This window comes from Taudactylus pleione, unplaced genomic scaffold (assembly GCF_031769625.1).
Source record: "Taudactylus pleione unplaced genomic scaffold, aTauple2 ptg000184l, whole genome shotgun sequence".
Classification (NCBI taxonomy): domain Eukaryota; kingdom Metazoa; phylum Chordata; class Amphibia; order Anura; family Myobatrachidae; genus Taudactylus; species Taudactylus pleione.
The window spans coordinates 6,877,352-6,948,267 of NW_028284586.1; the positions used below are offsets into that span (position 1 = coordinate 6,877,352).

Below are 70,916 nucleotides of genomic sequence, written 5' to 3' on the forward strand. Positions count from 1 at the left end.
TTACTTAATTTCCCCGCAACAATTAAGGTGCAACAATGGTGATATGTACTCGATCTGTGATGTATATCTATGTAAAGAAGCTGTGTGTTTGTTTCAATTTTTGTTATACAAATTGTGCCTGAGGTATGTGCTCTAAATGTAAATGTGAAATTTCATTGCAGTATGTCTTGATGGACCTATAGTATTGGATACATTCAATGTAAAAGACCACACATAGATTGTCTAATGTGCTGTAATCACTTATATATTTATTTATTTTTTATTATTGTTTGTACAAATGTTGTGTTTATGTTTTTTCTTGAAAACAAATAAAAAATTATTGAATTAAAAAAAAAAAAAAGGACGGATAACCTTATATACAGTTACTGTTCAGTACACAAACACCACTTTATTGAATTGTAACTCTGAACTGTATTATCTCTGCTTTCCTCCTACTTTGCTGTGTTTAAACTAAATGAGCTTATTGCACTGTTTGTACAGCCCCATGCTACTTTATATGTCAGAGTGGTCATATGTTATCACCAAACTGGCTGACCAGACATAAGTTACACTACTGTTTGGGCTGTGTGGTAATTTAGGCTGCATAGTGTTTGGTGCAGTGGGTCTGAGTACACAGAAGCCAGTACATCGTACACAGCAGTACTGGGCCTGTAATTACCAGGCAGCATAACATTGTGCCATGTCTTTTGTGGGATGGCCAAGGCCTTAAATTTGGTGACCACACCCACCCAATGGCTGGATCTCACCTATTCTGAGTCAGACGCATCTGCAGCCATTTTTCTGGGCTCCTACTTATACTAATAATAGAATCCGCCTGTGTGTGCTGTATGAGTAAATGTGGGAGTCTGTCCTGCCCACTGTTATCCCATCTGCAGCTGTCATCATTACTATCTGCAGATATATGGTGATCGTGATAAGCGCTCAACAAGGGGTATCCCAAGTGCGGGAGCAGCATGGTACTGGAGATGTCCTAGCTCCAAAAATACACGTTTATGTAGACAATATGTACTAAACGCTTAGTACATATTGTCTACATAATCATTACTATCTGTACTTGCACCCAGCCCATGTTGCATGCAAAATATCCATCTGAAATAGGCGCCTTACCTCTATCCATGCCATGACACACCCATGACGCTCCTACTAGACCAAACAGATCTAATGTTTGCACCAGCGGCAGTCAGCGATAGAGCAATTCAATTGTTATTCCATTCAGGTGCGTTAGCTGCCGGCACCATGTCTGCTTACAGCCTCCTGAGGTGGCGAGCAGAAATGTGCGTTAAGTCTATGGTATGGGCACCCTACCTGCATTTTGGGCGCCCCAACCAGGACTTCAGATGGGTTTAGAATGTTTTACGTGGCTAAACCTAATCTAATTGGGCGCTGCAAGCATGATGATTAATGGGCGCCCAAAAATAATGAATTTGCTACATTGAGTGCCCATTAATTACAGCACCTAATAAACTAATTGAATCACCCCATGTGTTTTAAGTTTGATCAGGTGGATACGCAGTCGCCCGTTTCCTTCTTCCTTCTGTTTGTTGATATCCGCATTGCCACTTGTGTCCTACTCAGAATCAGCCTCATTGACATATACAAATAAGTATTTTTTAAATTATTCTCCCTGAAGAAACTGTGCTAGTTTATTGGGTACTGGAGTCACATGTGCACAGGCGGTGTACTGTAGGTATAGAGCTGTCTTACAGTCACCTATAGGGAGCTGTCCTTTATGGTGCTATTCATAGTTGCAGATATTTCTGTTGCACTCTGGGAGTGAGCAGCCAGGTTGGATGTGTGGGGGTGTAGTGCAATGTTTACATCATCGTGGCTCATCTACCACTGTACAAAATTGAAATGCCCATCTTTGTTAAGCTGGGGACGGGTATACAATGAGGCGATTTATCACAAAACCTGTCATCAAGATGTCCAGTTCACTTGGGAAGTGGGCAGGACAGACAGCAGTGATTCGTGTCTGGGAGTCTCATCCACTGTTCCCGGAGTCTGGGAGAGCCACCGAGATTTGGGAGTAGGTAAGTATGTGGTATACTGTAGCTAAAACTACCTAGAAACATTGGTTCAATAATCACGTATTTGCAGAAGGATCTGATGGTTTCGGATTGGGAGATAATTACCATTACAGTTATGCCATTTTATAATATATACAGATCATTTATCTATGTGCATCTGCATTAAGATACTATATGTACTGTAGTAAAGTCATGAAACTTACAACTCCGTAGCTGCCCCGGCCGATCTCACTTCTGATCTTAAATCTCTTGATGGATTGAGAGGCGTCACCGGGGCAGGGTGATGAGATGCTGCTTGGTCCTTGAGGAATAAAATAAGGACACCGTGAGATGACTGTGATGATTACTGAATGGGAATAATTGAGAATACTAAATAAAATGCATTGCATGGCTCTTCAAATACCAACAGCGGATGCCCGACAGGATCAATATTCCGATTGGGGCAGGTAAGTACCCTAACCCTTCCCTGTCCCCCCCTCACCCTAATCCCTCCCTTAGTGGTGCCTAACCCTAACCTATCCCCAGGGGTACCTAACTCTAACCCCCCCTTACCGCTCCCTAAACCTAACCCTCCCGGGAATGGTGCCCAATTCTAACCTCTCCCTGGGGGTTCCTAACCCTAACCCTCCCCCCTAGGGGTGTCTATGCCCCCCCAAACCTAACCCTAACCCTGATAGACTCCCTAATCCTAACCCTCCCTCCGCCCCAATGCGACTAACGCTTAGTTCCTAGCCGGCATTCCAATGTCGGGATTGTGACCACATGACTACAACCCCTTAAGATAGGTGTCGAAATACCGATGCCTATCTTAATCCTGATGCCGGAACGCCAAAGGACGCCTGCCCGAACAAGTTAAGTCCGGGGCGCCCTTATCATTAGCCGCGAAGGGGGAGGGTTAGGTTTAGGGAGCATAGCGGGGTTAGGGTTAGGTTTTTGGGAGGAGGGTTAGGGTTAGGCACCCCTAGGGGGGAGGATTCAGGTTAGGTACCACTGGGAGGGTTAGGGTTAGGCACTAAGGGGAGAGGGTTAGGTTTAGGCACGAAGAGAGGAGTGTTAGGTTTAGACACTAACAGGGAGGGTTACGGTTAGGCTACAAGAAGGAAGGGTTAGGGAAGAAGGGGGGGAGAGTAAGTATACTTAACCCACTCCTGTCGGGATACCAACCATCGGGATGCTGCTGTCGGTATTCTGACAGGAGACATCCCGACAGCCGGAATTACATACCCATCCCAAACACTGGTAATTCCTATAGTACCCTGATACTTAAGAAAGTTAATAAAGAACATTAGTCCCTATAATGCTTCAAGTAGACAGGTAGTCCCTACAAAATTAAGAACCAAATATTGTTTATATAGTAACATTTTAAAGATAATACTTTAGCAATGTAAATAATTACATGTAACAGACCTCCAGCTATACTTTGGGGGAAATTCAATTAGCCACGATCAAGCTTTATGTTGTTGCACGTTAAGTTTTTGCACCTATCACATGATACTTTAACTTATTGCGTCTTTACGTGCTTCCATTTTTCACGCAATTCAATTGCAAAAGTCATGCTGCGGAATTTGCGCAATAAATCTTGCTGCTTTTATCTGCGATAGGTATAGGTGGAAATGGGGAAATCTGACAGTACCCCCAAAAAAGCCACAGTAATATAGGGCCTAATACTAGTTTTCGTGGATCTTAAGTTGTCTCAAATAGCCGTTATATGCATTTTTCTAAATCAGTCAAATAATGTTAGAAAGCAATTGTTTTTTTGACAAAATAAATGTTCTACTTATATTGGGGGTGCATAAAAATGCTTTATACTATGCTTAAAAAACCTTTAAGATACGCCTCTAACACCCACCTGCAATCTTAAAAACACCTGTCCCATTCATATAGCACCCCAATATACCTGTCCCACATCTATTAACCCATTTTCCTGCACTTTATCGCCCCAAAAATGACATGCCATTATTGGCCAATTTAGGCTGGTAAAAAAATATTTTTACCTAATTAGACATTAAGGAGGGTGTCCCAGTGATTCTGAACCAAATCCTGACATTTTTACCTTAAAATAAAATTTCTCCAACTTTTCACCTGCTCAGGAGGTGGTGAAATTTGCACAAAATCTTATGTAGAATTCGCACCCACTAAAACCGTGGAGAATAGGATTGCAAGATAAGCATTCACACGGTAAGACTTTTTTCGTAAAAAAGCGGCTTATCGTAGCTAATAGTATTCCCCCTTTGTGTCTCTCTGATACAGCTGGGATTCTACAACTGCCCCATACTAAGAAATGTTTTGCCTAATAAAACCTCCTTCCCCTCTCTACCTGGTCTTGGCTGATCTCCGTCCAATTCTTCAGCCTCCTTCACCGCTCTCTTCATCTTCTTTGCCAGGGACTCCTCCTCTCTGCATCTTCTCTTCTTGCTTCTCTTTCCTCTCCTCTTCTCTTGATCGTCTTCAGGACGTGGTCTCTTCTTTGTCGGCTTCATGGTCTCCTTGTTGTCTTCCTTTCGGCTCCTCTTCTTTCCTGCCATCGTCTCTCTTCTGCGCAGGGTCCTGCTTCTTCCCACTGGTCTCTGTCTTCAGCAGAAATGGCAGTTGGCTCTGGTAACTGCCGCTCACAACTTTGAAAGTAAACAACTCTGTTGCCATGACTACAGGTGCATGATGTCCAGGCCATGGAGTCATGTGATGTCACCTGCTTGCTGCTCTCTCTTATACACTGTACTAATGTATATATTATCCATGAGGATCTGTGTTTGATGGGCAGAGAAATTTGTGGATGGATAGTCTTTTTTTTTTCTAGTATTTTGAAGAAGACAATGTAATTTACACATTAATTATGCCTTATTGGTAGTGGATTCCTTGTTCATATTCCTGCTTTGTTTTTACAGTATATCTTTATGTATCACATCAATAATGGAACATAGGTCAAAATGTAAATATACTTATAAATTGCCAGCATGGTAACTCATTTTTCAAGATAATACAACAATGAAAATGATTTGCAAAAGCTGGAGTCACACAGTGACAGTAGCATCAGGATGAATATTTCCTAACCTGATGGGGTACCAAGAATGCTAATGTTTACGGAGGTACATAAGTGTCTCATGGAAGAGACTTGCCATATACTCCATGGGGGCTATATGCCAAACTCTATTGATAACAGCATTCATAGACGATTGACCAATTTGTCAGAGGAGTTATTGATTGATTGATTGATTGATTGACTGATTGATTAAATTGGTTGGCAGGGATATATTTCTAATACACATACATACAGTACACTGCCTGCACCTATATAATCTCCTTATCCTATCCTCGTACACATACATACACTGCCTGAACGTATATAATCTCCTTCTCCTATCCTCATCCACATACATACACTGCCTGCACCTATATAATCTCCTTCTCCTATCCTCATCCACATACATACACTGCCTGCACCTATATAATCTCCTTCTCCTATCCTCGTATACATACATACACTGCCTGCACCCATATAATCTCCTATCCTCCTACACATACACTGCCTGCACTAATATCATCCCCTTCTCCTATCCTAATACACATACATACACTGCCTGCATCTATATAATCTCCTTCTCCTATCCTCATCCACATACATACACTGCCTGCACCTATATAATCTCCTCCTATCCTCATCCACATACATACACTGCCTGCACCCATATAATCTCCTTCTCCTATCCTAATACACATACATAGACTGCCTGCACCTATATAATCTCCTTCTCCTATCCTAATACACATACATAGACTGCCTGCAGCTATATAATCTCCTTCTCCTATCCTAATACACATACATAGACTGCCTGCACCTATATAATCTCCTTCTCCTATCCTAATACACATACATAAACTGCCTGCACCTATATAATCTCCTTCTCCTATCCTAATACACATACATGCGCTGCCTGCACTTATATCATCCCCTTCTCCTATCCTCATACACATACATACACTGCCTGCACCTATATAATAACCTTTTCCTATCCTCGTACACATACATACACTGCCTGCACCTATAGAATATCCTTTTCCTATCCTCGTACACATACATACACTGCCTGCACCCATATAATCTCCTATCCTCATACACATACATACACTGCCTGCACCTATTTAATCTCTTATCCTAATACACATACATACACTGCCTGCACTTATAGAATATCCTTTTCCTATCATCGTACACATACATACACTGCCTGCACTTATAGAATATCCTTTTCCTATCCTCGTACACATACATACACTGCCTGCACTTATAGAATATCCTTTTCCTATCCTCGTACACATACATAGACTGCCTGCACTTATAAAATATCCTTCTCCTATCCTAATACACATACATACACTGCCTGCACCTATATAATCTCCTTCTCCTATCCTAGTACACATACATACACTGCCTGCACCTATAGAATCTCCTTCTCCTATCCTAATACACATATATACACTGCCTGCACCTATATAATGTCCTTCTCCTATCCTAGTACACATACATACACTGCATGCACCTATATAATCTCCTTCTCCTATCCTAGTACACATACATACACTGCCTGCACCTATATAATCTCCTTCTCCTATCCTAATACACATATATACACTGCCTGCACCTATATAATCTCCTTCTCCTATCCTAATACACATACATACACTGCCTGCACCTATATAATCTCCTTCTCCTATCCTAGTACACATACATACACTGCCTGCACCTATATAATCTCCTTCTCCTATCCTAATCCACATACATAGACTGCCTGCACCTATATAATCTCCTTCTCCTATCCTAATACACATATATACACTGCCTGCCAGAGCCGGATTTAGACCTCATGGGGCCCTAGGCAAGATACCAGTTTGGGGCCCCCCTCCCTCAAACAAACCATATCACTATATGTGAGTTCCTGATTCATGCCCCTTAACAATTCTTTTGGGGTTTTCCTCCTTATATTCAATTTCTTAAAGGTTTTTTATGAAAATATTTCCACTATGTACAAAGGGGAACATGCAGGGACAGTAGTTGCGGTAACTCTCCCGAAGAAGCTGGCACTGGGCATGCACATAGCGTCAGCTTCCAAAGCCGGCTGGGGGCTGCGGGGGAGAGATCTAAAGATCTCCTGCCCCTAGAGCCTCCATAGGCTTACAGTAGTTTATACCATCTGATGGTATAAACTACTAGGACTAAACTCTGAAAAGCTTAAATTTTTGGAGTTTAGTACATAGGGGGTCAGATTGTAGTTCCCATTGATAATGGGACTGCGATCTGCAGCACTAATTAGCACTTTGCCGGAGATTTCTTTGAGACATCCTGCATTGTGATTTATTACATATACTATACATGACTGGAGGGAGTGGCGGTAGGAGCAGGTGGGCCCCGGCGAAAGTGACAGGGGCTGCAAGCAGAGGAAGGTGAGGGGGGCAGAGGAAGATGAGGGAACAGAGAACTGTCTTTTTAAGCCAGGAACCCACATTCATGTTTAAAATGTATGCAAGCTTAAGCCAAAGGTGGCAGACCAAGATCATTTATCTGAAAATCAGTGTAGGGACTGGCCAGATGGGAATGATCGTGAAGCGGTGGTCAGCTTAACAAATTATTGCAATATTTTGGAACCAACATTGCCTGTATACAAAGGAGTTGCAGTTTGAAAAGCATGTGAGTGCCGAGTTTGTATGATATTTTTTATGTGGATGGTGTGGTCACATACCAAGGGCACCCCAGATGGTTGAGTGCCGTGGATTAAGCCTGTCTATACACACACATATATATACTCATTATATTTAGAAATCACAGGGGCTCTGCACTCACCATGATAACTAATAATAATAATAATAAACAGTGGGGTTTTAGTTCATGAATTGATCAATGCATTTAAGCTTGCAGACCATCGTCACGTGACCCCACTTTACTGCAAGTCCCTACTCTATTGCTCAGAATTATAACATGGACATAGCCATCACATTAGTGTTAAACTCATGGTATACTATCAAGGTCTAAAGCTCATTAATCAAATAAACAAAAAGCACTAATCCACGGCACTCACCATTCCTAGATTTGGGGTGCAACATGGTATGTGACTACATTGTTTAAATACAAATCACAGGGGCTCTGCCTAATTGATAATGAAATAACGAGGGAATAGCCCACACCTGCCCATGAAATAGCTTTTGAGTTGATAGTCCCATTACTTTTGGCCCCTTAAAAAGTGGGAGGCACATATAGAAACCGTTGTAATTCCTACACCGTTCACCTGATTTGGATGTAATTACCCTCAAATTAAATCTGAAAGTCTGCAGTTAAAGCACATCTTGTTTGTTTCATTTCAAAGCCATTGTGGTGGTGAATAGAGGCCAAAATATGAAAATTCTATCAATGTCCCAATATTTATGCACCTGAGTGTGTATATATATATATATATATTTATTTATTTATTACCCTGGTAGCTTCATTTATTTGTTACGTATTTCTATCCAGTTGTGTCGCACAGGGTAGACAGTGCAGGCTGTATATATACTGTTAATCTAATTTAGCTGCAAGGGCCGGTGCATATTGTACAGCGTTACAGGTGCAGCGGCAGCAGCATCAATGGACCCATTAGCAGCTGCCGAGTAGGGGAAGAGATAGATCCCCTTCCGTAGATGACACTCTTGGGGCAGTGCTCATTAAGTTACACCAGCCCAGGCCACGGCCCCTCATGGCTCTCTGAACAAAGGGGCCCGGGACGGGGGTACCCTTTGTACCCCCCTGTCGCCGGGCCTGGGTAGTTGGGAGCAGCGGCAGGCAGCGGAGGTGGGGGCTAGCGGCATGTCGTAGAGGGGGACAGACAGGCAGAGCCCTGGAATGCCCCTAGCATTCTGAGTCGCCCCTAGGCATTTGCTTATAATCCCTATGCCTAGGGCCGGCTCTGCCTTCTCCTATCCTAATACACATACATACACTGCCTGCACCTATATAATCTCCTTCTACTATCCTAATACACATACATTATCACTGCCTGCATCTATATAAAATGCTATCCTAATGCACACATACACTGCCTGCAGCTCCCTGGTATCCTGCTCCCAAAGAGCCGCGCAGAACCCGGATTCCGCCCCTCGTGTGTTCCCACTCGCCAGTCAGGATACTGCTTACTGACTAGTATACCCGCCTCTTGAAAAAGCCGCCAGTGTGCGGCGAAATGTGTTGAGGAAATGGAGCTTTTCATCTTGTGACTACTGCCATCACCAGCTTTACTATCACTACACCCTCACTGTGAAACCCATCTACAGCAGCCGACTCACCGCGTGACCCGCGCAGCTCTTTGGGAGCAGGATACCAGGGAGTTGCGGACAGGGAGACTCGTGGAGAGAGACGCTTGCTGCTTGTGCCGGGAGGAATCTTCACTGTATAACACTGTGTGGCGGGTGACGTGCTGGAGCGGTAGCACACTACAAGGCTAGTGAGTACTGTGGATCACTGATCTGATTATATGCCCACTGGTTGACATTCCCAGTGCCTTGACTTGCTTATTTAAATAGCCGGAATTATGGGGTCACCCAGCGCTTACCTTACATGCACCATTATCAGTGCCATCACTATTGCCCTCATTGGCCTTACCCTCATTTAAGGATCGTTTACCCATGTAGGAATTGGATTTTAGCCTTATTGGATTTACATGCATGGAACTATCACAGCTGTTTTAACTCAATTTAGGCTGGATTACACTGGTGTATTCATGAGCATTATTGTTTCATTGTAGTTTAATTGTTGCTTTTTTACTCCCGGGAGTTATACATATTGCTGTTATTGTATCATTCATGTTTTTTATACATTAAAGAGATTCATCATCATCCCTTGCTGTATGTTTCAGTGCCACCCACACTTTCCCTTTTGTGCTATATAAATAACTGGTACTACTACTACTACTAATAATAATAGCACACACTCTGCATATGGGGGAGGGAGGGTGTATGTCCATGGAGGTTGGGGGGTTAATGGGGGGAGGGGTGTCTTGCATCAGTGAGGGTGGGGCAGAGAGAACTATGATGCTGCAGGGGGGAGGGGTGTAACATAAAATAAAAACATTATACTGGTCACAGGGTAGGAGAGGGAGGGCCAATAAAAAGGGGCTTTTTGCAAGGGGGGAGAGTTGGTTTAGATAACGGAATTTGTTTACTAATGGGGTGTGGGGGAATTATTATTAGGATTTATGACCTCTGCGGGGTCTATTGCCTAAAGTGGGTGAGAAGTTATTTTATAATGGTGGCCTATGGATATGGGGTGGGGGTTGCAAAACACCTCTAGATTATATATATATATATATATATATTATATATATATATATATATATATATAGAAGTCAATGTCACACGGCACTCCTAAGGCAGCTGACACCTTGAATATAAATGCTTGGGTGCCTTCCTTTAGGAATATACAATACCCCCTTCCACATCCAGACAAATGAAGAGGCACTCCAAGACTTGCGTGTAAAACGTGTAATAGAAACAAGCAACGTTTCGGGGTCAGTCACCCCTTTGTGAGGACACATGCTTGTGACAGTCACAGTGCGCATTAAATACCATACAATAGCAAATCAAATCAAGACTCACCCGTCCTCCCGCGGGTCACCGGCGTCCTGCGGCTGCCACGCCTCTGGTCCCGGAAGTGACGTCCACCCGGAAGTGACGTCATTCGGGCCTGACCCGGGGAGCAGGGGTTACCATGGTGCCACTGTATCCATAACACCGGATACCAACAAGTGAAATCAAACAGCGATATGCTGTAAGACACAAAAAACATAAAAACAAAGACTTAAAAGTTATTAATACTATAACAACTAATTATCATCTATGAATAAAACTATTACAGTGTAATGCAACTTATACATACAAAGTGAACGCACCATACAAAACACTACGCATAATAAAATATTATTGACATATATTCTGCTACTATTAAGACAGATGGTATCCATCTGAACGAAACCCAAAAAAACAGAAAAAAAAATTTTTTAGACAACATTTTTTTTGTGTGTGAAATACATAATCATATGTGCATATGACATTTGAATACTGATGTGAACCAAATGTATGGTATCCATACCTTTCATAAATCCCCTCCTCAATACAAAACAATGCTGTGCTAAAACTAAAAAACTATACCAATTGCCTGTGTCCTGTTGCTTGGCATACATATACACTGAATGGATACTTTGAATGTCACTATTAGTTAGCTCTGCGTTGAAATATAACATGATCCTGAACTAAAAACCTATAATATCATCTGGTCCAATAACATCTAAACAAACATAGTTACTATAGAAAAACTATAATGCCAGAAAATTATAATCCAGTTGTGATGTCAACTGTAAACAACATCTCCTGGTCCATCATACATATATATTTATAATTGACTATGATGTATGTAACTGGTAGGATACCATCTAAAGGAAACAACTGAGACTCAAAGCCTCATTCAAACCTCTCGGACGTACTGTGTCCAACCGAAATATCCACTTACATTCTAATTGTAGGAGTTTCCTTGACCTGTCACCCCTCCGTAAGGACGGTGGTGCATGGTCAATGATCCGATATCTTAACGTAGCCATGTTGTGTCTGGCTTCCGCAAGTGTCTGGCTACTGCTTGTTCGCTAGTGCCAGACACTAATGCAGCCCTGTGTTGAGCCATCCTCTCTTTAAATTGCCTATCTGTCTTGCCCACGTAGTTTAAACCACATGGGCAAGACAGAAGGTATATCACAAACATGGATGAACATGTCAAGGGGTACTTGATGGAAAAAGATCTACCCGTATGAGGATGCGAGAACGTCCTACCTGCAACCATGTATGTGCATGTGGCACAACCTGTGCACTTATAACAACCACCTTTCTTCAAAGTACCAGGATTTGTTTGCCAACCAGTTATATCTGTATGCACTACAAGGTCTTTAATGTTGGTCCCCTAGAAAAACTGGGCATGATTTTAACTTGTTTTAAGCTCTGTAACTCTGGGTCTGTGGTTACTATAGGCCACAATTCTTTAGCTTTTTTGTTAGTACAATAGCTTTTGTTGTTAAACTTGTTGACCCAAGGTAAAACCTCTTTGTCCTTCTGTGGGCATGGCCTAATGCGTAACAAATCTTCCCGTTTTTTTCTTTTAGCTTTCTGCATAGCCTGTCTTAACAGTTTGCTGGGGTACCCCCTTTCCATAAACTTTACAAACATCAAATCAAGTTGGACATCTCTTTCTTGTAAGTTACTAGTGTTTCTGCATACTCGCACAAACTGAGAGCATGGCAAACTTTCAATGGTAGATCTCGGATGGAAACTATCGAATCTGAGTAGGGTATTGCAATCATTGCAACGTTTCAACGCCTTTATTAGCGTTTTTGTCAAGCCAATAATAAAATGGCTAATAAAGGCATTGAAATGTTGCAATTTATGCCGCATTAAGTGTTACTTTGTTCATCAGTCCTGAGTGCCGCCTGGGGGCTATGCATTTCAGCAATCTCAGTACCAGCCTTTTCCTTGGAGTGCTGGATTGTGGAGTTGTATATATCTCCATACAAAAAATTTGCACCCAATGTAACAGATAGTGGGGTGCAAGGTCACAGATTGTCACAGAAAAAAACCTCAACTGTCCAGATTAATGGGGGGGGCGACAGGGGCGGTCGTCTCTGGGCCCCCATGCGTGAAGGGCCCCCACACCCATCAGAGTTAAAGTGGGCCGGAGAGACGGAACCAGTTCCACCTCCTCCGGCAACCTAACCCCAGCGCTGTAGGGAGGCTCCATTTGCTAGGTGCCCGCTGAGATTGTAACCAGCGGGCGCCCAGCGCCCTCCCCACAGCGGGAGCTGGAGACTGGAGCTCACTCATGAGCTCCGGCTTCCGGCTCATGCAGAGACGTCTCTCCCATGGTGCTGAGGAGCAGCCGAGCGGACTGGACGTGGACGGCAGCGGAAGCGGGAGCAGGGTTTAAGTTAAGTATTAGCTTTTTTTTTGTGCAAGTGGCTTTTCTACTAGGCGTTACTCGGGGATCGGGGCACTATTACAGAGGGAGCATTACTATTGGGGGCACAACTACAGGAGTATTACTACTGGGGGCATTTATATACAGGGAGCATTACTATTATTGGCGACACTACCACAGGGGGCATTACTACTGTTGGCATAACTACAGGGGGCATAACTACAGGGGTACTACTAATGGGAGTATTGCATAGAGGGCACTGCATAAGGGGCGCCACTCCTGGGGGCACTACTACTGGGTGCACTGCATAAAGGGCACCACTACTGTGGGCTCTGCATATAGGGCACTATCACTGTGGGCACTGACACTACTGAGGGCTCTGCATAAGGTCCCCATTGCGCATACCCCCAGTTCATCACATTTAATAGGGGCCCCTACATGTTTGTTGTCCAGGGGCCCCCACAGACGTTAATCTGGCCCTAACCAGCACACCATCCATATAGCAAAAGAATTCAGTGCATTTATTTAAATGGAAAAAATGTCATCAAGCTGCATTCAATAAAATGTTATACTTATCAAAGTCATAACAAAAGATTCAGGCATGTTGATGGCTCCCAGCCCTGACAGCTGTTTCGGTGTTACCACCTTTCTTAAGGGTCAGCCATATTTACTATGCCAGCAGAGGCCATATAAATACCAAACATACTAATGGTGAAGCCACTCACCTGTGTAAACACCTAATAGGCATCTGGACCCTCATCCCCGGACAACGGAACTCACGCAGCCTGCCAACAGAAACAGCGGCCAGCCGCAGGGTTCCGTCTCGGACCCAGCCGAATGTAAACAAATCCCATGTGCCGGGCAGTGCGCCTGTCCCCAGCCGCTGTAATAACAGGGAACAGTCCCAAAAGACAGCTGCACTGGACCACAGCGCATCGGAAGCGGCGTCACCGCCGCATATGTAAACAATGTAATAGTATACATTACACACATAACAATAACAAATCACAAAATTAAAATGTAAAGAATACATAAACCCCTAATACAGAAATTCACCATACATTATGGTAATAGTCATAGTAATATTGATGATAACAATGGTAATCTCTAAGGGCATATGTATGCTAACATATTGCATAACCCAAAAACATTTACTTTTGTAAATATGTAGAAATCTCATGTAGTAAAATACCTATATAAAGTATTTAATATGCACATTATGATATCTATAGTCAAAGTAAGCTTACACATCGCAAGAATAGATAATTTGAAAACCGAAATGCCATAGAAAAAGATTCTTTGAAGAGAGAGAGATCTCTAATTATCTCTCAACTACAATCAACATTTGCAGTACCACTCTATGCATCACAAAAATGATGTAAAAGTTAATTCCTCATTGAGGCCAGAAGGAGACATGAGGGTTAATTTACTAAGAATCGAGAATGGTCGAGTTTTTTTTAAATCAAGTAATTTTTTATTAGAAAATGTTCTACATATTGTAAATAGAACAAACACAAAAACAAATAAACAAAAACATGAGTTACCAGTAAAAAAGGAAAAAAAAACTGTGGTACAATTAAATACCAAAATATACAATCAGAGAAATATCAGCAGTAAGCCGAACCTGAGATCACAAAAATGGCATATAAACAGCTTGCTCATGGAAGTAAAATAAAATAATCAAACAAAAAGAAAGCAAACAAAACAAAAACGGGGCAAAAACAAAAAAGGAAAGAAGAGGGAGATTAGAAGAGGATAGATTAAACGAAAGGATCCCCATCTATCCCATAATTTGTGAAATTTAGAAAGGGCTTTATGAGTATTATAACATACCGTTCATGATCAATGGTATCATCAACAAGCGCCTTCCATTTGTGTATATCAGGGGGATCTGGAGCACACCAGGAACGGGCAATAATTACTTTTGCTAAGGTGGATAAGCCTAAAACATAACGATAAATATTTGCATTAAACAATACTAATATCCAATGCGAATAAACAAAGTTTTGCCTCTAAGGGAGGTATTGATGGGAAAGTAAACTGCATATCCGACCAGACTAAGTTCCAAAAATCGTTAACCCTAGGCAATCCCATAACAAATGCCAAAAATCACAATCAAGAGCATGACATTTGAGGCAATTAGTTGGAACATTAGTATCAATACGAGCAATAGAAAAAGGGGACCGGTAAGACCTGTGCAAAATAAAATAATGGATTTGTTGGAAACGAACACAAGGAGAAGTGTATTTATAGAGCCCAACAAATGAGACCATTGTTCATCCTGAAGAGAACCCAAATCTAATTCCCATTTATTCCTAAGGGGAAGAAGGGCATCTGGCAAATTTCGAGAAATAAGATCACTATAAAGATAGGAAACTGTCTTACGAACAGTTAACTTGACAAGTGCAAGTTTAAGAAGAGAAGGTGATAATAAAACAGGGCCAGATCCAAACTGGGAGTGCAGGGCAAGACGAAGTTGAAGGTATCTATAAAATGCCGTACGAGGAAGGCCAAACTCCATGCGCAAATGATCAAAGGAGTGAAGCACCCCATTATGAAACAAATGGCCAAGGGTTTTGATACCATATGAAATCCAGAAGGACTCCAATCCCAGCACTCCCAGCTCGGAAAAACCACCATTATACCACAGGGGGACATCTGGATCCACACCCTCAACCCCAAATAATACCTGAGCAACATGTCAAACCAGTCGAACCTGTCGAAGGGGGAGATCTACCCGGCAATTTTACAGAGAACAAAATTTGTAAAGGAGCTAAAGGGGAGCCTGTTTGCCCACTAACAAATCCCACCAAAGCTGTATCAGTACCAGCAGATAACCAGGGCACCAAGTGTGACAGCTGTGAAGCTGTCACAGCACAGACGGTGTAATGGTTAGCATTACTGCCTCACAGCACTGAGGTCATGGGTTCAATTCCCACCACGACCCTAACTGTGTGGAGTTTGTATATTCTCTCTGTGCTTGCGTGGGTTTCCTACGGGTGCTCCAGTTTCCTCCCACACTCCCAAAAATATACTGGTAGGTTAATTGGCTCCCAACACAAATTAACCCTAGTGTGTATGTGTGTGCGCATGTGATAGGGAACATAAGATTGTAAGCTCCACTGGGGCAGGGACTGATATGAATGGCCAAATATTCTCTGTAAAAGCGCTGCGGAATATGTGTGCGCTATATAAATAACTGGTAATAAAAGAAATTAGAAAAGGCCAGCCCACCTGAAGATTTAGATCTACAAAGTGTACGGAGAGCAATCCGTGGTCTCTTATCCCCCCACACAAAAGAAGATAGAATAGAATCAGCATGAGAGAAAACTTTTTTAGGAATAAATACAGGTATTTAGGTGGAATGGACATTTTAAATAAATTAATACGACCTGTCACTCTAAGCGGAAGTTTCTTCCACACATTAATCTTTTGTTTAAAAGCTGAGGTAATGGGCATCACATTAAATTCTACAAAATCAAAAGGGTTAAGTGAAATGGAAACACCCAAATACCGAAAGGAGAGAGTCCATTGTAAAGGGCAGGAGTGAGAGGGGGATAGAGGCAGGGAACCATTCAAAGGAAAAATACTAGACTTGGACCAATTAATCAGCAACCCCGAAAAAAAATCTAAATCCTTAATAACGTCCATCAAATGTTCCAAAGCTGGGCCCACGTCTGCCAGGAACAGGAGCATATCATCCACATAAAGAGCTAATTAGCCAATTACACAGCCCACACGCAGGCCCTGAATAGCGGAATCTGAGCGAATGAGACACGCCAGGGGCTCGATAGCCAGTGCAAACAATGCAGGGGATAAAGGGCACCCCTGGCGAGTACCACGCACAAGTTGAAAATAAGAGGAGACAACCATTCACCGACACTCTGGCTGCCAGGGAAGAGTACAAAAGACAGACCCAGCTAATAAAACGAGAATCAAAACCAAACTTAGACAAGACCTCCCATAAATACTCCCATTCCACAGAGTTGAAGGCCTTGGCTGCGTCTAAGGAGACCACCACCCCTTCAGGAGCATCCCTATGGGACATTTGCATATGATAAAACAGACGCCTAAGATTTTGAGTAGTGGATTTACCAGGCATGAAGCCGGTCTGGTCAGGGTGTATAATAGAAGTTATAGTAGAATTAAGACGAATAGCCAACAGTTTAGCCAATATTTTAATGTCAATGGTAAGAAGGGAAATAGGTCTATAAGAGTCTGGATGGAGGGGGTCCTTCCCAGGCTTTGGGAGTACTACAACCAAGGCCTCCGACATGGATGGCAGGAGACAACCAGCATTCAAAAAGCATCAAAAGTCTCAATGAGATGCGGGATAAACAAGTTTTTACATTTCTGATACACCTCTCTCAGGACACCATCAACTCCTGGAGCTTTACAGTGTGGAAAGGAGGAGATAGCAACCTCCAATTCCTCCTCTGTAAAAGGAGCATCCAACAAATCCACTGCCTCAGTCTCAAGAAGGGGCAGATGGATTTCCTCTAAATAGGCACAATGCTGGGAGGGAGATACCTTAGTAGCATAAAGAGAGGAGTAATATTGCAAAAATACATCTGGTATATAAGGAGCAGAGGCATGCAACGTTCCAGAAGAATCAAGGATACAAGATACCATTCTGGAAGCACCATCCTCTTTTGCCCAAAAGGTTAAATAACTCCCCCCAACATCAGCCTGTGAATATTGCCTATGATGCAAAAATAACAGTTTGCGCTTGTATTCATCAAACAGGTGATCCGACCACTCCCGCTGGGCACGAAGCATAACCTCCCTGTCTGAGATCACTCTGGACAAGAGGTACTGGGGCTCAGCATAGCCCTATAAGCAGTTTCCAGAATTGTTTCCCGTTGCTTATGACATAATTTAATGTTAGCAATACGCTTAATAAAGGTGACCCTTAACAAAGCCTTAAAGGAATCCCAAAGGAGAGAAACCTCAGTACCTGCATTATCTTCAAAATAGAACACCCAAGGAGCCTCCAACTCAGAGCCGGCACCCATCAGGTCCAGCCAGAATGGGTTAAGCTTCCAAAAACGGGCACCCTGCGAAAGGGAAGAACCATAGACTCTCATTTCAACAGGTAGTGTGTCTCCCAAATGATCAGTCTTAAAACACACATACACAGCTGCAAGCCCTAATTATCCTCATGTGAGGCAAAAAGCCCCAAAACCCAGACTGGGCCTAATGAATGGAGAACGTCCTCTCTCTCCATTCATAAACCCCAGGAACCCTTTTCCAGTTTTGTCAAAAAGCCCACAAAGCTGTTACCAGCACAGACATTGTCCTGGGGTTTTTAGAACACATAGGTTAGGAATCTGGGAGAAATATAGCGACCTTCCTGCACTATACTAGTGACCTTGTCACACTCTGCCATACACAAGGTTATGTTTTTAGATAAGCTGGGGGTAGAATGTTAGAAAGAAAGGGGGAGAATATTACAGTAAATAAATATATATTATACTATAAAAAATAACTAAATCTAAATATATTATAGCAAATGAGTAATGTCTTCAAAGAAGTGCAAATTCAAAGAAAAAAGAAAAAGATCAAAACGAAATATTTCCTAATTTCTTAAATCTCGTCTTGTTATATAAATGTGGCAGGTACTGTAGGTCCTATAGCTGATCTAAGCTACATCCATATCCAGCTGCTGCCTGCATGCATTGTGATGTCACAATGCAGGTCAAAGCCCAGTGTAAAAAAAGCCCAGCTACTGGCAGACATTTTGTGGTGATGTGAGGGGTGGGTGCGGTGCAATGCCTGCTGCCGTGCAGGTGTACGTCTGTTACTTACTTTGCGTCGCACCCTCTCACCTTCAGGCCGTGTGTTGAGCAGACGGTCCTGGAACCTCCAAATAGAACACGGACACGATGACCTAGGGGGAAGGAGACGAGGTGAGTACCGTCCTTCCTCACGTCGACCGACGCGCCCTACCGAACCGGGGGATAAATTCAGGTTTTAAGTGAAGATCATCATTGGCACTTTTGGCCTCAGATCCCGAATTTTCACCTATCGGTACTCACGCACCAGGTGAAGATCCGTCCTTGCACCGGGTTGCAAGGTTCACCGTCCGCCCAGAAGGAAGGAGAGATAGATAGTGACAAACAAACAGGGAGAGACAGTACACACAGATATTCCTCACCGTGTCCACTCTTGCTCTTCGTCCGCTCACTCGCCTACAGGTCCCTGTAAGGAGATACACAACACGGCCGTGCAGGGCCTAAACCTATGTCAAGCAACTACACATACTAAAACGGCATCACCCTCAACCTACAGTGTGTGTAGTGCGACAGATATAACAACAACTAAACTTTTGCCCTGCACGGAACACCAAACACAGACTAAATATACAAGAGCAAAACACGGTGCTGTCCCTTTAAATGTCTGCTACCTATCCAGAGCTGGCCAGCTCCTCTTCTCGGTGACTGGGGAAACCACTACCTCATGGGTGGAAGCCGTACAGCTCTCCACCACTGCTCACACCTCTCATCCGCCTCTCTGTTAGCGCTGCAGCTAATGGGCTCAGGGCCCTGGGCCTAACGCCCAGGGTCTTACCTGCGGCTCAGGCCTAGGTGCCTGCCAAACGGTGGACTCTGGTAGTGGTCTGGGCCTAATGCCCAGACCACTTATTATGGGGTTCAGGCCTATTTGCCTGCCTTTCGGTGGGGCTCATATATAGATTGAAGCTCAAACTTCGGATCAGGAGAGGCTGGGTGCGTATTGCCGCTGAAGTATGAAGGACGCACATCTCGGAGTAGCATATAGAGGAAGTCACAATTTATTCTGACAGGTAAGAATCTCTGTGTAAGCATGACACCACACGCATATTTTTTTATGACTTTCAGGGTAACGGCAAATGCATACTAAGGGACTGTATCACATATACAGTCAGGTGCATAAATATTGGGACATTGACAGAATTTTCATATTTTGGCCTCTGTTCACCACCACAATGGCTTTGAAATCAAACAAACAAGATGTGCTTTAACTGCAAACTTTCAGATTTAATTTGAGGGTAATTACATCCAAATGAGGTGAACGGTGTAGGAATTGCAACGGTTTCTATATGTGCCTCCCACTTTTTAAGGGGCCAAAAGTAATGGGACAAACTAAACAATCCTAAATCTAACTTTCACTTTTTAATACTTTGTTGCAAATCCTTTGCAGGCAATTACAGCCTGAAGTATGGAACGCATAGACATCACCAGACGCTGGGTTTCATCCCTAGTGGTGCTCTGCCAGGCCTCTACTGCAAATGTCTTCAGTTCCTGCTTGTTCTTGGGGCATTTTCCCTTCAGTTTTGTCTTCATCAAGTGAAATGCATGCTCAATTCGGATTCAGGTCAGGGGATTGTCTTGGCCATTGCATAACATTCCACGTTTTAGCCTTAAAAACTATTTAGTTGCTTTTGCAGTATGCTTTGGGTCATTGTCATTTTCAAAATAATACCCTAAGGTATTCCATTCCACCTTCTGTATTGAATTCCAGGTTCCATTCCACCTTCTGTATTGAAGAAATTGTGTAAGAACTTTATATAATAAAACATTTTTATACATATGTCTATTAGACAGTTTTTAATAAAAAATATTGTTTTGAAAAATCTAACAGTAGGCCATTGGGCCAATTTGTCTTGGGTGTCTTTCTTGGTGAGTGGGTCTCTTTTTTAGAAAAAGCCCAATTGGAGCTACGTCAAATTGGTCCAGTGCTATAAAGAGGAAAAGTGGACTACCTTTAATTGAAAATTTCTCTTTTAAGAGACTACATTGGATATTCCTTTGACTGTGTTAAATATTTTTCAATGATTGGAATATTGCTGTAATTTGCGCCCTCATATTTTTGTTTTTTGATATATATATATATATATATATATATATATATATATAGATAGAAACAGTTGGAAGAGTACTTAGTATCAAGCACAAACCCACGCAGGTCACTCCAGGATTTTGCAAAAGATTTCTTTATATAAATAATTGATCGACGTTTCGGGACTGCGCAGAGTCCCGTCCTCAAGATCACAATAACATAAAAAGTCCAGGAATGATGATGTTTGTCCATGCATGATGACGTTTTGCCTCTTTCTGAGTTCCGTTTTCTGGAGGGAAAAATCCGAACTCGGCGTGCAAACTCGAACCTATCCGAGCCTGCACATCCCTAATATATATATATATATAGATGTCCTGTTGTTTGGAGGACCCTTTTATTGTTCATGAGATGCTTCCTAAGGTACACCTTCCTGACAAATATATTTGTTGAGGCCGTGAATGGGAGTAATCAGAGAACCCTCAGTGAGTGACCTGGTTCTGTGACAGTATGGTGCTGCTCGCAGACATCAGAGTGGGTGTATATACTGCTTTTGGCATTGTGTCCTTGTCCCTGCCCTCCCCTACATACTTCTCTAATGCTTCTAGTTATCTTTTGTGCATGTTTGGGGTTGTAGTTGTGTCACTGCTGGTTCTGAGCCCTACACCCAAATCTAACAAATGTGTCTTTCATAATTCCTTGGTCTATGTTTGATTAATCTTTATGGTTGATGATCTTGTTCACCAGTGTTTATGGGGTCTGGGCCTATGTTGTCTGAGTGATTGTGTCTGTATCCCTTCCCTATTTGTTATCCCTCTCTCCCTATTCAAACTCCCGTGACCAAGATGTTAATACATCTCGGCGTTACTACTTCCTGCGAAGCAGGAATAGCTATAGCGGCATGATAAGTGCCACGATAGTACATCTCCCGCTAATCTGGCTCTGCCTGCTGTGGTGCAGGTCACGTACATGATGAGGGTTACTGTATGTAATGATACAGAAGAGGACAGACCCTGGAAATGATCACATCTCCTCTTGGTGTGAAAGTGATGTTACTTCTTGTAGATGTACAACAGTTTAGTTTCCCATGTTTAATTTTCTATAACAGAGACATCAGCTGACTCACACATTATTTTACTATAGTTTATTTATACAAAATAGTTAAAAGACAAAGTATAGGTGTGAATAAAACATTTTAATAAAGTCCTGGCATGATCCAGTCCTGACTAGCCGTCTAGTCACACTCCTGTTATAATACTCATTGTGGGGCTGATTAAGAGTTGGGAACAAAGTAGTAAAACTTTGCACCTTAGCAAACCATATGCAAAGAGATTTAGGGGTTTAGGGGGTAATTCAGCAGAAAACACAAGCAGCTTTGCAATTCCGCACTTGCTAAAATGCAAATGCAGCAAGAGGCGTCTGACACCCCCAGCTGCATCTGCGATTCTAGCGCTACGACCGAGGTCTCAGCCTGGGTTTAACATCGCAACCATCGGTCGTGATGTTGGATGGCGCCGGTCAACTGAGTAAGCCTCAGCTTATGCAGGCTGGCCAACATGTGAGGCCAGGAATCAACATCTGTAGACACAGATCCTGGGCTTGCCACTCGGGGAATGCAGGCTGTTCCCGCATTAAACGCCTCTGCTTGTCAATCAGGCAGAGGCTTACAGCGCCAGCATGTGATCACGTAACATTTGCATGCACTGCGGAACCGGGCAGTTAGTTACAAAGCATCGGATTGTAAAACCTGGCACTTCTGTTTATGTTTATGCTTGAAATTTAAAAGGGCAATGATTCTACTAGCAGTGTTTTGCTAATAAAATCATTGACCTTTTAAATGTTGGGCATAAACATGATAAGCACTGGGTTTTACAACTCTATTCTTTGTAAATAAATCCCTTAGATTTGGGAGGGGCGTGTACTAGCTCAAATCTAAATGTCAGAATCCTACCCTATATAGCATGCTTCCATGCTGGTATTCAATTTGGAGCGCAAGGTCCATTGCCGGACTATTCGCCGTCATCGCGGGTTTTGGGTGCGAAAAAGTATCGCGCTTGTCCCCGCTTATCCTCGCATTCAATTTGGACTCGGCGAAACTGAAATCTGCGAAAAGTTCTGTCAGTTTAGGGGAAATCAGCCTGACACCCCCCAAAAGATGCTCTGACATGGGGAATCACTATGGGTACCCCCGAATAGCCCTGCTGAAGGTATTTGGGGTTTTTAAATGGACTCAATAGGCGCTATTTTGCTCCTTCCAGCAAGTGGTGAAGAATAGCATTTTGCAACTTTTTTGGGGGAAAATAAGTATTCCCATCAAATTTGGGGTACATGAAAATGGGTGTAAGCATAAGTTGCTAAAGTAAAGTATTAAATAGCGCTAAAAACGCACCTTCAGCAAACACCTGCAATCAAAAATACACCTCCCCCATACTTCCAGACCCCCCCAAAGGCTATTTCGCTAGTTTTGGATTTTGTATCCCCACTTTGATTTTTTTTCACCCATTTTTCAAAGTGCTTTTTTGGGGTCTCTCTTGTGGTTTTTTTTTGCGTTTTTGACACAAGTAGCGTCAAGGGGGGAGTTTAAAGGGTTTGTGGTGTTGCCGCAATTTTGCACCCCAAAACTCCAAATCTGCACTTTTTTCCGCCGGGTATTCATAGGCGAAACTTTTTTGCCTATTACATTGCATTGCGTTATCGCGCCGGTGAAAAGACACTGAAATTGAATACGGGGATGAATGAAATCGGTGAAAATGACGTCATCGGCGAAAAAGTATCGCCGAAACGGACCTTTCGCTCCAAATTGAATACGGGCCTAAATCTTTAATATCCAAACAGATGTTTAAATTAGGGGTGTGCACCGGCCACTTTTCGTGTTTTATGTTTTGGTTTTGGATCTTTCTTCGGTTTTTGGATCTGGATTGGTTTTGCCAAAACCACCCTTCCGTGTTTTGGGTTCTGGGTTTTGTGTTTTGGATCTGTATTTTTTTGAACAAAAGCATAAAAACAGCTAAAAGCACAGAATGTGTTGGTTTTTCTGCTCCTATGCTATTATTAACCTCAATAACCTTCATTTCCACTCATTTCCATTCTATTCTGAACACCTCACACCTCAAAATAGTGTTTTTATGTCCAAAAGGTTGCACCGAGGTAGCTGGATGACTATGCTAAGCGACACGAGTGGGCGGCACAAACTCGTGGCCCATCTAGGAGTGACTCTGCAGTGGCAGACAGGATGGCAGTTTGAAAAACTAGGCACCAAACAGTACATAATGCAAAGAAAAAAAAGAGGTGCAAGATGGAATTGTCCTTGGGCCCTCCCACCCACCCTTATGTTGTATAAACAGGACATGCACACTTTAACAAACCAATCATTCCACGCCAGGGTCTGCCACACGACTGTGGCTGAAATGATTGGTTCGTTTGGGCCCCCACAAAACAAGCTGGCAATTAATCTGTCCCTGCACAAACTGGCTCTACGGAGGCAAGATGTCATCCTCATCCTCCTCATTCACCGATTCCTCACCCTCTTCAGTGTTGTGTACATCCTCATCCTCACAGAGTATTAATTCGTCCCCGCTGGAATCCACCACCACAGGTCCCTCTATATGTTCTGGAGGCTGGTCTCCCTGGAAGAGTTGATAATTCATTTTTATGAACATCATGTTCTCCATATTTTGTGGAAACAACCTCCTACGCCTTTCGCTGACAAGGTTCCCGGCTGCACTAAACACTCTTTCGGTGTACACACTGGAGGTGGGGCAACTCAGCTAAAATAGAGCCAGTTTGTACAGGGACCTCCAAATTGCTTCTTTTTCCTGTACAGGTACGGACTGTCTGACATGCCTACTTGGATGCTGTCACCAATGTAATCCTTTAACAGACAGATGCACGCTTGTCGCTGCTACTTTGAGGATGCAGGTGCGGCTACAGCCCACACAATTCACAAAGACAGAAAAAAAAAGAATTTTTTATTTTTTCTGGAGCACACTTTGAGGGTTACACCACCCTTTAACAGACAGACGCACGCTTGTCGCTGCTGCTTTGAGGATGCAGGTGCGGCTATAGCCCACACAATTCACAAAGACAGAAAAAAAAAGAATTTTTTATTTTTTCTGGAGCGCACTTTGAGGGTTACACCACCCTTTAACAGACAGACGCACGCTTGTCGCTGCTGTTTTGAGGATGCAGGTGCGGCTACTGCGCATACATTTCACACACAAACACAGAAAAAAAGATTATTTTATTTTGGTTGGAGTGCACTTTGGGGGTTACACCACCCTTTAACAGACAGACGCACGCTTATCGCTGCTGCTTTGAGGATGCAGGTGCGGCTATAGCCCACACATTTCACAAAGATAGAAAAAAAAGAATTTTTTATTTTTTGTGGAGCGCACTTTGGAGGTTACACCACCCTTTAACAGACAGACGCATGCTTGTCGCTGCTGCTTTGAGGATGCAGGTGCGGCTACAGCCCACACAATTCACAAAGACAGAAAAAAAAGAATTTTTTATTTTTTGTGGAGCGCACTTTGGGGGTTACAGCACCCTTTAACGGACAAGCCAGCCGGCCCTTTACTTATGACACAGGCGCACGCTTGGCGCTGCTCCTTTGTTGATGCACGTGCAGCCACAGTGCACACAATTCACAAACACAGAAAATAATTCCTCCACCATTCAGTGGTGACAGTATCATATGCAGTGACAGTAGACATGTCAGAAATTGTTGGCACGTCCTTCAGTCCGGACCAGATGTCCAAACCGGCCCTGGACTTATGACACAGGCGCATGCTTGGTGCTGCTGCTGTGTTGATGCACATGCGGCTACTGCACATATATTTCGCACACAAACACAGAAAAAAAAGAAATGTTTATTTTTTGTGGAGTGCACTTTGGGGGTTACACCACCCTTTAACAGACTTATGGGACACAGGCGCACGCTTGGCGCTGCTCCTTTGTTGATGCACGTGCAGCCACAGTGCACACAATTCACAAACACAGAAAATATTTTTTTATTTTGTTTGGAGTGCACTTTGGGGGTTACACCACCCTTTAACAGACGAGCCAGCTGGCCCTTTACTTATGACAGACAGACGCACGCTTGGCGCTACTTTGTTGATGCACGTGCAGCTACTGCGCACACAATTCACAAACACAGAAAATATTTTTTTATTTTGTTTGGAGTGCACTTTGGGGGTTACAGCATCCTTTAACGGTCAAGCCAGCTGGCCCTTTACTTATGACACAGGCGCACGCTTGGCGCTACTTTGTTGATGCACGTGCGGCTACTGTGCACACAATTCACAAACACAAATAAATATATATTTTTTATTTTTTTTGGAGTGCACTTTGGGGGTTACAGCACCCTTTAACGGACAAGCCAGCCAGCCCTTTACTTATGGAACACAGGCGCACGCTTGGCGCTGCTCCTTTGTTGATGCACGTGCAGCCACAGTGCACACAATTCACAAACACAGAAAATATTTTTTTATTTTGTTTGGATTGCACTTTGGGGGTTACACCACCCTTTAACAGACGAGCCAGCTGGCCCTTTACTTATGACAGACAGACGCACGCTTGGCGCTACTTTGTTGATGCACGTGCAGCTACTGCGCACACAATTCACAAACACAGAAAATATTTTTTTATTTTGTTTGGAGTGCACTTTGGGGGTTACACCACCCTTTAACAGACGAGCCAGCCGGCCCTTTACTTATGACAGACAGACGCACGCTTGGCGCTACTTTGTTGATGCACGTGCGGCTACTGCGCACACAATTCACACACAGAAAAAATATATTTTGTTTTTGCACTTGGGGGGAGCACCCCTGATAGACAGAGCACCCCCTGGACAACACTACAGCACCCCTTTAGGACTGGGACACTGCACAGGACTTTGGAGTGGACACAGCCCCTATGGACAACTGACTGCACAACACAGCCCAGCCAGCCCCTATGGACTTTGGAGGAGTGGACACAGCCCCTATGGACAACAGCAGCACAGCACAACACAGCCAGCCCCTATGGACTTTGGAGGAGTGGACACAGCCCCTATGGACAACAGCAGCACAGCACAACACAGCCAGCCCCTATGGACTTTGGAGGAGTGGACACAGCCCCTAGGGACAACAGCAGCACAGCGCAGCACAACACTACACTGCACTATACTACACTACACTACACAGCCCAGCCAGCCCTAACTCCAACCCTCCCTCTTCACTGTCCACAGCCGAGTGAAAAAATGGCGCCGACGCGGGTACCTTATATAGAATCCAAAACCCGCGAGACCCGGAAGATGGGATGATGACGTTTTGCCTCGATTTCAGATCCGAGTAAGGCGGGAAAAGTCGAGCTTGACTCGGATCGGCCTCGGATCGGGGGGGCTCGGGGGGGTTCGGATTTCAGAAATCCGAACCTGCTCACCCCTAGTTTAAATATATATTATTATTGTAATCTTCCAAATTTCATTGTGCCTCTCTTCAGCATAATCCTGTGCTATATGGTGAAGAAAATGGGAGAAAACTATACAGTCTTATTACTTATTGATGCATCGAATATTGCAAATAAAAATACAGTTACATTCTAAACGCAGTATCAGTTCCTGTGTTCTCCAAACACTTTAAAAGTCAACTTGTTTCTACAGTCTATATGTTACTTTTATATGGACACTGATGAGGTTATTTATGTTATGTCAGGCTTCAGGGAATATTAAAGGTTTCAAGAGGCTCTTTGTGAAAAAAAAAGTGTATTATTAATGTCATAAAGTGTTGGTGATGCCATTAACGTATTGTAGGGGCTATTGATGGAATATGGGATCACTATTACATGCCGGGTTATACATTTGAAATTAGTCCAGTAGTAGGGAAATAAGTGTGTTTATAAAGGGATGGGTATAGGTTGCCGACACTCTGGATCCCGGTGGTCAAATCCTGACGTCGTCATCCCGACAGGGTTAGGATACCAACACCAGTTGGTAGGCATCCTAACCATCCCCCTCTCCCTACCCTAACCCTCCATCTTCGGTGCATAAACCTAACCTCTCCCCCCCTCAGTGCCTCAACCTAACCTCCTCGCACCCTAAACTGAATCCTCCCCCCCCCAAGTGCCTAACACACCCCCGTAGTACCTAACCCTAGACTTCCCCCTAGTGCCTAAACCTACTCCCAACCCCGCTACTTCGGGATGCCGGCACCAGGATTCTTAGCGCCGGAATCTCCTGTTTTGGGATACTGAACGTATCCCATTTATTAGATGTGAATGCTGTTAATTTAATGCTAAGAATCTCTTGTAGGGAAGGAGGTATATTTATTCAACCTGATTGCTTTTGATTTAATGTCTGGGCTAGTTGGATGAGGGAGACCTAGTGGCAGATTGAATTAGGCATGATAGCCACTGGGGCCTTTTTAACCATTGACTTTCACATTGTAACTTTAAGAGGCAGATTCTACTCGCAGCGTATGAGGTGTGAACAGAATCTGCCACTGGTAATGGGAAGATAATTGCGAAGGCGAGTCTGCCCCCTAGTGTACACTTTTTGCTCAGCTTGACAGGAGGTGAATCGCTTCTATGCCTTTTAACAATAAGACTCTAACATTCAAAATTTGCCCAAGCAGCAACAGAGCCAACATTTCAGAACTTACAGATAATGTAAACTGCAAGACCAGGTAGCAGAAGAGCAGTACAGTTTGCAATATGTCAGCATCTGGCGGAACAGTAACAATTTAAGGGTAATGCCCTGCAGTCCAACTTGCAGGCACAATGATAAAGTCTGATCCACTTCACGCTATTCTGCTTGTGAATGGGGAACCACGTGCACCTGATCCAGTTCTGCAGGTAGCTATATTTTACAGTGCACAGCATTATGCATAAACCAGTCAAGGTCATGTGCTGCACTGCTCCAGCATCTCTGTTATGTGCTGGGCTCCTCCTACCATGACATAGCACATACTGTAGTTCTCTGACACCCTCATGTGACAGAGCTGGACTACCGGTAAGCACAATGAACTGGCATAAACATCAGTATCTGCAAGCAGTGCCCAGCACTGCAGGATCAACAGAGTTACGTGTTGTAGAGTTAAGAAGAGAATTTTAAACAACTCTTGATGAGTGGGGCCACTGGGGTTGCAGGTGAGTGAGTGTCAATGTGTCTTGATTAGGTGATGAGGAAAAGGAACACAGCAGCAGATCACGGATGCTGGCAGGAGGCACCTATTTACACAAGACACCTACTGCGGCATTAGTATATTTTAGCACAACAGCTGCGTCCAAAGATGCAGCTGCTGTGCAAAAAGTGTACAACTCTGATTCAGGCGCTATATGTGTCATAATGGTGAATATGTAAATGTAGAGAGTATGTAATGTGTATTGCGGGAAGGTACCAGGGAATTCCATGAGAAAGTCATTTTTGGCATTGACAGATCTGAGGGGATGCACAAACCAGTTTACTGCCTAGGACAATGGTTCCCAAACTGGGTGCCGTGGGGTACTAAATTAAATTATTCATGGTCAGTGTGACAGGGAAAACCAGAGCGGATAGCTGCCAATCATAAATATGTGGGAAAACATAACCTAAGGGTGGCAAATCAGCACAATTTACTTAATGTAATCATTTTTGCTGAATTTCTAAACCAGAACCTTTTGGCCTAGGGGTGCTGTAAAAGAAATGTTGATACCATAGGGCGCCGTGATTCATGAAAGTTTGAGAACCCCTAGCCTTGGGGAAGATAAATAATCTGTCTCAGCCTGGTGAACTATGTTTAATTATATATAGGAGGATGTACCATGAATTTTATTGCATCTCCATTTGGTGTGAATGTAATGTAGCTCCTTGTATAGGAGTTTCCTATGTGCTTTCCTATGTAAGAGAGCCAGCCAGCTGTCACAGTATTGTTTTACTAATGTATATTTATCCAAAATAATCAAACAACACATTGGTCTAAATTAAACATTTTCATTAAAGTTCCGGCTACCATTTCCCCTGACTAGTCAGCCAGTCTCATTCCTCTGCTATTATTCATTATATAAATTACTTTACAATATTTAAATGGTCAATTTTAATATTTAGTCTATTATAATATTTAATCTAATATGTTCATTAAAAATGTTTGTCTTTTGTAGTAACGATAAAAATTGCACAACATATAGAAATTTATATAACTTATTTATTAAGTTTATTATCTCTAAATATAGAAATAATGTGATCATTTTAAATATAGGGCCATATTCAATTAGCCGCAATAATTTCGCTGCTGTTGGCTGAATCTAGTTTGCGCCTACATCACGTGTTTTGGCTGCTATTCGCCATATTCAATTCCAAAGGACGCGAAAACTCGTCCCGGCGATTCTCAAACAGGCGAAAGTGCTGTCAGAGATGGGGAAATCAGCCTGACACCCCCCAAAAGATGCACTAACATTGGGTATCAGTATAGATATCCCTGATTAGACCCCCTGAAGCTATTTGAGGTACTTAAGTGCTTTCAATTGCCTCTATATAGTGTCTTTGCATTAGTGGTGTAGAATAGCATTAAGCAGTTTTTTTTTGGTGAAAATAAGTAGTAGTCAAATTTGGAGTACTTGAAAACTGGTGCAAGCATGGTTTAAAATCACTACAGTAAAGTTTTAAGTGCCGCCAAAAACGCACCTTCAGCAACCACCTGCAATCTAAAAAATACCTCCCACATATTTGTAGGCCACCCAAAAGTCTATTTTGCTACTTTTTATGTATGTACCCCCACTTTGTACTTTTTCACCCTCATTTTTAAACTAATTTTTTGGGGTGTTCCTCACTTGTTTTTTTTAGGGGTTTTTGACGCAGTTATCCTTTGGGGGGCTGTCCCAAGGGTGCAGAGTGGTTTCCACACCTTTGCACCCCAAAACCGCAATTCTGCACTTTTTTCCACCTGCTATTCATAGGCGAAACTTGTCTGCCTATTACATTGCATTGACTTTAGCATACGCAAAAAGTCTTTGCAATTGAATATGGTGAAAAGTTTCCGCCTGGCGAAATCACGTCACCCGCGAAAAACGGCTTTTTGCGTCTAATTGAAAATGGCCCATAGTACTATACTATTACAAATTTATACAATATTAACAACGGAATCGGTATTAATCCTGACGGTTCAAATCCCGACAGCGGATGCCCGACATGGGTGAAAATCCTGATCGTCCCCAGGTAAGTATTTACTAACCTAACCTGCCCCCCAAACCCTAACCCTCCTTAAGGGTGCCTAACACTAACTTTACCCCCAGTGCCTAACCCTAATCCCCCCTCTAAGTGCCTAAACCTAACCCCCCCTTCCCCGCCACCTAAACCTAATTTCCCCGGGGGGGGTGCCTAACCCTAAGTCCCCACGGGGTGCCTAACCCCTCCCTCCCCCTAGCCTAACCCTAACCTCCTGGGGGGTGCCTAACCCTAAGTCCCCCAGGGAGCCCTAAACCTAATGGCTGTCCGCAGTGGCGCCCGGCATCACTTCGATCGGGATGCCGGTCTCCCAGCTTCGGGAAGCTGGCCGTCGGTTTTATGTCCGCCGGCTTCCCGTCTGCATACCATTAACAACAAATGGCCTAAATTAAACATTTTAGTTAAGGGTCTGGCCTCCACCTCCCCTAACTAGCCAGCCAATCTCACTCCTCTGATGTTATTCTTTATATAAATTACTATACAATATATTTTTTTTTTCAAGAAAAGTTTTTATTGTCATTCAAAGCACTGAACATCAAAAATACATTCATAGTTGAACATGGCCATACAGAGTTGGTTAGGTATAATAAATTATACGTATTTGTAGAAATAACATCTGGACCTCTCAAGGCAAAATACAAATAACTATCATTATTCAGTATGAAATGGTCATAGTGAATCATTTGGAATTTCGTATAATGTGGTCATCTTGGCTTAAAAAAAGTAATCATCCAATAACCAACACATAATAGAATAAACAATACATTTGAACAAAAATAAAAAGAATTACAGAGAAAAAGTTAATAAAAAGTTTTTGTTCAGAACTGTGTACCACTCTGTTCAAATATTAACAAAAAAAAAGAATGGGCTATCCGTGTCCCCCCCTTGCCATACGCCCTAAAGAAAATTAAATTCCAAATTACTATACAATATTTACATTATCAATTTTATTATTTAAACTATTTTCATTTATAATCTAACCTGTACATTAAATAAAATGTGCATGCCTAAAGATATTTGCACAACATATAAAAATGTAAATGATACTATTAATTTTATTTATTTTGTCTGAATATAGAAAAATGGGAATATTTACAATATAGTATTTTATGATTGTATGTGTATATATATATACATGCGCTACATTAACAACAAATTGGTCTAAATTAAACATTTTAGTTAAGGTTCTGGCCTCCACCTCCCCTTATTAGCCAGCCAATCTCAACCCTCTGATTTTATTGAATATATAAATTATTATACAATATTTCAATTATCAATTTTTATCTACTTTAATATTTAATCTAACATGTTTATTAAATAAAATGTGCATGCCTATAGATATTTGCACAACATAAAAAAATTATACTATTACATGTATTAAAATTGTTTTTTTCTAAATGTAGAAAAATTAGATTATTTACTATGTAGTATTTTACTAATGTACAGGTATGCAACATTAACAACAAATTGACCTAAATTAACCATTTTAGTTAAAGGTCTGGCCTCCACCTCCCCTGACTAGCGAGCCAATCTCACTCCTTAGCTGTTATTTATTCTTTAGTTAACTAAATTGCTATTTACAAATTGACCAAAATTAACCATTTTAGTGAAGTGTCTGGCCTCCACCTCCCCTGATTAGCTAGCCAATCTCACACCTCTGATTTAAAGATCTGGCCTCCACCTCCCCTTACTAGCCAGCCAATCTCACTTCTTAGATGTTATTTATTCTTTAGTTAACTATATAATATTTACCATATAAATGTTAGTATCTAAAGTAATTTATTTTACAATGTAACTTGTTTAATTAACTAATGCTACAAAGAATAAAAATTCCTCATCAAAAAATGTAAACAGAAAATTTTGATGCAAATTTTAATTTCTATTTACAAATTGACCTAAAGTAACCATTTTAGTTAAGGGTCTGGCCTCCACCTCCCCTGACTAGCCAGCCAATCTCACTCCTCTGATGTTATTCATTATATAAATTACTATACAATATTTACATTATCAATTTAAATATTTAAACTATTTTAAAATTTGAATCTAACATTGATTAAATTAAGTGTGCATGTGTAAAGATATTTGCACAACATACAAAATATATTTATTATTAGGTTTCTTTTCTCTAAATATAGAAATAATTTGATTATTTACAATATAATATTTTACAATCGCATATTTATACAAATTAACAAATTGGCCTAAATTTTAATTTTAGTTAAGGGTCTGGCCTCCACCTCCCCTGATTAGTCAGCCAATCTCACTCCTCTAAGGTTTCTCAATATATAATTATACAATGTATACATAATTAATGTTAATTTTTAAACTAGTTTAATAATCTAACATGTTTATTAAATACAATGTGCATGCCTAAAAATATTTGCACAACATGTAAATATTATACTTGTTTTATTCATTATTACATTAATATTAAGTAAATTTTTTATAAATATAGAAATAACAAGAGATATGGTAAGAACTTACCTTTGTTATCTCTGTTTCTACGAAGTCCATAGGGTCCACAGGGTGACCTTGGGGTATAGCTGGATCCTGGATCCTCGGGCACCACGGAGTTAAAGCTTTTAGCTGCTCCCAGGATGCACTTGGGTCCAACCTCCCCTATACCCCGCCCCCGAGCCACAGGCACCTCAGTTGGTAAGCAGCCCAGGCCGGAGGAGGAGACGAAACAGAGAGAAGGAAGACTGGAACACACAAGAACCATACTCACAGAAATGGGAGACGGAAAACCGGTGACCAGTCACAGAGCCCATATGAAGCCAGGTGCGTCAGGGCGGGTGCCCTGTGGACCCTATGGACTTCGTAGAAACAGAGATAACAAAGGTAAGTTCTTACCATATCTCTTGTTTTCTACTTCAGGGTCCATAGGGGTCCACAGGGTGACCTTGGGGATGTCCCAAAGCAGTCCAACTAAGGGCGGGGACGCTCCTGTGCTGATAGGAGAACCCGGCGCCCAAAGGATGCATCCTGAGAGGCAAAGGTGTCAAACGCATAGAACCTCAAAAAGGTCTGAATGGAAGACCAGGTGGCCACCTTACAGAGCTGAACAGCAGAGGCGCCACGGCTAGCAGCCCAAGAAGGGCCCACGGACCGAGTGGAATGAGCCTTAACCGAGGCTGGAACAGGTAAACCCTCCTGCATATAAGCCTCAATAATAACAGAACGAAGCCAACGGGCTAGAGTCTGTTTGTTGGCAGGCCAACCCCTCTTGTGAAAACCAAAGAGGATAAACAAAGAATCCGACTTCCTCACAGAACTAGTCCGGTCCACATAAACCTGGAGTGCCCTTACAACGTCTAAGGAAGTCTCCCCAGCCGAAAGATCAGGTGACTGAAAGGCTGGTACAACAATTTCCTGATTAATGTGGAACCTGGAAACCACCTTAGGCAGGAAATCAGGACGAGTGCGAAGCACCGCTCTGTCCTGATGAAAAATCAGAAAAGGGGGACGACAAGAAAGCGCCCCCAAATCTGAAACCCTCCTGGCAGAAGCAATTGCCAAGAGGAAAACAGTTTTAAAAGTTAGCCACTTGAGCTCCACTGACTCCAAGGGCTCAAAAGGAGGACCCTGTAAGGCCCTAAGAACCACCGCCAAATCCCACGGGGCCACAGGTGGCACAAAGGGAGGCTGGATTCTCAAAACACCCTGGAAAAAGGTGTGTACGTCCGGCATAGCAGCGATCCTGCGCTGGAACCACACCGAAAGACCAGACACGTGTACCTTCAGTGAAGAAAGATGTAATCCTAAATCCAAACCGGACTGAAGGAAAGCCAGAATACGCGAAACTCGGAACACCTGGGGATCATAGTTTCTGGCCTCGCACCACTGAAAGTAAGTGTGCCACACTCTGTGATAGATCCTCGCGGAAGCAGGCTTGCGCGCCCTCAGCATGGTGGTAATAACGGAGCTAGAAAAGCCCCGAAACCTCAGGACGGCTGTCTCAAGAGCCACGCCGTCAAAGATAGTCGACTCAGATCCGAGTGAAGACAGGGCCCCTGAGACAACAGGTCCCGCCGTTGAGGTAGGAGGTACGGAGCGTCGATGGACAGGCTCTGCAGATCGGAGTACCACGGCCTTCTGAGCCATGCTGGGGCCACCAGGATCAGTGTGCCTCCGTCCCGTTTGAACTTGCGCAGGACCCGAGGCAGCAGAGATATCGGAGGGAACAAGTAAGCCAGTTGAAACAGCCATTTCACCGACAGCGCGTCTATCAGACTTGCGCCTGCGTCCCTTGTCCTTGACCCGTACACAGGCAGCTTGTGATTGTAACGGGACGCCATCAGGTCCAGTTCTGGCAGCCCCCACTTGTCCACGAGTAGTTGGAATACCTCTGGATGAAGCGACCATTCCCCGGGATGCACATCGTAACGGCTGAGGAAGTCTGCCTCCCAATTGAGGACTCCTGGGATGAAAACTGCAGAGAGAGCTGGAAGATAGTGCTCCGCCCAAGCCAGGACGCGGGACACCTCCGACATCGCAGCTCGACTGCGAGTCCCTCCCTGGTGATTGATGTACGCCACCGTGGTGGCGTTGTCTGACTGCACCTGAACGGCCCTTCCGTGAAGAGCGGTGCCGGACAACTGCAGGGCTCTGTATACTGCCCGCAGTTCCAGGATGTTGATGGGAAGAATCGCTTCCTCCGCCGACCAACGACCCTGAAGTGACAAGGAGCCTGTCACCGCCCCCCAACCCCGGAGACTGGCATCTGTCGTGAGCAGAACCCATTCCGGGATCCAAAAGGGGCGCCCCTCCAGGAGATGCGCTGTCTGCAGCCACCAGGCTAGGGACAGACGCACCTCCGAGGACAACACCAGCATCTGAGAGCGGATCCTGTGTGGCAATCCGTTCCATTCTGAAAGAATCAGCCCCTGCAGGGGCCTGGAATGGAACTGGGCAAATTCCACCATGTCGAATGCCGACACCATGGACCCCAAAACTCTCATCGCTGAGTGCACCGACACTCTGCCACTGCTCAGACAACTGTGAATCCGCAGCTGTAAGGAGGAGACCTTCTCTGGAGTCAAAAAAATCCGTTGCTGACGAGAGTCCAGCAGGGCCCCCAAATGAACCATCCGTTGTGATGGGATGAGGGAGGATTTCTTCCAGTTGATCAACCAGCCATGCGCCTGTAGACAAGCGACCGTCAGGTGGAGATGCTGGATCAGTACCTCCGGGGAGCTTGCCAGCAAGAGGAGGTCGTCTAGATACGGTAGCAACCGTATCCCCTGGCTCCGAAGGTGAGCCGCCATGACCGCCATCACCTTGGTAAATACCCTTGGTGCCGTGGAGAGACCAAAGGGTAGAGCCCTGAATTGGTAGTGGTTGTGGAGAATAGCAAACCGCAGAAAACGTTGGTGCGATGTTGCTATAGGCACATGGAGGTAGGCGTCCTGGATATCCAGGGAGACCATATAATCCCCCGGTTCCATCGCCAGTATGATGGAACGCAAAGTTTCCATCCTGAATTTGGGAACCCTGAGAAACCTGTTCAGGGACTTCAAATTGAGGATGGGGCGATGAGAGCCATTGGGTTTCTGCACCAGAAACAGCGTAGAGTAATACCCCATCCCACGTTGAGACTGTGGTACGGGTATAATGACCCCCGCCGTCAGCAAGGCCTCTATGGCTTCCTGAACCTGCAAGGCCTTGGTTTTGTCCTGAGAAGGACTTGTGCAAAAAAACTGGCAAGGCGGCCTGTGCCGAAAAGACAGGGCGTACCCCTGGGAGACCACTTCTCGCACCCAGGCATCCGTGGTGGTATTGTGCCAGCACTGGGCGAATTGAAGAAGTCGGCCTCACTCTGGGGTCCCCCAGAGGGAGGCCCGTCCCATCACGCAGAAGGCTTATCTTCTGGCTTGGAAGAAGGGCGCCTAGCACTCCAGGCTTGCTTCTTTGGCTTTGAGGCGGTCTTGGGTGCGGACTGCCTCGGGAAGGACTGACCCTTTGCCTTGCCCTGAACCCGAAAGGAACGAAACGCCGAGCTCTGGACCTTAGCAGGTGTAGTAGCTGAAGGGAGGAAGGCTGACCTGGATTTTGCCAGGGTATCTACTATTTTGTCCAGGTCCGGACCAAATAGTAATTCCCCATTAAAAGGTAAGGCCTCCAAGCCTTTCTTTGAATCCGCGTCTGCTCTCCAAGACCGCAACCACAAGGATCTACGAGCAGACACTGCTGCCGCCGAAACCCTAGAGGTCAACAGGCTAGCATCCAAAGATGCTTCTCCAATGTAGGAGGCGGCATCTCTCATCTGTCCTAACAACGCCCTCTGGACGTCCGGAGATTCATCCGTAAACGTGTCCTCCAAGGCGTTGGCCCACCCCTCAATGGCCTTGGCCACCCAGGAGATGGCCATGGACGGCCAGGCTACAGCCCCTGAGAGAGAATAAATAGACTTTAGACAAGTCTCCACCTTCCTGTCCGTAGGATCCTTCAGCGAGGATATAGACGGCAATGGCAAAGTAGCACTCCTGATGAGGCGTGTTACATGGGAATCGACTGCAGGCGGAGTTTCCCATTTCTTACAATGCGCTTCCGGGAATGGATAATTGGACGCCAAGCGTTTCTGTGGCAGGAAACGCTTACTGGGCGTCTGCCAGGCCACCGCCATGTGATCAGTCAACTGATCAGACAAGGGGAACGCTGTAGAAGTAACCTTAGCCTTTTTAAAACTAGGATACCTTGACTTGGGAGCGGGTGCCTCATCCTCAATCAGAAGAATAGCCCGCACCGCCTTAACCAGAGCCTGCACATTGATGGAAGACTTAGTGTCTACCTCCTGGACTGAGGCATCTGAGGCTGAGTCATCCTGTACCTCACCATCATCCGAGAACCCCTCAGAATCCGAAAGATGCGCAGCCTGTGCCATGACTGAGCGTTTAGACGCCCTGGAGGGCACGTCACTGCGCAACATCGACTGAAAAGCCGAAGATGCTGCCGCCAAATCTTGGACAGTGTGGGAAAGCGCATCCACCCAGGGTGGAGGAGCTGTCACAGGAGCCTGAAACGGCACCACAGCCGGCTGTGCCACAGGGGTGGACTGAATATACATACATACCCCGCATAGGGGGTATACCCCTATGCATACCCCGCATAGGGACCAACAGCCTGAGACCCCGGGGGAGTCTGCAATAATTGTGGGACACCCGGGGAATGGGGGATGGCAGGCTGGGGCAACGCCCTAGTAGGGGCGGCAGTCGGGACCGACAGATGGTCCGCGATGGACACCAGCACCTGGGAAAACATCGCCCATGGTGGCTCCTGCGAAATGGGAGGTTTAGACGTACCAGGGACCGCCTGGCACCGTCCGCACAGGCCGTCCTGTGACAAATCCTCCCTATCCACTCCTGCAGAACAGCGCCTGCAGGAGAACAATACCGGAGCCCCGGAGTGCTCAATCTCCTCCTCAGACATGACTTAGGAAGAAAACGTGCGCACTCACCAGTGTGCTGAACAACAGCCCACAATATGGCACCGTGTAGCACACAACTGTATGTGACGGACCTCACAAATACGTGATCTATATAGGTGAGGTCAGTAGAAACACCCTTCCCCCGCACACCTGTAGGGCTTGTAGGAGAAGGAAAGGGATAGGTACAGGCTGACAGTAAGTAGAAAAAAGACACAGACAGGCAGCACTAGCAAAAGTCACATACCATGCAGGAAGATATACTCACTGCACCTTTCCACTACAATCAACCTCCCAGATTCAGTGTCTGGGAGGGCTATAGCGCTGTGTACACTGTCCTTCTGCAGGGGAGAGGTACACAGGGGGACCGGTCCGCGTGCTCCCTGAGAGTATCCACGCTGCCACAGAGAAAATGGCCGCTGGAGACCTCAGAGGAGGAGTGGCCCGAGTAGCTGCAGCTCAGCGACACCAGACTACGGGCTGAAAGGCGCGCTGAGCTGAGGGGAGGAGCCGCTGACAGGGAAGGCTTCCTCCCCTGGCTAGCATATTAACCCCCGGGTTGCCGGCATCCCGCTTGCCGCGATATTAACCCTGGTGGTCTAGTGGTCTGGCGGGGTATGCCTCCGCTGGAGGGGAGGCCCGCCGCCACCGCTAGCGCCCCCGGTCTGTCCCCTAGACCGGGGGCATGGGACTGCATTTAAAAGGAACCCGCGCACCGCCGCTAATCAGCGGTGCGCGGCTTACCTGATCTCCCCGGCGTCTTCTGGCAGCAGTCACGGGGGAAGCCAGAGTCCGGCTAGTACAGACTCTGGCTTCCCCCGCCGCGATCCCCAGTTCAGTGCTGGCGTCGCGGCGCCAGCAGGGAGAAGGAGCGGCAGCGTGGGCGTCTGTACAAACAGCCCAGCGCTGCTGCTCTAGAGAAAAAAACTAATAGTAAAAAATAAATACATTTAACTAAGTTAAATAAAAAAATTAAAAGCTTTAGGGGGCTGCTCCTGCAGCCCACCCCGCAGGGTGACCCGACTCCGGCCGGGCACCATCTAAAACTGAGGTGCCTGTGGCTCGGGGGCGGGGTATAGGGGAGGTTGGACCCAAGTGCATCCTGGGAGCAGCTAAAAGCTTTAACTCCGTGGTGCCCGAGGATCCAGGATCCAGCTATACCCCAAGGTCACCCTGTGGACCCCTATGGACCCTGAAGTAGAAAATTTTATTATTTACAATATAGTATTTTACTATTGCATATGTATACAGCATAACAAATTGGCCTAAATTAAACATTTTTGTTAAGGGTCTGGCCTCCATCTCCACCTCCCCTAACTAGCCAGTCAATCTCACTCCTCTAATGTTATTCATTTTATAAATTGCTATAAATAATAAAATTGATAATGTAAATATTGTAAACTATTTTAATTTATAATTTAACCTGTACATTAAATAAAATGTGCATGCCTAAAGATATTTGTTATAAAAATGTTATATTTATTTATTTATTTTAGTTAAGGGTCTGGCCTCCACCTCCCCTGACTTTAATATTTAATAAACATGTTATATTAAATATTAATGTTCATGCTTAAATTTATTTGAACACCATATAAAATGTATTTGTACACCATATGTTTAGGTTAGGTTCATATAAAAACTGTAATATTTTTATTCATATTAACGTAATTTTCTCTAAATATAAAATTAATTGTATTATTTACAATAGAGTATTTTACTTTTGCATATTTATACAACATAACAAATTGGCCTAAGTTAAGCATTTTAGTTAAGGGTCTGGCCTCCACCTCCCCTGACTAGCCAGCCAATCTCACTCCTCTGATGTTATTCAATATATAAATTATTATTATACAATATTTAAATTATCAATATTTATCTACTTTAATATTTAATCTAACATGTTTATTAAATAAAATGTGCATGCATAAAGATATTTGCACAATATAAAACAAATTATACTATTACATTTATTATTATTTTTGTTTTGTCTAAATGTAGAGAAATTTGATTATCTATTATGTAGTATTTTACTTTTGTATTGTGTGTGTATATATATATATATATATATATATATGCAACATTAACAACAAATTAACCTAAATTAATCATTTTAGTTAAGGGTCTGGCCTCCACCTCCCCTGACTAGCCAGCCAATCTCACACCTCTGATGTTATTTAAAGGTCTGGCCTCCACCTCCCCTCACTAGCCAGCCAATCTCACTCTTTAGATGTTATTTATTCTTTAAGTTACTTTAGATATTAAAATTGATAGAGTAAATATAAAGTAATTTAATTTATAATATAATGTGTTTAACTAGTGGTACAAAGAATAAAAATGCACATAAAACATTTAAACAGAAAATTTAGATCCAAATTTTAATTACTATTTTTTAATATTTTACTATTGCTAATTTTTATTTTATATATTATTTTATATTTATTACTAGTTTTAATAATATTTTGCCTAAGGAAATAAGATTTTTTTTTTACAATACAGTATTTACTTAACTTATTTTATTAGATACTGTGGGAGCCTCAATCTCTGCCTCCAGTACTTTGAGGGCTTTGGAGAATATAGGTCTTTCAACTGATGACGGGCGATGTTATGCCACCTTATATAACTCGGGCTGACGGAGGGGCCGGGTGTTTTTAAGCAGTCTGGATCTTGAACGGCAGCTTCTAATTAATGGAACCGAGGGATGCCCACTCCTGTGTGTTGTATTCATTCCTCAAGCATCTGGGGAGGTGGAAGTCCTTTCTTTAGTGGCTGCAGGTACAAGACAATCAGACAAATTTCACATGAGGGAAGTGATGGAAAATCTCCTGGACACACAAGATAACTAATGTCTACGTGTAACTAGAGCTGCATGAAAATACAATTTTTTTTCTTCCTGTTTAGCATATATATTTTTACCTATAGTGGAAGCATAACCAATTACAGCAGTGACATTAATACTGTTTTACACATTTGTCATGATCTGATGCTTACTACTCCCAATGGTTTGTGTTCGGCACCCCGACACTTAGAATGCCGATGCTTACATTACTGGTGCCAGAATCCCGATGCCAGACAGAATCCCGACGCCGGCATCCCGATTGTCGGGATGATGAAGGTAAGTAGTGGGGTGGGGGGAGGGTTAGGCACTAGGGGGAGGTCTAAGTTTAAGGTGTGGAGAGGGGGGAGGTTAAGTTCAGGCACTAGGGGGGAGGTTAGTGCTGGGCACAAAAGAGTTAGGGTTAAGGTAGGGAGAGGGGAAGGGTTAGCAGACCGACCACCAAGTGTCGGTATGTTAACCCTGTGGGGATCCTGGCATCAGGATTCTGACCGCCAGGGTCCCGACTGTCGGTATTTCATACCAATTCCTTCCCAATTATATGGTTTTGTAAGACAGCCCTGTGAGCCATTACTACTGGGAGTAATATGTCTGGAAGATCCTTTAGAAATCTGCTGTAAGTCAGCAGGGATTGTCTCTGCAGAGAGGCCTGGAAGCCAGCTACATGATAAGATCAGGATGTTACCTATGGCTAATGGTATGTCCAGATGCTGTGAGTACTGACAAGAATAGCTGTGATCCCTCCCAAGTACTTTATCTTTTATACAGGAACCAGTGTACATCAAAGCAATACTTTTCATAATTCATATTTCCAAACTTCTCTGACATCATGTAATTAGTAGAATCAGTCATATGACTTCTGTCATGCTTGGTTACTAACCTTATTAAGAAGGGGGAGACATCCAGAATCTTTCCAAATAATTTATCTAACTTGTTCATGCTCAATATACCTTTGTGCACATGTTTATATTTTGTTTATTTACTATTATTAACACTTCATTATGCTTTAGGAAACACTACACCATTTGTGGGCAACAGTGGATGGCATAGTGGATAGCATTACTGTCTCACAGCACTAAGGGCATGAATTTAATTCCAAGTCATTGCTGATCTGTGTGGAATTTGTATGTTCTCCCTGAGTTGGCATGGGTTTCCTCCAATACTTCAAAAACATACTGGTAGGTTAGTTGGTATTTGACATAAAAATAACCCGAGTTTGTGTGTGTGTGTGTTCATTTGATAGTGAACATAAATTGTAACCTCCCCTAGGGACTGACGTAAATGACTGATATCAATATTTTATTCTCTTTTTGTTTACTTAGTATGTTGAGTTATCTTTGTCGTTTTAAACGGCATTTAATAGCATTCTTAAAGCATACTATAGAATTCTTAAATATGCTATGCATGTGCGATAGGCTGGGTTGTTATGCTGCTACACTCAAGGCAGATTATTGGGTTTACAATAACTGATTAAATTAGGTTGATATTTTATTTTGAGATAAGTTAGAGAGCAAATGAGACTTCCTAAAGAATTAGCTTTGAGCCAAATCTTAGTGGTGGCAGATATGGGTGTCTAATAGGAAGTGAGAGTTATAATTATGAGGGAATTATGTCATTCTTAGACATACCTCGTGGTTTTGTTTTGACTAACCCTTATGCACACACGTCACACGTGCTGCAGTTTATCTTGTTATGACACTCAAATAATATGAGATATGGTAAGAACTTACCCTTGTTATCTCTATTTCTACGAAGTCCATAGGGTTCCACAGGATACCTTGGGTATAGGTGTGACGTCAGTCGCAGGGCACCAAAGAGTTAAGCTTTCAGCCTCCCAGGATGCACTAGGTCCCCCTCCTATACCCCGCCCCCAGGCCAAGGCACCTCAGTTAGTTACCAAGCCATAGGCCGGAGGAGGAGAAGGAAGAGAGAGAACAAAGATCTGGACACATACAAGAATCACATTCTCACCAGAGGGAGACGGAAAACCGGTGACCAGAGCAAAGCCCATCTGCAGCACAGGTGCGACAGGGCGGGAGTCCTGTGGAACCCTATGGACTTCGTAGAAATAGAGATAACAAGGGTAAGTTCTTACCATATCTCATATTTTCTACTTCAGGGTCCATAGGGTATCCACAGGATACCTTGGGGATGTCCCAAAGCAGTATCCTTTAAGGGTGGGGACGCTCCTGTGCAGAAAGGAGAATCCGCCGCCCGAAGGAAGCATCCTGAGAGGCGAAGGTGTCAAACCTGTAATACCTCACGAAGGTATGGACAGAAGACCACGTAGCAGCCTTGCAGATCTGAACTGCCGAGGCACCACGTCAAGCTGCCCACGAAGGACCCACAGACCTAGTGGAATGAGCCTTCAGAGAAGGAGGGACCGGTAGGCCTTCATGAAGATAAGCTTCAGAAATAGCCATACGGATCCAGGCTGCCAAAGTTTGCTTTGAAGCAGGCCAACCCTTTTTACAGAAGCCATAGAGGACAACAAAGCGTCCGACTTCCTAAACAAAGAAGTGCGGTCCACATAAGTCCTTAAGGCCCGCACAACATCCAAAGAGGCCTCACCCACGGAAAGACCCGGTGAGTTAAAGGCCGGAACAACTATTTCCTCGTTAACCTGAAACTGGGAAACAACTTTGGGGAGAAACTCGGGCCGAGTGCGGAGCACTGCCCTGTTCCCATGAAAAAAACCAAGAAAGGGGGTCTACAAGAAAGAGCCCCTAACTCAGAAACACGTCTGGCTGAAGCAACGGCCAGAAGGAAAACAGTCTTAGCTGTTAGCCATTTAATATCCACTGAGCCCAGTGGTTCAAACGGCGGTCCTTGGAGAGTCCTCAGGACCACAGCCAAATCCCAAGGCGCCACAGGTGGAACAAAGGGCGGCTGAATACGGAGAACACCTTGCATAAAGGTGCGCACATCCGGGATTGTAGCAATCCTACGGTGAAACCAGACAGATAGGGCCGAAACCTGTACCTTCAAAGAAGCAAGGCGAAGCCCATGATCTAGTCCCGCTTGCAGGAAGGCGAGAATCCGAGACAGACGAAACTCCCGCGGTGCATAACCTCTCGGTCGACACCACTGGAAGAACGTATGCCACACGCGATGGTATATCCTCGCGGAAGACGGTTTCCGAGCTCGTAACATGGTACACAGCATAGAGCTGGCAAACCCCCAGGACCTCAGCATGGCCGTCTCAACAGCCACGCCGCCAAAGACAGCCGAGTCAGGTCCGGGTGAAGACAAGGACCCTGAGACAGAAGGTCCGGTCGTAGCGGCAACCGCAGAGGACTGTCCACGGACAGACCCTGAAGGTCTGAGAACCAGTGCCGTCTGGGCCACGCGGGAGCTATCAACAGGAGCGTCCCTCCTTCCTGTTTGAATTTCCGGATTACCCGTGGAAGAAGGGAGACCGGAGGGAACAGGTATGCGAACCTGAACGTCCACCGGACGGACAGAGCATCCACCAGAGACGCCCCTTCGTCTCTTGTGCGAGACCCGTACACCGGCAACTTGTTGTTGTGCCGGGACGCCATGAGGTCGATTTCTGGAAGACCCCACCTGTCCACCAGTAGTTGAAAAACGTCCGGGTGCAGGGACCATTCCCCTGGATGAACGTCCTGGCGACTTAGAAAGTCCGCCTCCCAATTTAGCACTCCCGGGATGAAGACCGCTGATATGGCCGGAAGATTGCGCTCCGCCCAAACCAGGATCCGAGAGACCTCTACGAGAGCCGCCCGACTGCGAGTTCCTCCTTGCCTGTTTATGTAGGCCACGGTGGTAGCATTGTCCGACTGGACCTGCACCGGGTGACCCTGGAGAAACCGCTGTGCCTGCAGGAGAGCATTGAAGACCGCACGGAGTTCCAAGATATTTATTGGAAGCTCCGCTTCTGTCGGTGTCCACCTGCCCTGGAACAAGTGTGGACCCGAAACTGCTCCCCAGCCTCGAAGACTGGCGTCCGTTGTCAACAGGACCCAATTTGGAACCCAGAACGGACGTCCCTTGTTGAGGTGGGTCATCTTTAACCACCACGCAAGGGACAGGCGAACCTCCGGGGTGAGCACAATCGTCTGGAACTTCAGAGACTGAGGCAGCCCGTTCCACTTGGACAGGATCAGGTGCTGCAGAGGTCTAGAGTGAAACTGGGCGTATTCCACCATGTCGAACACCGACACCATGGAGCCCAGTAACCTCATCGCCGAGTGTAAGGACACCCGGCGGCTGTGCAGACAACTGCGCACCCTTGACTGTAAAGCAGAGATCTTGTCCTCCGTCACGAAGATCCTTTGCTGTCCCGAGTCCAATAAGGCTCCAAGATGCAGAATCCTCCGAGACGGGATTAGAGTGGACTTCTGCCAGTTAATTAGCCAGCCGTGCCGTTGCAGCAGTGCAATGGTCAGGTCCAAGTGGTGTAACAGGAGCTCTGGAGATCCTGCCACCAATAACAGGTCGTCCAAGTACGGCAACATGCGGACTCCTTGCAGCCGCAGAGAAGCCGCCATGACCGCCATAGCGTCCTGTATGTCCAATGACACCATGTAGTCCCCAGGTTCCAGCGCCAGAATGATGGACCGTAGGGTCTCCATCCGAAACTTCGGGACCCGCAAAGACTTGTTGAGTGCTTTGAGGTTGAGAATCGGACGATATGACCCATTGGGTTTCTGTACCAAAAATAGATTTGAATAGAAACCCTGGCCCCTCTGGGAGAATGGAACAGGCACTATAACTCCAGCCTGGAGCATAGTGTGCAATACCTTCCGCAGCTCCGTAGCCTTGTTCCGGTCTGATGGTAGACCCGTGGTGAAGAATCGAGCCGGGGGTCTGTGCCGGAAGGAGAGGGCGTACCCGTGAGAGACCACCTCCAGAACCCAAGTGTCTGTCGTAGTGAACGACCAACACCGGGAGAACTGCAGCAGGCGGCCTCCCACCCTGGGATCCCCCAAGGGGAGACCCGGACCGTCAGGCCGCAGGCTTGTCATCTAGCTTGGGGGCCGGACGTCTGGTACTCCATGCCTGTTTCCGGGGCTTGCCCGATTTCTTAGGGCCAGCCTGTCGAGGAAACGACTGTGGTTTGGGCCTGCCCTGGGCCCTAGATGACCGAAAGGACGATGGTCCAGAACCAGAAGGAGCAGCGGCCGACGGGAGACAAGCAGATTTGGCTGCCGCCAGCGTGGCCACAATCTTATCCAGATCCGGACCGAAGAGAACTTCTCCGGTAAACGGCAACGCTTCCAGACCTTTCTTGGATCTGCGTCCGCCTTCCAGGATCGCAGCCACAAGGTGCGACGAGCAGCTACCGCTGCTGAAGAAATTCTAGACACCAGAGTACTAATGTCTAGAGCCGCCTCGTTGATGTAGGTGGCCGAATCACGGAGATTGCCAATCAACTCCGCTTGTTCGGCCGGACAGTCGGATTCAAAAGAAGCCTCTAATGAATCCGCCCAGCGCTCCATCGCTCTGGCAACCCAGCAAATGGCCATAGCCGGCCGTGCTGCCCCCCCTGCAAGGGAATAAGCGGACTTCAGGCAGATTTCTACCTTGCGGTCCGTAGCATCCTTAAGGGAGGACATGGATGGCATCGGCAATGTGGCACTACGGACAAGACGGGTCACGTGAGAATCCACCTGTGGAGGGGATTCACACTTAGCAAAATAATTATCCGCGAACGGATAAGCCACCGCCAGGCGTCTCTGCGGCTGGTATCTTTTGCCAGGTTGTTTCCACGCCTCCTCTAAATGGTCCACCAACTGACCCGAAAGAGGAAAGACTGTGGCATCGCCCTTCACATCTTTGAAAAAGGCATACTTAGATTTAGCCGCTGGGGGAACTTCGTCCTCAATCACCAAGGCTGTGCGGACCGCCCGAATAAGTCCAGGAATATATACTTTGGACTTAGCATCAGCGTCCTTAGTATGGAAAGGTTCCTGATCGTAAGGATCCAGAATCTCCCCATCATCAGACGTCCCTTCGTCATCCTCATAAGGAGCGGACAGAGGCGCCACCGGCCTTTTATGAGGCCGCATCACAGACTCCCCTTGCAATACATCCGACAAGTGCTGTAAAGAACTCGTCAGGGAGTTAACCCACGCTGGCTCCTGAGAACCCGGGAGCGGGGAAATAGGGAGACTGTGGGGTACCACCAATTGTCGTGGGAACCCCTGCATGGGTGACGACACCACAGACTGCTGGGACAAACCCATCGGAGTAAACGCGGGCTGCGGAGCTAACTGGCCCACTAAAGCTGTTAACGCCTGAGCGAAACAAGCCCAGGGCGGCTCCTGTACCGGTGCTGTAACCGTAATAGGCCGCGCCATGGACAACACTGCCGGCAAAGGCCCTCCGCGCTACCCTCCCCCTCCGCTAACGGTACTTTGCACGTGGTACACTGTAGCCGGAGGGGAAAATCACTTTCAGACATGATGGCACCACGTATGTGACCTCTCTCACCAATTAAGTATTAAATAGGCGAGAGACCACCCTGCAGCACCGCACCGCAAGGGCTTTAGCAGAAAGAACAGGGACAGTAATAAAGCTGACAGTTTAGTGAAGAATAGTTACAGGCAGTGCTAGCACAGTCACATACAATGCAGAGAAATAACAATTCCTGCACTAACAGCGCTGATCACTCAACTACACAGACACAGGGCCTGGTAGGACACAGCGCTGCATACACAGACCTGAGCCACAGCGGAGGAGAGGTATGCGGGGGGACCCAGACCACGATGCTTCCTTCCAGACTTCCAGCAGCGTTCACCATGCGTTGCAGAGAAGATGGCCGCCGAGGAGCAGAGAGAAGCTGGCCTGGGGGAGGAGCGCTGACACAGGACCAGTCAGCACAGTGCAGAGAGGGCTGTGTGCAGCGGGGGAGGCGCCGGCTGTGAGACAGGGAAGGCGCGCTCCCCTGGCATGCATTTAACCCCTGGGACGCCGCAGCGCTACCGCTCTGCTGCGGTCCGCTGTCCCAGGGGGTAGTGGAAGCGCAGGTTGGTCGCCTGGCTCCACGCTGCAGCCAGTCCCCAGGGAGCCCCCTGCCTGGGGACTTAGGACCATGTGATCAGCGGGGACCCACCGCGGGACCCCGCTGCTTACCTCTGTCCCCCTTGAATCCGGCCATGGTCCGGAACATCTGGGGTCACCGCTAGCTGTGACCCCAGATGCCCACCAGCATCCCCGGATCAGTACCGGCGTTCTGGTACCGGCGGGGTGTAGGGAAGACAGCATGGACGTCAGGACTGACTGTCCATGCTGTTCATCCAGATGTGCAGCCACAGCTGCATGAAGAATAAGCTTCAGGGGCTCTTCTAGCCCCCACTCCAACAGGTGCACCCGACTCCGGCCGGGCACCAAACTAAACTGAGGTGCCTTGGCCTGGGGGCGGGGTATAGGAGGGGGACCTAGTGCATCCTGGGAGGCTGAAAGCTTAACTCTTTGGTGCCCTGCGACTGACGTCACACCTATACCCAAGGTATCCTGTGGATACCCTATGGACCCTGAAGTAGAAAAGAATATTTGGTGTTTGAAGCCCAGTGTCTATTTGAAAATTCAATAAAATGTGATTTAAAAAAAAAAAAAAAAGCCCAGTGTCTGGTAACACAACATAATGCCAGCACCTCTCCCCATGAAAGGATCAGACTATCCATCCCATGACTCCCATAATCTAATGAGGGTTGTGATTAGCAGGTGAACATGATGAGATTCCTATATGGTACCTTCCAGTTCTATGCACTTACTCTGCCGGGTATGAATGGAGGCTGTACGCGCAGTTCTTCTAACGCATACCAGTCAATACCCGCGAAGAAAGGATGATAACAAATTTCTCCATTTACTCCCAGACGCATCTGAGGATCTGTACACAGGAGCTGAAAAAAACAACATGAATGCAACTAAAATGCAGTTCAACTATAATTTGATCCCTTATACCTACTTATTTGGCAGCAATGTAATTTAGTCAAACAAGAAAGCATTAATCTTTTACCCTAATCAGAGGATGTGCATCTAGTTTAGGATAGAATATGTCAGTGGTAAAGTGACTCCTGCAGCACTGATTGTTCTGACTTGGAGTTTTCTTCAGCCACCACTTGTTTATGCATGTCAGATAGGTGGAACCAATAATGTGATGTATGTAATATAGATAGATTCTCCATATATCGCTGCCTGATCATTCATAACAAGAATAACTACATGACAAGTATTAGAGAATGAGAGTTTTATAGATACAACATACTGACCATGGGGAAATATTGTTCATGATATTCTTGTTCCTAGTACCGAATCCTAAGTATCTACTCACACTGACCTGTTCAAGGATGTTTTGTGTAATAGGGCTTAGGTGGTAGCCAGGCAACACAGAGAGCTTGCAGCAGAGCCAGGGTTTTCCCGTGGTAAGTTGGAACAATACCACGCCAAAGGCGTACCAATCTACCCCGGCATCATACTGCTGTCCTGAGAGCATCTGTCAATAAGAGGAAAACAGGTCACTAGGTTAGACGGTATTATAAATAGGAGAACACAACTGGGCAGTGAGCACTGTACAATACTCACATACAGGACACGTCAAAGGGCAGTACATAATACTACATGAAAGTAAATTATAAAGTACAATGTATCATACCTACTGATATGTTGGCTGCAGTCTCTTGGAGGGGGGCAGCAAAGATTTTGGGGGTGCTGCAATTTCATCATTATGGCGCCCTCTCCACTATACAGTACCGCAATTCCTGGCATTGTAAAGTGAGGATGGCACCACAATGATGAGTTTCAAGGAAAATCACATCATCAAGCCACCCTTAGCAGACCCGACTAAGTATATAAAATAAGTACCAAACAATATCACACCACAGACTGGGTCAGACAGATAGCAGGGGCAAGGATAGGGCAGCTCCGCTAGCAGGAGCCAGGTGGGATTCCATTCAGTACTAAGTGATGCTGTACCCAATGTATGGGCGAGCAGGCAGAGTCAGAGGCAATGATGGGGAGAAGGAGACGAGCACTGGTAACATGGGGTGTGCTAGGAAAAACAGACTGAGAAGTGCCCTGCCTGTAGGAGCTTACATACTAAGAGATGATATATACGTGTAATCCCCCTTCTATACAATCTTCTTCAATCCCTCTTCTATGGCAATCTCTGGCGTTCTGTCATTGTAAGGAAACACCTCACTGCATTAAGTGTGTTTCCCAAAGTGTAATATTAATATTCACTGCAACAAATTTGTCTGTGACCAGATGGCAGATTGAGAACATCGGATCATACATGTCAGATGAATGAAAGCTCAGTGCATGTATACCATTTAATGACATACTGGGTCCACAATTACTGGCAAACATTTACAGGACCAGACACTGCACACATTTCAGTATTATCAGGAGAATCTGAGTGGTATTGAAACGCTAATGAATATAAATAGAATTCATTGATGTGAGGATTACTTAATTATGGGATGTGAGAGCTAATGATTATAAAGGTGTTAATGATGTTGAAACTAAAGATTTACTGATTTTGAGGAGGGCTTCATTAATGATGAGGGGATAATATTATGTAGCAGTCACAAAGGTGATCTTTGTATTACATATTATCACTAGTCTGCTCTATTTTGTATTGTGGTCAAATGATTCTCTCTGTTTTATGTTATGGTCACAGGCTCTTTTGTATGGCGGTCACTAAGATGCTCTATAGTGTATTGTCACAAGAATGCTATCTGTACTGTATATAGGTCACTAGGACCTATTGGATTTCAGTAACTAGAATTATATGTATATTGTATGACAGTGACTACTTTGCTCTCACTATTGTATTACAGTCACTGGATTGCTCTCTGTATATCAGTTACTAGGATGCTTTTACTTGTGTGATGTCACAAGAATGTTCTCTATTGTATGGCATTCACTAGGATGCTCTCTGTATTGTATATCAGTCACTAGGAAATTCTCTGCATGGTATATGAATCACTAGGTTGCTTTCTGTATTACTTGAGAGTCACTCGTTGCTCTCTAAATTGTATGGCAGTTTGTGTGTGTAAATTGGGTGTTTGCTGTGTTTTGGTTCATATTACGGGCATACTGGGAATCATCAGGTTGGTCAATTTGATTATTGCACATGCTGCATGGTAATGATGACCATCCGGGCTTGGCCCTAATTGATTAAGAGGAGGTAAATATGGAGGTAATTGTGTACATGTGCAATTCATTCCTCCATATTTAGCTTACTACAAGGATTCTACATATATGAATAGCAGTAATCCACCTCATCCCTATATTATTACATCCTCACCTCTGGGGCAATGTACCCTCGTGTCCCAGCATAGCCCGTGGCTCCGTGGATAGTAGTTACTGCCAGCCCAAAGTCGGCCAGTTTGATATGGCCGGCGTCATCAATGAGGATGTTCTCCGGTTTAATATCTCTGTAAAATGGACATTTTGCATTTAGAATGTGGATCATCATCTGTCACTGAAAACAAGTACTTACTGGAGAAATACAAAGTATCATAAGTGAGTAAGGTTATTTTGTGAATGTGGAAACATGCGCCACCTAGAGGATAAATGCCTATTACACCTGGCCGGATGAGGGCAGTCCCATGTTATGAAGACAGTACCAAGGACTGTGAAGTACAGTGCATCTGGGCAGAAGGTAGCAAACCCTCTGACATCAGTCTTCTGTGCTGGCGCCAGCACCTTATTTCTCTGGGAAGAGGGGGCACATACAAATATCTTGCACACGGGTTCCCTGATTTTCTATAACAGCTGTGATGAATGGGTGTGCGCCTTGTAGTGTGGTTGGGGAAGAAATAGGTCAGTTTGTGTAAAGGTGTATGCAGTACAAGTCCGCATTTTCTATGACTCATATAGTCTATTATTATACTGATAATGGATTATTTTACTCTTTTCAGTAGTTAATAAAGAGTATTGTTTTTCTGTGCACAGATTATGACTTCCCAGTATTTTTGTACTTTGCACTTGTGTAGTTATTCAGTATAGGATAACAAGCTTATGGGAGCCAAACATATTCGGGTCCACATATATACTAATAGCATACTTCCCAATTGCCCAATTTTAGTGTTATAGTTGGGAGGCATCACTTTTCCCTTTTGCTGTGCTCTGCCAAAGGTGCATGTGGTAGTGACAGGGTGGTAGGAGGTTCACTGGAGAGACATAAAGGCCAGCCTATTGCTCCACACCATGGAGGTATGGCCATACTCTTCTGAGACACAGCCACACCCCTTCATTACATGGTTACACCACTGTCCCAATCTGCACACCTTCAATGTTGGGAGGCAGGGCTGTAAGGAGGCGATGCAGTGGGGCCATCAAATAGGGTGGGTAGCCATTGGGATGGAACTGGCCATGTTCACCCGCAGCAACAACCTGCACCCTACTCTGGCTCCTACACTGTGTTGTGAAAGACATCAAGATTTCTCCCACAGTGTCTTTGGATCAGTACTGGAGCTTCCTTCCGAGCAGTAACCTAGTTGCTCGGTGATGACATTATGCCCTCTGGGTGCAACACTTAACACTTAATGCATTGCTAACTATTGTTTTGTTTTATAAGGTTTTAATTTCATTAATTTCCCATTGTAAGAACAGTTATTTCTGTGAAGAACATGGAAATCCTAAAAGTGACATTTCTTCTATATTTAATGCTATATGGAAAGAAAGGTAGTTACCGATGTATAAAGCCCATCATGTGGAAGTACTGGAGACCGGAGACTATCTCTGCAGCGTAGAATCTGTCAAAGAAGAAATGTAACATTATTGTAATGTCCCAGATTCTGTTCTCCATGAGGATTCTATAGATACAGAATTAGTTGTGTACATGGAATATCTTACTAGATTGCAGAATTCCCACTAGGCGCGTGAGGCAAGTGCATAGGGGCGCCACCTGCTGGATGTGGCACAGCAGGCCTACCCTTTCCCCTACCCCGCATCAGAGCAGCTGCTAATACTTTTTTATGTAGAAGTAGCAACAGGGAAATAGGGGGAGGGGGGTTGTGGGTGGCAATTTGTGTGTGTGGAGAGGTAGGGGCTACCTGCTGGGTCTCAGCATCATGCATGGTCAGAGCAAGAGCCACCTGTGTTTATCCAGAGATGCCCAGTAGCTGTGACAGGTGGCTCTGAATAAACACAGCAGGCTCTGGCTCTGCCCCTGTCATGACGGCTCGGGATGGCTAGTTCCGAAGCTGATTCCCCCGAGACCCAGCAGATAGCGCCAACTTCTCCACACACACAAATTGCCACCCGTGACCCCCTCACTCATCTCCCTGCTGGTACTTCTACATAAAGAAAGTATTAGCAGCTGCTCTGATGTAAGGGGGGAGGGTGGCCAATAATGGTTATTCTTACACATAGAAAGGTAATCAAGGGAAAGGAAAAATGTTGATAAAGTCAGTGGTGACACAGCGCAGGTAAGGTCACTGGGGGCATCAGTGCAGTACAGGTTGTGCCATGTTTATGGGACCATAATTCACAGATCTAAGACCCTTATAAAGGTGGTTGTTTGCTATGATGTGAATACCAGGCAGCCACTGCATAGTTACTATAGCACATATCTGCTTACTTCCTCCCCCTTCAGCCAGGCTCTCCTCCTATCTGTTGGTTTCTCTGCAGCAGACAGACGTCTTCTGAGCAATCTGATCTAGAGGAAAGGCCTCCACACATCAGCAATTGATTGCAGCAATTCTTCAATTTGCAATCGATTGTGTATAAAAATCTTTCCCTTTTTCAATCTATTGCAGATTGCAGAATTGCCACAATCGATTGAAAAAGGAAAGATTTTTGTACACAATCGATTGCAGATTGCAGAATTGCCACAATCAATTGCTGATGTATGGGAGCCTGAAGATTAAAGGTGTGTGCAGCTGCTGCATACTGTACTATGCATCAGCTGCTTCTAGTTTCCATCTGCCAATAGGACTGGCTGCTCACATGATGTCACTTCCCAGTGTCCCCTGGGAATCCAGTCACAGCCTCTGCAGAGTATTATCATACCCATGGGGGAAGGAAGAGAGAGCCATAAGGGCTGATTATAATGCTGGGTACACACTGGCCAACATATCGGCCGTTCAATTGAACAGCCAATATATTGTGTGTACGTTGGCCAGTGTGTATAGACGATATGTCTGTGAACGATTTCGTTCACAGACATATCGGGTCAGTTGTGTAGCACAGCCAATGGCAGATGTATCTGCTCATTGTGCTGTGTGTACGAGCGATCAGCCGACCGCCCATACACTTGCTGCAGAGGCCGCGGCGAACAACCATCATCTGCAGATATATCTTTCCAGTGTGTACCTACCTTAAGTTGCACTGCAAGACGCAGTGCATGCATCCCGCAGTGTGTGTGTAAAGAAGCACAGTAACAGCTGAGATATACAATCTCAGAAATGTATTGGAAATGTATTGGGTGTTCCCGGGCTGTGACTAGGAGATGGCTATTACAGAGATACTGTCTGATGTCACATAACTGGACATGAGCTCAGATGCTTAAACACTTTCATTGGAGGCCATACTCTGATGGAGAATATGCTCCTAGTATGGGGCAGGTGTATTTTGTTGGAGCGTCGATGGCAGCGTCTAAAGACGCATTATGTGGGCATGGCAGTCAGACATACGGGAAGGGCTGATACTAGCATTTACTATAAAGGAATAGATACAACTGCGGCAAAAGACACTAATGCGGTCACAGAAGAGTGCGGCTCTGTGTCAGTCCCATACTGTGTATATGGGAGATAGGGGATGGGGAGAGTGTAAGAGAGCTATAGAGAAGGGATATAAAGACAAATGCATGCAGGAAGGAGTCCTAGGGCCGTATTCAATAAGCCGTTTTTGGCGAAAAGTTTTTGCCGGTGACGTCATTTTGCCAGGTGAAAACTTATACCCGTATTCAATTCCAAAGACTTTTCGCCGGTGCGAAAAGTCTGCGCCTCGTAACCAATGAAAAGATTCGCCTCAGAATGCAGGCAAAAAAAGTGCAGAATTGGGGGTTTGGGGTGCAAAGTTGCATGAACACCCCTGCAGCCTTGGGAAAGCCGCCCAAAGGTAACCTGCATCAAAAAAAGTGTAAAAAATACTTTAGCTCACCCCAAAAAAGTACTTTTGTTTTGGGGGCGAAAAAGTCCAAAGTTGGGGGACAAACTTAAAAACTAGCAAAATAGACTCCAGGGGGTCCCCCAAGTATTCCCCAGGTGTTTTTTTGATTGCAGGTGCTTGCTGATGGTGCGTTTTTTACGTTTTTTTAAAACCTCACTTTAGCGATTTTTAACCATGCTTGCACCCATTTTCATGTATCCCAAACTTGCTGGAACTATTTATTTTTGGCACAAAAAACTGCTAAATGCTATTCTTCACCACTTGTGCAAACACGCTAATTAGCAGCTATTGAGAGCATTTAAGTACCCCAAATACCTTCAGCAGGCCTATTCGGGGGTATCTAGAGTGATCCCCAATGTCAGTGCATCTTTTGGGGGGTGTCAGACTGATTTTCCCAAATCGGACAGCACTTTTTTCGCCGGGTCCTGTTTTGCCGATTTCTAATTGAATGCTGGGATAAGCGGGGACGAGCGTAATACTTTTTTGCATGGAAAACCTGCGATGTCGACGAAAAGTCTGGCATGCGAATAAGTACAGGACTTTTCGCACCTAATTGAATATGCCCCCTAGTTGGAAGAGACTAAATGATGGGTGACCAACAAGTGGGGAGGGGATAACATAAGTATGTATCCCCTGCGAAAACATAAGTATGCATCCCAGGCAAAAACGGGACCCGGTATGTATGTACTGTGTGCCTGATTCAGAGTTGGGAATAGAGTGAGATTTCTCTCTCAACTGTGAACCTGAACAAACCATATTGCAATGTAAGGGGTGTAAATACATACATTTTTTTACATGTGGGGTAAATACTGGCTGCGTTTGCATGTAGCCCACAAATACTGCACAGCTTTATTATTACTCTACAATTTAGAGGTCAGTTTGGAAACACTCCTCCCAAATCTAAATCTCTCTGCACATTTTAAATCTGCCCCACCTGCAGTGCAGCATGGTTTCACCAAGATGATCAGTTGAGAGAGAGATCTCACTCTATTCCCAAGTCTGAATCAGGCCCTGTGTGTGGTTTCTGGCCTGACATTATTTCTTCTTTTCCATCTGTAATGTGGTTGAGTCTTATGGTACACATAATGTGGTGACCAGTGGTAGCCAGTGCTGGTATAATCACATGGGCAAATGTAATGAAGGCAGTGTATGATAACTGTTCTGCCACATGTATAATTGTGTCCTTACACATCTTTACTACAGTCACATCAAAAAGCCCCTCTTGGTGCACCAGATCTCGTGAGACTGCTAGCGTCGGGTGTCTAAGATGTGATCTGTGATGTAACTAGGGTATTTGGAGCACAGGGCAAGATGAAAAATGGAGCCCCCATCCTATGTGTGCGTGCCGAAAAAGTGGGTGTGACCACATGCCACAAGGGGCGAGGCCACTAGAAAATGGGGGCGTATCAACATGACACCACCGTTTCTCGTCACTCTGGAAGAATTCTTTTCCATTCCATTTGCACCTTAATGCCCCCAGTAGTAGTGCCCCTTATACAAGGCCCATTATGCAATGCCCCCAGTAGTAGAGCCCCTCATGCAATGCCTACTGTAGTGGTGCCCCTTATACAGTGCTCATTATGCAATGCCCCTAGTAGTAGTGCCCCATATGCAATGTCCCCAGTAGTAGTGCCCCCTGTTGTAGTGCACATTATGCAGTGCCCAATATATAGTATCCCCAGAAGTGCCCATTATGCAGTGCCCGCTATACAGTGCCCCCAGTAGTGAACAATATATAGTGCCCCAGTAGTGCCCCTTATATAGTGCCGCCTATAAAGTGCCCAATATACCCCTTATACAATGCCCCTAATGCAGTGCTCCCCAGTAGGGCCCTTTATGCAGAGCCCCCAGTAGTGCCCAATATATAGTGCCTCTTATGCAGTACCCAATATATAGTGCCCCTTATTTAGTGCCCCCAGTAGTGCCCCTTATGCAGTTCCCCAGTTCTATCCCTTACACAGTGCCCACAGTAGTGCCCTTTTTTACAGTGTCCCCAGTAGTGCCCCTTATAGAGTACCCCTTATGCAGTACACAATATATAGTGCCCCTAATATAGTGCCCTCTATGCAGTGCCCCAGTAGTGCCCCTTATACAGTGCCCCAGTAGTGTCCCTTACACAGTGCCCCCAATAGTGCCCCTGTAGTGCCCTCTATGCAGTGACCAAAGTAGTACTCCTTATATAGAGCCCCTAGAAGTGACCCTTATACAGTGCCCCTTATACACTGCCCCTAGTAGTGTCCCTTATACAGTGCCCCCAGTAGTGCCAGTCATGCAGTGACCCAAGTAGTACCCCTTATATAGTGCCCCAAGAAGTGACCCTTATACAGTGCCCCAGTAGTGCCCCATTATACAGTGCCCCCAGTAGTAGTGCCTTTTACACATAAAACACGCAGACAAAATTATACTTACTAGAATCAACGCTCCTATGCCCGCCACCGTCCGCTCCTCCGACCTCCCGCTCTGCACTATGGGGGAGACATCTCTCCCTTCACCCAGTGCATGAGCCAGAAGACGGAGCTAATGAGTGAGATCCAAGCCGGCTCTGGCCCTGTGCCGCAGCCAATGAGAGTGTCTGACTGTGCTGATTAATTTGATATGCAACACATATATCAGTGTGTGACTGAAGGCCTGATTCACTACGGATCGCTATTCTGCTAACTCTTCTTGCTAATATCAGCGGTGATATGCAAATGCATTGTGATCGCAGTCAAGCATTGGATCACAGCCTCACATAATGACGCCCACTTTCCCTTGTCTCACATCCGTAATACTTGGCATTATAGCAGAAGGCATGACGCTAGCAGAGTAGCACGGGACCTAACAGCTCACCTACACCGGGTAAGTTGCGCTGCGTGGTGTATTGAGGCTAGCTGTATGAAGACACATCTCTATTCTCATAATATATCTCATTCCCCACACTGTAAGCGCCTATGTCTCAGATTGTCTCTTGCAAACAATTGCGCAGAGTCTCACGTCAGCTCAGTGATAGATCTTACGTTGCAGCGTCGATCTCAAGATGGCCTCTTTTATGCAGGAGTTCGAACAGGTCTCCTCCGCTGGCATAGTCCATGACGAAGCCCAAAATCTCCTATCAGAAGACACAAACAGAACAGAGTCACATATTTGCTATATACTCTAGCACAGTCTCTTCCAGTTACCTGGTCTGGGCGCTCAGAGTCTACAGCAGGCACCGTACTCTCCACCATACTCTACACAGTGACCATTACTGTATCTGATTATAAATGTGTGGGGAACTTAGTAACATAGATGGAGCTGAAATATGTGACATTATGGGACTTATTTTAATGCCAGCTCTGTAAATGCACATGCCATCCACATGACTACAATATAACAGTGTGGGTATGGGGTCTATGGACACAGTGGAGGTGATTTGCATCAAATAAATTCTAAACAATATGTGTCTCCTCTGACCTCTTCTGCCTGCGTGTGCACTGTGCACATACGTGGGGGTAAGCCTGCACAATGCATATATTTCTCAGGACATTATACTGATATAAGAGGTTGTGATTTGTTTATGGATCCTCTCTGGAATGTATTTAGGTGTAAAACAAGCGATCTCCAATGCAGCATGAGAGCCCTATGCGTGTCAGGAGAGCTGCCAAGTCTGCGGGTGGTCATACCTACCGCAAGGGCAAGATGGCCGCCTGATGTGCGTCAATGTTATTGATATTAACCCAGGTGAGCTTAGCATCCCTATGCTTGGGTAAACTTTGTAACTATTAGCATATTTTCGCAGCTGTGTTGCTTATGAAATCACAGCTGCGATCGCATTACCATCCATCTTTGAATCAGGCCCTAAGCACAGTCTGCTAATATTCCACACTCCTCATTGTTACTCAGAGCCCCCCCTGTTGTGCGCCACTGCTATAGAGCTGTCACCTGACCACAAGGATCAGTGTAACATTATGGTAATACCTCGGTCTGGAATGACAGGAGGCTGTGTATTAGGAAGGGGCTTCCCGATGTTGCTTGCAGAACTCTCCTCTCCATCTCCGTTGTTATTCAGGAGCTTCATGGCTACGTCCTTCTTTGTGATCTTATCATATGCCAGCAGGACCTGAATGTGTCACAGATGTAGATATTTTACAGGGTGAGGAGCACAAATGGCTGCTCCAGTATATACAGTATATTAAAAGATTATGAACATAATTAATAAGAACTATTTGCGCTGTGGATACTTTCCATGTATTAGATGTTAAAATTATATATAAAATACATAAATGTGAATATAGGTAGTAGCTGCTTACACAGTCTGCATTCAGTCCCACCCACAGTCATAACGTAAGACATACTTGCCGACAATCAGCTCCCTCCTTCCGGGAGGGAGCTGATTGTCGGCTAACAGCAGGGGGCATGCCTGGTCATTCACGGCACATTGGGGGTGGAGCCGGGGGTGGGGCCATGTGATCGCATCATCGTGGCCCAGCCCCCTCTTCACAATGTCGTTATTTTCAACATTGTGAAGCGGGGCAGGGCCACGATGACGCGATTCAGCGTGAATCGCGTCACCGCTCCCCCCCCGCTGCAGGGGTTTGTAGTTTATTATGGGGGGAGGTCAGGAGGGTTGCTGGCTGCAAGGAGGCTTGCCTGCCTTTCCGGGGGCCTGGGAGCGGCACCCAAAAATCGGGAGGCTCCTGGCCCATATCGGGATGGTAGACAAGCCTGACGTAAGATGAGTAATATCTCACAAAGGGTATAGGTCCTGGGGGGTGCTGATATTCTGCTGCTTATAATGAGTCATTTTTGTTATAATGGATATTAGTATTGTGCTGTGTGAGTAATATGTAATTAAAGGATATATAGCAGTTTCTATGAATAATTCTTGATCATGAACATTTCTCTTTCTTCCTATTTTGTTATAGAAAGCATCTAGCCAGTGATTAATGGTACACAGTGACTGGGTGGCATATTCAGAGTGACCCAGTGGGGAGGCCATGTAATTCCCTAGTGGACCCCTTCAGAGCTCCTCCCACTATTGTGGAAGGTCAGAAGCCATCAGCGGTGGAATTGGGTGGCACAGGGAGAAGATCGCTGGAAAAAATCAACCTGTAGTGAGGTCTTCAGAATCATCACTGTATCACAAAGGATTGCAGGAATCTTCTGGGTGGCAGTGACTGGTGCGATGTATGGACGACAGGTCTGCATGCAGGGCCGGACTGGGACTAAAAATAGGCCCTGGCATTTTAAAGCACACAGGCCCATCTTGGGGGTCAATCATATTAGCCACGATGATCTCGCCGGCGCGAGTCATCGCGGCAGTGGCCGCACTTTACAGCAGCCCCGATTTGCCTAATATTGCTCGCAGCCCCATAGGGCTCCGAACAAAATTATGCGAATCCTGGCTTGAGTAGCGAAGGGTGCGAGCAGCGGTGCCGTTGGCTGCGTTTAAATGCCATTGCAACAACACATAGCACCTAATAGGATTGACCCCTTGATGTCAGCATCCTGGTTTCTGTCACAGACTCCTCCCCTTGCTATTCCTAACTCTTCCCACTGCTTAGTCTATGCTCGGACACATATAATTAATATTAGAACAACATAAAAGTGTACATTATTCTCTGTATTTAGTGTTCACTCTAGGTCTGGCAGTAGGCAGGGTGCCGGACCTAGACATAGGGCACTTCTGCATGCACTGAAAGCGCGTGTGGCCGAAAAAAGGGGCATGGTCAAAGAAAAGGGGGAGTGTCTTTATGACGCTTCCCCTTTTCGTCTCTCCTGGGGCACTTAAGTGCCAGGCAGTCCCCAAGTGCTACGGTCACTATGAATGGATGCTGGGTGCACCAGCGGTGACCGCAGCGCCGCCGTTTTGACCACACTTGACACACACTGTGACCCACGGGTGAAGACAGAGCTCACAGGCTGTCTCAGCGGGGCACCGCACTGGAGGGCAGGGTGCTTTCTGCCCTTCAGAAATAGGGCAGGATGCGGCGCCCTGTGGGAACGCTAGTATTAAACACACACAACAGTGCACATTCTGCAAGGGATTTAAACATGTGCCACCACACAGGTGAGGGCTTGGACACTGAGGGATGGTTTCAGGGAGGGTGAGGGAAGGGACACTGAGGGATGGTTCAGGGAGGGTGAGGGAAGGGACACTGAGGGGGAGATACAGGGAGGGTGAGGGAAGGGACACTGAGGGGGAGATACAGGGAGGGTGAGGGAAGGGACACTGAGGGGGGTTAAAGGGAGGGTGAGGACGGGGACACTGATTGGGGGTTACAGAGAGGGTGGGGGCTGGGACACTGAGGGAGGTTACAGGGGGGATGAGGGCTGGGACACTGATTTGGGGTTACAGGGAGTGTGAGGGCTGGGACACTGATTTGTAAGGAAACATTGGCCCTCATTCAGAGCCGCTCTTTAGCGGCAGTACGCTCGTTCCGAGCGATGTTTGCACATCTGCGCATGCGTACGCTTTTTAGTACGCATGCGCGAACCAGTCAGTGCGGTCGAAAATCCTTTGTACGCTATATAGCGAGTGCCTGCTATTTTGAGTGACAGAATGAGGCGTATGTGGGTGGTAACAGGGGAAGGTGCTTGAAAATGGGGAGTGGAGATCCGAACGCAGGCGTGCTTAAAGGTCAAAACGGGCGTTTTATGGGTGTGTATATTTAAAACAGCAGCGTCATTGACCACGTCACTGGGTTATTTTATAGCCAGAACTGCACGCAAATTTGTGGTAGCAAACACCAACCACAAGAATAGCGAGCAGTTCATACGCTGGTCGATGTACTCGATTAATCTAATAAATAGCGGACATGACGTAGGATGCGTGCGGCCAGGGGGCGTTTTTAACAAATAAACGAGCGTATGTTTTGCTCGTTCGTTCAGACTTAGAGGTGTGAACACACTGCAATGTGCGTACGGATCATTTAAATAGCCACCCCTTGTTTTTAAACGAACGACCGCAAATAGCGTGCGGCTCTGAATGAGGGCCTTTGTTTCTTATACACTACTGTCAAGCAGGGACGGCATGGACACAGTACGGCAGCCATCATGCTCAGTGGATATTCCCGGCTGTAACATGACGACTGTGCCGTGTGAATAGAGGCACCTGTTTTCAGCCACCATTATTTATCACACCCGGCACAAAAACGGACAGCCTTTTGTCACCCGGTCAAAACCGGCATGTGTGAAACTGGCCTGATGGCGAGGGAAGGGACACTGAGGGGGAGATACAGGAAAGGTGAGGGCAGGGACACTGAGGGGGAGATACAGGAAAGGTGGGGGCAGGGACACTGAGGGGGAGATACAGGGAGTGTGGGGGCAGGGACACTGAGGGGGAGATACAGGAAAGGTGAGGGCAGGGACACTGAGGGGGAGATACAGGGAGGGTGAGGGCAGGGACACTGAGGGGGAGATACAGGAAAGGTGAGGGCAGGGACACTGAGGGGGAGATATAGGAAAGGTGAGGGCAGGGACACTGAGGGGGAGATACAGGGAGGGTGAGGGAAGGGACACTGAGGGGGAGATACAGGGAGGGTGAGGGAAGGGACACTGATAGGGGGTTACAGGGAGGGTGGGGGCTGGGACACTAATTGGGGGTTACAGGGAGGGTGAGGGCAGGGACACTGAGGGGGGAGATACAGGGAGGGTGAGGGAAGGGACACTGAGGGGGAGATACAGGGAGTGTGGGGGCTGGGACACTAATTGGGGGTTACATGGAGGGTGGGGGCTTTGGACACTGATTGGGGGTTACAGGGAGGGTGGGGGCATGGACACTAGGGGTTACAGGGAGGGTGGGGGCTGGGATACTGATTGGGGGGTTACAGGGAGGGTGGGGGCTGGGACACTAATTGTGGGTTATAGGGAGGGAGGGGGCTGGAACACTGAGGGGGGTTACAGAGAGGATGGGGGCTGGGACACTGAGGGGTGTTATAGGGAGGGAGGGGGCTGGGACACTGAGGGGGTTACAGAGAGGGAGGGGGCTGGGACACTAATTGGGGGTTACAGAGAGGGTGGGGGCTGGGACACTGAGGGGTGTTATAGGGAGGGTGGGGGCTGGGACACTGAGGGGGTTACAGGGAGGGTGGGGGCTGGGACACTAATTGGGGGTTACAGAGAGGGTGGGGGCTGGGATACTGATTGGGAGTCACAGACAGGGTGGGGACTGGGACACTAATTGGGGTTACAGAGAGGGTGGGGGCTGGGACATTGAGGGGTGTTATAGGGAGGGTGGGGGCTGGGACACTGAGGGGGGTTACAGCGAGGGTGGGGGCTGGGACACCAATTGGGGGTTACAGAGAGGGTGGGGGCTGGGACATGAATTAGGGGTTACAGAGAGGGTGGGGGCTGGGACACTAATTGGGGGTTACAGAGAGGGTGGGGGCTTGGATACTGAGGGGGAGACACAGTGATTATACAGTATTAAGCTTTCTGTCATTAGGGTAAAGAGCAACAGATTTAAAAAGTAAATAAAGTGCACACACTTACCTGATAGTGTTTGGTAGTGTCCCCTCTCCTCTCCACTTCAGGGTCGCATTGGGTTTCCTCCTGCTTCTGTAGAAGCCTGCTGCTCCTCTTCGGCACTTCCAGCTCTTCACAGAGGTTCACACACAGCAGGCAGGGGGCGTGTCACACAGTACCTGTTACTAGAGGTCCCGCTGGTCCTCTAGTGTTTGCTGGCAGACCATGGCAAGTGGACACTAGAGGACTAACGGAGCCTCTAGTGTCATTACTGTTCCTAATGTGGAAAAAATGTCTTCTCTCCGGCGGCGGACATTTTGGGAAAGACATTTTGTATGGCATCCAAACGGACGGCCAGACCAGCCCATTTGACCATCGGCCCTTCTGGCATTTGCCAGAAGTGCCCGATGGCCAGTCCGGCCCTGTCTGCATGTAACAAGGCCAGTGTCAGGTGTGATGTAATAGAGGTATGCAGGAAGCCTCAGATGGAGTGATAGTGGGTGTAGCAGGGCAGCAGCACGGTGTAGTGATGTGTGGCTTCATGTAGTGTCCAATGTATTTTCCATTGTTTATATATACAACCTGTTATCAAATAGTGTATGACCAGGCCAGTAACAGAAATTACATGATACAAACTTGCTTGTGTAATCTGGGTTTTCACCATTGCTTGTTATGTGCAAAAATGAGAATAGCTGCCCAGTTTTACTTTTTATAACGGGAACTTAACACTAGCTAGTATAACAATCCCTACACATTTATACCCTCACACTGGTTCTCTGGACCTCATTCAGAGCCGGACGCTACTTGCGCTCGCTCGGTCAGAAAAAGGGGCCGGATATTTAAACAGACCTCTTTGCGGTCTGTTGACGCCTCTATGTCTGAGCGAGCGAACGAAACATGCGCTCGCTATTTTGTAAAGACGCCCCCTGGCCGTTCGCATCATACATCATCTCTGCTATTTATTAGATTAATCGAGTACATCGAAAGGCGTCTGAACTGCTCGCAGTGCTTGTGGTTGGATTTTCCTACCGCAATCATGCGAACACTTCAGGCTAAGAGACAACTAAGTGACGTGGCCGATGACGCTGCTTTGTTAATTATGCACACCCTTAAAACGCCCGTTTTGACCGTTTGGCACGCCTGCGTTCGGATCTCCACTCCCCGTTTTCAAGCACCTTCCCCTGTTACCACCCACAAACGCCTCATCCTGTCACTGAAATTAGCAGGCACTCGCTATTTTGCGAACACACGATTTCCGACCGCACTGACTGGTTGGCGCATGCGCATTACGACCCATACGCATGCGCAGATGTGCGAACATCGCTCGGAGCGAGCGAGCGGCCGCTTACGAGCGGCTCTGAATCAGGCCCTCTGTTTCTATCTTTTGAACAGTGAATCTAACGCCTATAGTGCCAATAACTAGCCCAATCTGTAGAGTATCCTGGACCACATAGCTGTCTGAGTAATATAATTATTGGCAGTGGCAGGAGGGACAGTGATGTGAGATACAGCTGCACAATCTGTTCATCAGTATAATTTGTGCTGGGAGAGAAGCCTATACATCTATATCAGGTATGTTAAACATGCAGCCCGCGGGCCACATGCGGCCCAAATAAACATTTTTATGAGGCCCGAAAAGTGTGGGCCCACATATATATATAATATGCGGCCTACATCTTTGCCATGATCGGAGCTCAGCTCTGATCGGACAGTGTTTGCTTTAGTTAAAGCTGGCAACGCTGGTCTCAGAAGCCTCTGATCACTTCAGAGGCCAGTGTTCCCAGTGATGCAGAGTGCGGGTGACGTCATGACGTCTCCCGCGAGGAGAAGAGCCTACGCCTGACGCTCTGGATCTAATTAGATCCAGTCAGCGGCAGCAAGTACGCGGGACGGCAGGAGTGAAGACGGCACAGACTTGAGCAGTGCACAGCAGCCATCGTAAAGAAAGGTAAGTAGTGCACAGGTGAGTGGGGCCTGTTCTATACTGGGAGGGGGTACAGCATAAGAGACATTAAAGGGGGCACAACATAAGGGGCATTACTGGGGGCTCTGCATAAGTGGCATTACTAAAGACATTACTGGGGGCTCTGCATAAGGGGCACTACTGGGGGCTCTGCATAAGGGGCATTACTGGGGGCTCTGCATAAGTGGCACTGGTAAGGACATTACTGGGGGCTCTGCATAAGGGGCATTACTGAGGGCTCTGCATAAGGGGCATTACTGGGGGTACAACATAAGGGGCATTACTGGAGGCTCTACATTAGGGGCATTACTGGGGGCGCTACTAGGGATTTTACTGGGGTCTCTGCATAAGGGGCATTACTGGGGGCACAACATAAGGGGCATTAATGGGGCTCTGCATTAGGGGCATTACTGGGGTCACTACTAGGGACATTACTGGGGGCTCTGCATAAGGGGCATTACTGGGGGCTCTACATAAGTGGCACAACATAAGGGGCATTACTGGGGGCACTGCATAAGAAGCACTACTAGGGACATTACTGGGGGCTCTGCATAAGGGGCACTACTAGGGACATTACTGGGGGCTCTGCATAAGGGGCATTACTGGGGGTACAACATAAGGGGCATTACTGGGGGCTCTACATTAGAGGCATTACTGGGGGCGCTACTAGGGATTTTACTGGGGGCTCTGCATAAGGGGCATTACTGAGGGCTCTGCATAAGGGGCATTACTGGGGGCTCTGCATAAGGGGCATTACTGGTGGCACAACATAAGGGGCATTACTGGGGCTCTGCATTAGGGGCATTACTGGGGTCACTACTAGGGACATTACTGGGGGCTCTGCATAAGGGGCATTACTGGGGGCTCTGCATAAGTGGCATTACTGGGGGCTCTGCATAAGGGGCATTACTGGCGGCACAACATAAGGGGCATTACTGGGGCTCTGCATTAGGGGCATTACTGGGGTCACTACTAGGGACATTACTGGGGGCTCTGCATAAGGGGCATTACTGGGGGCTCTGCATAAGTGGCACAACATAAGGGGCATTACATAAGGGGCATTACTGGGGGCACTGCATAAGAGGCACTACTGGGGACATTACTGGGGGCTCTGCATAAGGGGCATTACTGGGGGCTCTGCATAAGTGGCACAACATAAGGGGCATTACATAAGGGGCATTACTGGGGGCACTGCATAAGAGGCACTACTGGGGACATTACTGGGGACTCTGCATAAGGGGCACTACTAGGGACATTACTGGGGGCTCTGCATAAGGGGCATTACTGGGGGCACTTCTAGGGACATTACTGGGGCACTGCATAATGGGCATTGCATACTGGGCACAAATTCAGGGGGCATTGCATAAGGGGCTAAGGGGCACTACTACAGAGAGCCCTGCTTTGGTTTTTATTAATAATAAACCTTTCAAAATTGCATAGAAGACTTTTTTTTTGTTACGGCCCACACACTATTAAGACCTTGAATACTCGGCCCGGTGGTATTTTGCGTTTGACATGCCTGATCTATATCTATAGAAATGATTGGAGTTTGCATTGTAAGTCTTTGGGGGTCAAGGTGGGCATCTGAACTCACCCCCTCTCGGTCCAGTCCAGACTTGTGGATTTTTGTACGTAGTCCTATGGGGCTGCAAACAATAACATGCAAGACCAGTGGGACCATGGCCGCGAGTAACTCACATATAATTGAATTGACCTCTTTATATTTTAGAATCCATGTCCCACCTTTATAGGATGACAATGATGAACCCCACCATCACCCACACCTACTGCATGACCACCTACCCAGGCTATCATTCCCCGAGCAGAGCTCAGTGGTAATAACTCACTGGAGAAGGAGAACTCTGAGGATAGTGAGAGTTCCTCTGACAGAGAAGGGATTCTCAGCTGGTGCCACTGCAGTAACCTCACAGGTGTGTTTCTTATGTAATGTGAGAAATGCAGGGGGTCTCTTTTGCCAATATCTCTTATTACCTTGGTCTCTGATTGGCTGATCGTACAGCAACATGACTATTCACTGCCACCAGAACCAGTTGTCGGAATTGTCAGAAGGAAGACCACGTCTATGGTAACTTGGACGTTATTATGCTTGTTACTTATGTGAGACACTTGTAAAGCTTAAGATAATTGCAGTATGTTTTTCTGGTGTTGTATGTACAGAGGGCCTGATTCAGAGCCGAACGCTCTGACCAGAGCGCTCGCTCTGAAGCAGGCCCTCCTACCTTAAAATGGAGCGGCCTCCTGGCCGCTCGTATAGCTGTGGGTGACCACCCACAGCTTTAGCGAGCGTCCATGATGATGGTCGCGATGGTCTTGACCATCGCGACCATCGGGCTTGCGACGAGACCCTGCGGTAGGGTCTCGCTGCCGCAAGCCCAGGAGTGATTTGGGCTCTATCAGAGCCAAAATCACTCCCACTGACATCACTACTGATGTCAGTGGGGCCGGACTCAGACGGTAGGCGTTCCCATGGGAATGCCTCCGTCTGGCAGCCACGCCCCCGGCACGCCCACCAAAGGGGGTGTGCTGTCACTCACCATCGACAGCACGCCTCTTTTGCTGCGAGACCCCGAGCGACGGATTCCTCGTCGCTCGCCGGGTCTCGCGCATGCGCACGATGGAGCTCCCTCCGACGTGCGCATGCGCACTTCGGCACCATCGACCCGCTTGCGAGCGTCCTGCACTCGCAAGCGGGTCCGAATCAGGCCCAGAGTTTTGTAGTAAATCAGACATACTAAATGGTCGTACTTGTCCAGACGGTACAAATGTGTCACTGTTTCTGAGCAACTCGAGTGGGCGTACTTCACCAGTCGTGGGGAATATAGGGATCCCCCTTACTCTTACCAACTCCTCCTATAGTTGTAAGAGGTTACATCACTGCCACCACCAAGCTCCTATAGCAGCACTGGAACCACTTAATTTTGGGAAAGCGTGGTCACACTGCTACAGAACCTCTCGTGTGGCGTCCCACTGGCTTATTGATGTACATCAGTTCTGCTTTGGTAGTGAGCAGAGATCAAGTTCAGAGACACTGGACTCAAACTCAGGACCGGCAGCAAACAGGCATTTGGTAGTTACAGGCAAAACAGATGCAGGCGTATTGGCCACACCCCTTCCACCCCTCCGAGATTATATTAATAATCTTCCACTATATTATTATTTATTTAAAACATATGTAAATTCTAAACAATAGGATCCATAGTTAGTAAAATATTTAATGACTGCAGATAAGAAAAGTGCTTCAAAATATCAGTAAGTGACTTAAAATCTGCAGCCACTCGTGTAATAAGTGTCTCTATGTCTATAAATTTATAATGGTGTGAGGAGTATTCTCCCACATGTGCAGGGGTGTAGCATGTAGCCATGGTGCCCGGAGCATGTGTGTGCTACCGCGTCCCCTCCCCCAAGTGTGCCAGGTAGTGCCAGGTAGAGGGTGTGGCCACCATGAAGGAGCAAATTAAAGGGAAATAAAAATAAACATTAGGGGCAGTATCCAACTGGGACATGGAGGGATAGATATATTCCAACCCACTAAAGTAATTCCACCAATTAAAAATAAACCACACAATAGTGCCCACAAATCATGTTATGCCACACACTAGTGCCCCTTATTCACATTACAACATGCAGTGTCTTTTATTCATGTTATGCCACAGTAGTGCCCCTTATTCATATTATGTTACAAAATAATGACCACAATGTCAAAATTATGCCACACATTAGAGCCCATTAATTCACATTATGCCACAGTTTCGGCTATTTTTTCACATTATGCTACAGAGTAGTCCCCACAGTTCATGTTATGCCATAGTAATGTCCATAGTTCACATTATGCCACAGTAGTGCCCCTTATTCACATTCTGCCTAACAATAGTGCCCCTTATTTAAGTTATGCCACAGTAGTGTCTCTTATACACATGCCATAGTAGTGCCCCTTATTGGCATTTGGTGTCAGAGCAGTCAGGCGTGACCTCACCAGACTCACCATTCAGGCTTCTCCCAGTCACGGGTGCCACGACACAGACTCCCAACAGCAGCACCCAACACAGGCCTCCCCTCAGCAGCAGAGACACAGCCACTATGTTCTCTCCTCCGTGCAAACCAGGCCGGCTGACATCAGGGCCAGGGTGGTATGTAGGACCCACCTCAAAGGTGGAAAAGAGGAGCCACAAGCACCGCTCCGTCCACACCATGCCCCCTATCTGGAGGCATTGATCTCTTTATGTGTTTCACGCTCAACTCAGCTCAGCAGGTGCTCTTCCCTTCATCTAGTAGCTGATCTCCAGCACCCTGGCTGGAGCAGGCGCCTGGAGCTGGTGCTCCCCTGGAGTCACCCTCGGTACTCCACAGCGCATGTGTTATACTCGTTATATTCAATGAAATCATAGCAGTATGGTTTTTTGTAGAACAGGTTTATGAAAACTTATATACTGTATATTATATTCTGCTATTAGAACGGATAACCTTATATACAGTTACTGTTCAGTACACAAACACCACTTTATTGAATTGTAACTCTGAACTGTATTATCTCTGCTTTCCTCCTACTTTGCTGCGTTTAAACTAAATGAGCTTATTGCACTGTTTGTACAGCCCCATGCTACTTTATATGTCAGAGTGGTCATATGTTATCACCAAACTGGCTGACCAGACATAAGTTACACTAATGTTTGGGCTGTGTGGTAATTGAGGCTGCATAGTGTGTGGTGCAGTGGGTCTGAGTACACAGAAGCCAGTACATCGTACACAGCAGTACTGGGCCTGTAATTACAAGGCAGCATAATATTGTGCCATGTCTTTTGTGGGATGGCCAAGCCCTTAAATTTGGTGACCACACCCACCCAATGGCTGGATCTCGCCTATTCTGAGTCAGACGCATCTGCAGCCACTTTTCTGGGCTCCTACTTATACTAATGCTAGAATCCGCCTGTGTGTGCTGTATGAGTAAATGTGGGAGTCTGTCCTGCCCACTGTTATCCCATCTGCAGCTGTCATCATTACTATCTGCAGATATATGGTGATCGTGATAAGCGCTCAACAAGGGGTATCCCAAGTGTGGGAGCAGCATGGTACTGGAGATGTCCTAGCTCCAAAAATACACGTTTATGTAGACAATATGTACTAAACGCTTAGTACATATTGTCTACATAATCATTACTATCTGTACTTG

The 70,916-nt window shown here is 45.9% G+C and overlaps 1 protein-coding gene across 1 annotated transcript; it reads right to left on the minus strand.

Annotated features, from left to right (window-relative positions):
- Positions 1–17,301: 17,301 nt before the first annotated feature.
- Positions 17,302–58,547, minus strand: LOC148519727 (protein kinase C delta type-like). Its single transcript, XM_088476206.1, has 7 exons — positions 58,500–58,547; positions 58,338–58,429; positions 52,920–52,982; positions 51,530–51,659; positions 49,559–49,714; positions 48,993–49,121; positions 17,302–17,532 (listed from the first exon to the last, which is right to left on the minus strand). Exons 1-7 carry the CDS (start codon positions 58,545–58,547, stop codon positions 17,302–17,304), a joined length of 849 nt encoding a protein of 282 aa, XP_088332332.1.
- Between the last annotated feature and the right edge of the window lie 12,369 nt (positions 58,548–70,916).

Excerpts from the sequence above, each read along its gene's own strand:
- LOC148519727 (XM_088476206.1), bottom strand. The coding sequence starts at position 58,547 with ATGGTGGAGAGTACGGTGCCTGCTGTAGACTCTGAGCGCCCAGACCAG. Across the intron at positions 52,983-58,337 it reads CTTGAGATCGACGCTGCAAC|ATTCTACGCTGCAGAGATAG; the intron begins GTAAGATCTATC and ends CTTCTTTGACAG. Across the intron at positions 17,533-48,992 it reads CTCCATTCATACCCGGCAGA|GTATCTCCCTCCCAGCATTG; the intron begins GTAAGTGCATAG and ends TATGCTACTAAG.